The sequence below is a fragment of the Castor canadensis genome, chromosome 5 (assembly GCF_047511655.1).
Source record: "Castor canadensis chromosome 5, mCasCan1.hap1v2, whole genome shotgun sequence".
In the NCBI taxonomy this organism is placed as follows: Eukaryota; Metazoa; Chordata; class Mammalia; order Rodentia; family Castoridae; genus Castor; species Castor canadensis.
In genome coordinates, this window is record NC_133390.1 from 1,149,617 (window position 1) to 1,215,861 (window position 66,245).

At 54.4% G+C, this 66,245-nt stretch overlaps 1 protein-coding gene and 1 long non-coding RNA gene across 2 annotated transcripts; both read left to right on the forward strand.

Annotated features, from left to right (window-relative positions):
- Positions 1-15,645: 15,645 nt before the first annotated feature.
- LOC141423172 (uncharacterized) lies at positions 15,646-31,467 on the forward strand. Its single transcript, XR_012447820.1, has 3 exons — positions 15,646-15,886; positions 16,424-16,619; positions 17,264-31,467. It is a non-coding gene; the product is annotated as an uncharacterized lncRNA (long non-coding RNA).
- Positions 31,468-48,612: 17,145 nt separating this feature from the next.
- Positions 48,613-60,619, forward strand: Pofut2 (protein O-fucosyltransferase 2). The gene is made up of 9 exons (XM_020177218.2): positions 48,613-48,777; positions 49,985-50,235; positions 51,994-52,138; positions 52,769-52,879; positions 55,565-55,631; positions 56,531-56,656; positions 57,539-57,719; positions 57,926-58,049; positions 59,398-60,619. The coding sequence occupies exons 1-9, from the start codon at positions 48,647-48,649 to the stop codon at positions 59,549-59,551; spliced, it is 1,290 nt and encodes a 429-aa protein (XP_020032807.2). The 5' UTR covers positions 48,613-48,646; the 3' UTR covers positions 59,552-60,619.
- Positions 60,620-66,245: the final 5,626 nt, after the last annotated feature.

Consider the following 66,245-nt stretch of genomic DNA (forward strand, 5'->3'; position numbering starts at 1 on the left):
TCCCTGGGGACAAGGGGAGTGGCAGTTGTACCCCTGAGCTCTGCAATGTGTGGGCACTTTTTGCAGAGCAGGGCCTGTGGGGAGGGGACAGAGACCAATGTTAATGCCAGGAAGCCCCCCAGCATGTTGACCAAACATGGAAGCATCACCCTGTCACACAGTCGTGACTCACTGGCTGGCTGAGCTGGCACAGCCAGGGCTGTCCTGGTTCCATGTCCCTGGAGCCACTGATGAAGAGATGCTTGCTCGTTCGCACAACCTACACAACATCCCACCACCACGTGGCCGGCCCCACAGATGTCACCTCCTGCACGCTGACGTGGTGCCTCCTCCTGCGCCTCATTCTTTTCATTAAAGTATTCTTTTGTGTTCTCTAGATTTAGGACTGTAAAATAAATTCTACCATCACAGTAAGCTTTAAGAAAGGAGTCCTCAGGAGATGGTTTTCCTAAAAGCCTCCATTCACCCGGCTGTCGACCCCACACGCTCTGTGGCTTCACTGCCCTCTGGCCTGTGTGGAGAAGCCGCTCTTAATTCCTCCTCAGCCATCGCTGTCACTGTGTCCTACTTTCTTGTGACCTAAGTGAGGGAAGCCCAGGACGTCAGTGTCTGTCCTTCCCGATGGCAGAAGGTGTGCTAGTACCTGAGAACTGTATTAATGCTTGTCTCCTGTTGCCAGCATTTAAAGCTTACAGCGCAGATTAGAAACTTGCCTGGATGTGACCACACGCAGTGTAGCCTGGACGCAGACTGAACGGGACCTTTCTCTTCCTCATGTCTGAGGGAGGGATGGGCGGAGGGCGGTGAAGCCTGCTGGAGGAGGCATTGGAGCTGAGCGAGGAAGAGTTTCACAGGGCTATGACCCTTGGTAAGGCTCCAGGGCTGGCCCTGCAGGCCACGCTGCCTCTTGCCTGGCCTTCTGTACACAGTCCTCCTCTGCAGCTCTCTCCCTCTCTGCACCCCGCCTGGCCCACCCTGCCTAGGTCTGCAGAGCTGGCCTCCATCCCTGCTGCCCCTGCTGCCTGGACACACCACCCATTCCTGCCCACTGGGTCAGTTCTGCATTCCTGGGCTGCACCACCCAGGGTCCCTGAGGGCCAGGGCTCCCATGCCTGGTCTAGACCCCTGCTCCTTTGGGGCCTTCTGGTCAGCTAGTGGATAAGATTCCCTGGCTGCAAGTCTAGACTCTGAGCTTTCCAGCTATGTGCCTCCCTGTGCCTCAGTTTCCTCCTCTGTCAAATGGCGGCAATAGTGCCTAACAAGAGTGGTGAGAACCGAGTGTCTTAATAGTGGGTTTCAGAACTGTCACTACTTAAGGCTTGCTTTGTAAAGCAGGGTTTTTGTTTGTGTTTTGGTGGTATTGGGATTTGAACTCAGGGCCTCATGTTTGCTAGCCAGGTCTCTACTACTTGAGCCACACCCCCAGATAAGGCCAAAGCTCTTACATTCACAGTTGGAATCAAATAATTGTGGCTGATGAGTTGATCCCCAAGTTCCTCCTGCAGGGAGGTTGGGGTTCACTGTTGTGTCCTGTGTCTGGCAGCCACTCAGCCACTAATGAGCAGCTCAGATGGAGGAGTGGCCAGATTTGTGCTCGGCTCTGATTCATTTGAGCATAGGTCTCTGTCTTGGAATTGGTTCTGAGCAGGATTCTTTGTGTTCCTCCGGGGTCATGTGGAAGTGGCCCTGGTCACAGAGTGGTCTTGGAAGCCACTAAAGTCCTCACTGGTCAGATCTCCTGACAGGAGGTGAGGAGGGGCTGGGAGAAGCCCATCCACTCAGGTGGAGGTGCTGCTGGCTGGGAGGAAGATGGACACAGATGCCCCCAGCTGAGTCCTGGGCCAGTACCACTGGCTGTCATGTGTGCTTCAGATAATGGGAACCTTCGCTTCCATGGGTCCCCATGGGAATCCTGGGGACTCAGGAGAGAGGTAGTAAAGATGAGGGGCCTCAAGCCAGCTCCTCTGTCCAACCAGAAGGGACCTGTTTTCATGCTCCACACTCTGGGCATCATTTATAGTTATGTTGCTTGCACACTGGTTTTGAAAACCACAGGACCAGGTGGTCTTAAGCATTCCTTCCCTTTGTGACAGGAGATCCAGTTACCTGTACCAAATGCCAGGTGCCCAGGGCAGAGCTCATTGTTGGGTCCCCAGTCCCCAGGGCCCAGTGCAGTGCATGAAGGCTCATGGATGCCATCAGTGAACGTGTGACTGTAATCCTTTTTCAGGAGAGAGAACGGCAGGGTCTGTACAGGGTCATCCAGACCCAAAGCAAGAAAACGGAGCATTCTTTTCTTGTAAAGAACATCTGACTGGGAATGTCCACTCTGCACTGGAGGCAGTGGAGGTCAGCTTTGGAAAAGTGCAGCCTAAGCGGGCTTGACAGCAAACAGCTCTGTGACTTGGACCCCAGAGCCTTGCTTACTGTGATTACGAACATATGGCCTCTGAAGGAAACAGCTGTTTATTCTTCAACTTAACTGCTCTTCTTTTTTTTTTTTTTTTCAGTGCTTTATTTTGAAATAATTGAAAAGTTGAAGAAAATTAAAGTTACAAGGATAGAGAGAACTTTCTGGATACTCTTTACCCCAACTTGATAATTTTTCTTTTTTTTTGCAGTTTGTCCCATTTTCTTTATCACACTTCCTGTCCCTCTCCCTAGAGGGCAATCAGACCCAAAGGAAAGGTGGTAGGAGTCAGCATCTCGGTTTGCCCAGGTACTTCCCAGGCGTGAAGACCTTCCCCTACAGACCCATAGCTCACCAGGTCTGTGGTCCCAATAGCTCTCCATCCCACCCAGAGGTGCAATCCAGGGCCACACGTGGAACTTGACCACCACATTTCCAGGCTTCTTCGATCTACAACACTTTCTTAGCTCTGTGGTTTTGACCTTGGAAGTCCTCTAGCTCCCACAATGGGCAGGGCAGACATGTGGCTTGTGTCCCTGCCCCATGGACCCATACTGGGCAAAGAGACGAAAAACGAGACGTCAGTAACAGGTGCCCTTTTCGACATACTACACCTCCCATTTCCCTGTCTTCCCATTGCCTTGGCTGTCCTCTCCAGTACAGTGCTGAGCAGAAGGGGTTGGAGAAGGCAGCTTTAGCTTATTCATAAGAGCATTCAGTATTTTGCTGTTAAATTTGGTTTTAGCTGTGGGTTTTTCACAGGTGGTCCATGTGACTTTATTCTTAGCCTGAGTAGAGTTTGTATCAATGATAATGGGCATTGGATTTTTTTGTGGTTTTTCTGCATCTGCTGACATGATCTGTCTTATTCCTTTATTTGGCTAATATGGTGAGTGACATGGCTTGAGCTCAAGCATTCCACGAATGTTTCATTCCTGGGCAAACTAGGCTTGGCACTTGGTATAGCGTCTCCCTTTTATAGACTGCTGGACGCGGTTCTCTATCGCTCTGTCAAGTCCTTCACGTGTTTCATTTTCTTCTCTTGCAGTGCTTATGTCAGGCATGGCCAGGGTTGGGCCAGCCTCATTAAATGAGGAGGAAAAGGTGTGAGTGCCACAGGTGGGCTTTAAAAGACGACAAACAAACGCCACCTCACATCCCGAAAGTCGGAGATCAAGGTGTCACACTGAGTTGGCTTCTCCTGAGGCCGCTCTCCTTGGCTTGTCCTCGCAGGCTCGTCCTCTCTGTGTCTGTGTCCTGGTCTCTTTTCATGAGGACCCCATCATGTTGGATTACAGTCCCCACCGTCACGGCCTCGCTGTAACTTTGGAGCCTCGTCGGTAAATACTGTCACAGACTGAGATGCGGGCTCAGGGCTCTGACATGTGAATGGGGGCACAAGTCAGCTTGTAACAGGAAATTCTTCCCTCTTTTGCTATTTGCGAGTGAGTTTGTAATAAGGCTGGTAAATATTTCTTCCCCTTGTTTTTGATAAAGCTCACAATGAGGCCACCAGGGCTTGGAGTTTTCTTTGGGGAAAGAGTTTTAATGTCATGTTCAACTTTCATCTCATGTTAGTTTTGGTAAGTTGTATTTTCCAGGAAACGTCTAAGTTGCTGAGTTTCTTGACATAGAGTTGTCATAAATTTCCTTACTACCCGTCTTCTAGTCTCCAGCTGAGCAATTTTGTATCTTTTCTCTTTTCCTTTATCAATCTTGCTAGACAGTAATCAATTTTTATAATTTAAAAAATCAATTTTGACTTCATTAATTTTTCTGTTGTTTGTCTGACTTGCATGTCTTTCCTTTCTGTTATTTTATTGTTGTGGTGGTGGGGATGGAACCTGCTAGGCAAATGCTCTGCCACTGAGCCACAACACCAGCACTTGATTTTTGGGGGGACTGAGCCTTGCTATGTAGCCCAGGCTGGCCTCAAATTCACAATCCTCCAGTTCTGCCTCCCAAGTGCTGTGATTACAGGCATGGTCGCCATGCCTGGCTCTTCGCTTCTATTTTTTTGGGTTCAATTTGCTTATCTTTTTCCAGCTTCTTACACAGGAAACTTAAATAATTCATATTAAACCTTTTAAAACTTTCTAATGCAAGCATTTAGAGAGACAGATTTTCCACACACACCTGTTTGCCACATTCCACAAACTCTTCTGTTTGTGTTTTCATCATCAGTTCAAAACATCATTGCTCACATCCGTTATCATTCAGTCCAAAAAACTCCTTACTCCCTTCGCAATTTCTTCTCTGGCCCACAAGTTTTTCTTGGATGTGTGCTGTGTTGTTTCAAAACAGTTGCGGCTTTTAAGATGTGTAGAGTCTGAGGGGGAACGTGAGCCCCTCACCACTGCCAGTCCCGGAGCAAAGCACACGTCTTGTTTTTGCACCAACCCTGTGAGGAGGGGACTGTGGTGATTCCCATTTTCAGGTGAAAAAACTGATGTTCCGCGACTAGATAACCTACCAGAGGTCCAATGGGTCAGCGCGGTGTGGTCAGGTGCTGGGCCCAGTTCTGCCTGATTTGACATCCATGGGTGCGTATGTGCACGTGTGCGTGTGTGCACGTGTGTGTGCCTGTGTGTCAGCAGGGTGTGCGTGTGTACATATGCATGAGAGCCCGTGTGCCACTAGGATGTGGTGGGGACATGAGCATGTGTGCCCTGTGTCATTAGAGTGTGCGCACATGTGTGTGCGTGCGTGCCTGTGCGTCGTGCTGGAGAGGCCATGGTACAGCAGCACAAACTGGGGTTTAAACAACAGTCTCTCCATTCTGCAGACCTTGGTGCTCCTTGGCTTGCTGACATGTCACCTGTCCCAGCTTCTCCCTGTGTGAGCGACTGTGTCCACATTTCCTGCTTTCAGAGGGACAAGGTTATACTGAGTTGGACCCACAATAGTGACCTCATTTGAAACCGACCACGTCTCCAGAGGTCACATTCATGGGTTCGGGGGTCAATGTATGACATGATCCCACCAAAAACAGCATGTTTATGTGCAGGCTTGCCTCTGCACACGTGAGCACAGGTGCGTACGTGTGTGTGTGTGTGTGTGTGTGTGTGTGCATTGTGTGTGAGAGCCCCAGGAATCTGCACCATGGGCACCCATGGGCCCTGCCCCTGCTGACAGGCAAAGAAACTGGACAAGACAGTCACCTTTCCCTCTGGGGGGGTGACTTCACATGGCTCCTGAGGTAGTGTCCTGGCTGGGCACCTGAGTAGGCAAGGACTACGGATCTCTGGCCACCTGTGGAAAGGCCCATGGCAGAGGCAGTGTGTACGGGGGTGCAGGGGACTGCAGGGCTGTGGACCCTAAGGAGAGAGGCCAAGGACACTGGTGTCAAGGAGCCGAGCCCTCAGATTCAGCGGCCAGTTCTCTGAGATGGGCAGAGAGCAACAGCTGGGCCTGGGGTCTGATCTGGACAGCTGCACAGTCTCTGCACCGGGCTGCATGCTGGCCTTCCCTCCCAGAAGGTGCCTCAGAGCACGAATCTCTGGCTTTGCATTTCTGGACATCCTCCATGTTGCCCCTTTTGCTCAGGCTCCCAGTGCCTCAGTTGCCAAGGCCCACACAGTTCCTTACAGCAACGGGTAGTCAAGGTGGGGAGAAGGGGCTCAGGGCCTTGGCGGGGCTTTTGTGCAGGCTGCTGGCCTCAAGGCTGACCCATGGCTGGCAGCCAGCCACAGCAGGAAGTGGGCCCCAGGTGCCGGCACATGGCCGGGGGCGTGAAGCCTCCTAACGTATGGAAAGAGGAGGTGGTCAGTTCATGGCCAAGCTGGTCAGACTTTCCAGGGCTGGCCCCCTGGTTGTCTGTGTGGGAGGAAGGAAGTGGTCCTGGGAGGGGCAGATAAGCCCTCTGACCCCCACAGGAAGGGTGGGCCATGCACAGTCTGCCTGATCCATCTTTTCCCCAAAATCTGTGGCAAACCTCAGGGGCCGCTGGGGAAGATGTAAGGCTGAGGCCAGCCTGTCAGACCCACGCATGGACAAGTACATTCCAGAAGGAGGGTCTTCTGACTTAGGGCTGTCACCAGGGAGGGAAACTGATGCCCATCGCATACCCCAGTGGTGTCCAGGCTGGTGTGCAGGGAGGTGGCAAGGCTGGGTCTTTGCTGGCTACAAACCCAAGTCTGTCTGAGAGAATGCCACCCAGCTGGAGGCTCAGAGAAGTTTGCTGGGTCTCCTTTCTTTCTTCAGAATCAAACCTTTCCTGTTGTGCAGAGCTTCTGTGACCCACACTTGCCAGCTCTGTCCCAACACTGTTTGGGAGCCATGCCCTGGTCCTTCTGAACCCTAAGTGTCCTGAGACCCTTTCCCAGCTTTCCTGGGTCTTGTCTCTGCAGGGAGCCCTGACCTTCCACACCCTGTGGTCTTGCTGCCCTTCCTGAGGACATTCTTGCCACCTTGAGCCCTGAATGTGTGGCAGTTCTGCAGTCCGTGGCTGGGACGGAGGCAGCCCTCCATGGCTGGCTGTCCAGCCCCACACCCTGTCTCACCTTAGCTCCTTGGCCATCTTTTGCCCCTGGGGCATTTACAGATCCAGGGCTGTGCTCTAGAGTCACAGGGTGGGGACTTGAAATGAGCATGTGTCCCCTCTCTTCCACTTCATCTCCTGGTCACCAGCTCATCATAGCAGCTGTGCTCCTGGGTTCTGAAGGCCTCACCTTCCAGCCATGCTTCTAGCTGTCTTTGCATCTGAGAAAAGCCTGCTCTGAATCCTGCGGTGTTCCCACACAAGTTACCTGCTCACTAATGATCACAAGTCATCCCAGGCTGGTGTCCCTGGAGCTATGACAGGGCCGAGGAGTAAATGCCAATCCTGGCCCCAGCGAGACTCAGTGGAGGTCTGGGGAGCCCTGGCCTAGGGTCTCCATCAACTTCCGTGGTACAGCAGGAGCCAGCATTGCCGCACTGATGTGTCTCCAGGTGCATCCGTGCACTCACCTTGATTTTGTCCTGACATGGGACATGGGGACAAGGGGCAGCAATGCCAACTGCAAGAATAAGGGTGTCTGGGAGGTTCAAGGTTCAAGACTGGGGTGACGGCCACCCACTGCTGCTCTCAGAAGGCCCTGCGTGTGCCGAGGACACAGAGCCCTCCAAGGCCTCCGCCCAAGCCCTTCTGCAAAAGAGGTGACTTCCTGGAGGATGGGGTCTCTAAGTGGCTGTGTGACCCTGTTGCCCAGATGCACTTCCTTGAGCCTCACCTGGAAAACGGGCAGACAAAACAGTCAGTCCCTAAAAATGACCACAGCACCACCAACTTCTCATCAGGGCAGGGGCACAGAGGAAGAGCACAGCTCGCGTGTGCGACAGAAATGCCACCTCCATCCAGGTCAGAGTGAGGACGTATCTGGCTCCCCGTGCTACAATCAGGAAGGTCCCAGCAAACCAGGCCCACACTAATCTAGACATATGGGCACAGGGATGGCATGTGCATGTGTACATATGTGTGTGCATGCCCCTGTGTGACGTGTGCACGTGGGTACATGACATGTGCACCTGCACACTCGTGTATAGGATGTGTGTGTGGCATGTGTGTACATATGTGCGTGTTCAGTGTGTGCACCTGTTTGGCATGTACATGACATGTGTGTGCATGTGGGTACACACGTGCATTTTCAAGCTCAAGAGCCACTCTCCTGAGTGGCGCAGAAACCGGTGCAGACAAGTTGAGGAGCTTTCCTCTCAGCTGTGAGAATCTGAAGGGTTGGAAGAGCCTGGCAGGAGAGCCAGCCTGTCTGCCTTCTCCTCCCTCCAGGGCCTGAGAGTTCCCAGGAGGCTCATTAGGGAAGATGGATGAATCCTGGCAGCTCGAAGGCCTCTGGAGTCACGCGCGCACACACACACGTGCACACACACGTGCACACTCAGGCCCCCTCACGCCTAGCAGTTACATAAAACATGCTTCCTGGGAACAGCTTGCGTCATTGGGGCAGCAGGAGTGAGTAAGCTGCAGAGGTCCGTCCTGGGCTCGGGGTCCCCCGGCCCTCTGCAGGGCCACATCTCCCAGCAGTGGGAGAGAGGTTCTGACCCCAGTGGGTTGCCTGGATTTCACATCAGGTGCTGGTGGTAGGAAGGACTTTGATGCAAAGGCTGAGAAGTGGTGAGGGCTCATCCCAGGATGCCGACCCCTCCCCAGGCCCAGGGAGAGTGGGGTCCCACAGGGTTCTGCCTGGGAAGGGCTGGGTGCCATCTTCCCATCCTGTCAGAGGCAGGGGGTGTGCAGTCCTGGCAGGGCCTGGCTCTGGCTTGCAGGGGTCCCCCAGATAGTCTGTCTGAGACCTGTGGCCCCAGTAGCTAGAAGCTGGTGAAGTCAGAAAAGCACTCAGTGTGGGGTTCAAGTCATGTGCTGGCAGCGCCCACATTAGCTCTGCAAATCCACTTCTAGAAGGAGGATCCGGGGTCATCATGGCACCCCTTTTACAGATGAGGACTGTGAGGCCCAGCAAAGTCCAGTAACTTGCTCCAGGCTGCACAGGGGAAGGAGGAGTAGAAGATGTTAGGAGCTGGACAGTTTGGTCCTGGTCGCAGGCCTTACCCAGTGCTCTACCTGCCCCTGTACCAAGCTTTCCTGGGAGGCTGTCCTTTCACCCACGCTAACATGATTCTTAAACTTTTGATCAGGAAAATGAGCCCGTGTTTGTGTCACCTAGCTTCAGCAATTGCCCAGATCTCTTGCCTGTGGACTCCCTGTGCAATGTCCATGTCATACACAAGCATCCATTACATCATCCAAAGCACAGATGGCGACTTCCACTCAGGAGTTCTCAACCTTGTCATGGCTCAAAAGGGCACAGCATTCTGCTTTTGATAAAGCACACGAGATATCGAGCACTTTATTATCAAACAGGCTTTGTGGTAGATGAATTTGCCCAGCTGGAGGCCAACGCAGGTGTTCCAGCCACGTCAGGTGGACAAGGCTGACCCAGGATGCTCCACGGACAGGTGTGCTGAGTGCGTTTTGGATATGGGATACTTTCAACTTATGAATTGTAATGAACACTTCCAACACATGAAAATTCTCCCTTCCAAAACCACGGTGCCAATACCGTCATCACAGTCTATCCCCGACTGAGTCCAGATGCTTTCCTCGGACAGTTTCTGTGACTTTTGCAGATTTTTTAAAAGTCAAGATCCAAATACATTTCTCTTGCTGCCTTCCTCTGCTGTGTCTCTTTCAATCGAACAGCTACCTACCCTCTCCCTTTCATTTTCTCTTTGTTGAGAAACTGGGGACATCCGTCCGTCCAATGCCACATTCAGGATGTGTTACTGCTTCCCCCTGACCTGATTGACAGGTCCCTCTGTCACTGCATTTCTGAAAGCTGGGGCTCAGGGATGCTGGGAGTGGGGATCCCTGGGCAGTGTGTCTTCAGTCCTCTGCGCCTCACAAGGAGACCATAACATTCTGGTGCCACTCTTCTGGGGACAGCTAGCTGGGTCTGCAGGGCCAGGTGAGGTCATCCTGGTCCCAATGGCTCCCCTGCTAGTGACTGGCACCCTGAGAAACATCGTCATTACAGGAGGGCTAAAACCTGTGAGTTTGTGGGCTGTGCTGGGCGTGACCCAGAGGAAAGCCAGAAGGAGACCAGGTGCACCAGCCTGGGTGTCGTGACCAGCTGTGTGGCAAGTGTAAGCAGCAGAGGAGAGTCCCAGAGGACAAGACGAGTGTCAATCACCTCTGCCCTTCCCCAGCAACTGGTGTGGGGTAAGGGCGTGGGCAGTGCCCAGCACCATTCGTTGGACCAGCTTAGCCATGGTCATCCTTTTGGTGACAGAATTAGGACATCTGTGCCCTGGTATGACGTTGGAAACCACTCTGTCTCTCTCACATCGCTAGAGGACACGGCGCTGTGTGAACCTATCCATCCTCTCACGTTTACCCAAATGCACTCCCATGCCACTCCACGCACCAACTCACACAGACCTCTGTTTTTAACAGCTGCATAATATTCCACTGTCTAGATAAGCCAGTGTTTATTGACTTATGTTGGCATTTTTGCCCATCTTTGCTCTGCCAGCAGATGTTACAATGAATCTCCTTGCACACACAAACCCACCAACACCCCAGCCATGAGCGAATGTGGGTACCCGATTCCTATCCTCTGTTTCATTTGCTTGCTTGGTTCTGCAGCCTACCCAATGCCAGATGAAACCCCATCCATGACAATGACACCTTGGCCCAGCACTGAAGACGTCTCCCGTTGTCTTCCAGGTGAGTCACCTTCCTCGTCCACCTAGGAACCGGCTTTGTGTGTGCTGTAATGTGGTGTAATGTGTTTCAGGTTTCCCGTGTGGACTTGCGTTATTGAATATCTTTCCTCTTGCTCTGTAATCCCACACCGAGATAAATCTGTGTCCGTCTGTGTGTGCTCCCAGACTGCACTCCACTCCACTGGCCTATCTGTCACCTGATCCTGACACTGCAGCTTTAGACTCGTCCTCGGTCATCAGGACTGCCTCTTTCAGCTACTCTGGCCTCTTGGCTTTTCCGAATAAACCTTAGAGTCAGTTTGGCTGTACCTGCCCCACCCCACACTCACTCATCTGTGGGGTTTTCATGGGATTGCATTAATCTGCAGATCGAGCTTCATGTCTTCATAACTTGTCATCTAATTCACGACAATATCCTATCGCTTTGCTTATTTAAGTCTTTAATGTACCTTAATAAATGATTTGCAGTCTCCAAAACCTCTTGTGGATTCATCATTAGGAGTCTGGTTGTTTGATACTTCTCAAATTGTGTCATTTTAAAGTTCTCGTGTTTTAATTGTTCACTGCAGGCCTATAAAAATATATTAAACTTTTGTATATTTATCTTGTATCTGGTGGCCTTGTGAAATTCACCTTCAAAAATAACCACTGAATTGATCTCTAATTCACAAACCCTACAACTCACCTCCTGAAAGTGTAATTTCAATTCAGAGTTGTGTGACCGCAATCAACTTTCGAACACTTTCATCAGTCTCCCCACACACAAGAAAAACGACAAAAACCTGTACCGAGTCTAATTCACTTTAATCTCAAGGATTTATCTATAAATTCTTTGGGTTTTCTATATACACAACCGAATTCCTCCTGGTCTTGCTGTTTTGAAGCCTGCAAGAACCCGGAGGAGAAAGACTGATAAAAACTTACTGGAAAAGGAATTAAGGTTTTAAAAAGTGAGGGGGGCAGCTGTGTCTGTGCTGATACAAGCCAGGCGGAGTCAGCCGTGCGGCTGGCACAGTGCACGTGGGTTTTCCAGGGTAGCTAGTTGAAGTGTGTGCTCTAATCTCAGGCACGGATTAAAACTCTTCAGATGTAAACAGAATGGGCTTAGGAGACTCATGCTAACTGATGGCTTCAATGGTCCCAGTCCAAGCTCACAGGGCCTGGTTCGCAAAAGCTTCTCTGCAGGACCTTCTTTCCTGTCCCGTGGGAAAGATGGGTGGTGTGAGCATGGCCAGCCTTTCTCACTGCTAAGCTGCCAACAGACCAAGGTCCCCCGGCAAACCCCAGCATCTGACTGCGCCCTCAGACACCTTGGATAAAACTTCTGCCCCAAGCTGGGGAGTCAGCAGAGCCTCCTGGGAGAGGGGACACTGGACCGGACATCAGCTCCTCCCACGGAGGCACTGGCTGGTGTCATTGTCAGAGGTCCTCAGAGAGCAAAAGTGTCTCTTGCTGCAGAGGGGTCACCTCCAAACATGAGGTACCTTGAGCAATGAAGAGAAAAATATTCTTCTGTGCTAACATAAGGTAAGGCAGGAAAAAAGTCTCTGCTTAAGAGAATTTGTGTGCAGCATATCATGGAGCTGTGGTTTCAGGGGACAGTGTGACAAAAATGTGAGAACTTCTATCTAGACAAGTGTGCACACTGTCTAATTTTATCTAACACCAGAATAAAATGTTATTTTAAAATTAGATCTCAGACATGACCCAAGCCTTGTATGCACATATGAATAATAAAATAAAATAAAAAAGAAGAATTAGCTTAGAAGGTAACACACATGCACGGGAAATCAATGTGAGTCAACGCCCTGTATAGCCATCCTTATCTCAACCAGCAAAAACCCTTGGTCCTTCCTATTATTGCTTGTACTCTCTCTACAACAAAATTAGAGATAAGGGCAAAATAGTTTCTGCCGGGTATCGAGGGGTAGGGGGAGTAAGGGGGGGTAAGGGAGAGGGTAGGAGTAAGGGGGGAGAAATGACCCAAATATTGTATGCACATGTGAATATAATAAAAAAAGAAAAATAAAATAAAATTAGATCTCTAGAGATCACTGGGCAAGGAATTCCCTCTGAAGAGAGCGAGAAGCCTGTGCTTGATTTCCATTCTGTCCCTCTCCTGTGCCCTGGGACCTCAGGAGCAGGAGGTGACACAGAGGAGTGGAGATCTGAGGTGTGTCCTCAGCTTGGGTCCACTTTGTTTCCACAAAGCTCGCACGGCCTAAGGGACGACGAATGACAGACTTAGCGAGCATTCGTACAAAGGAACAGAGCTGATAGGTTCCACTGCGTGCGGCTTCTGGGTGACCTCCAACCAGCGAAGCTGAGATGCTCTTGGGAAATGAGCTGTATTTGGAGTCAGAGATTCCGCACTGGGTTTAGGCTACGCCACCTCGGAGCTGCTCGTCTGCCACTTGGCAGCGGGGCCCCAAACAGATAAGATACTGCACTTGTTATGGACATGCGCCCAGAGCACGGAACAGTAGCTGGTTGTCAAGACATTTCCTTCCAAGGGTAATATTTTCAGAAGGAAAAGCACAACGAATATTATTACTGTCATCTTTAAATCTCAGCAAGGCCTCATTTTATTTCTAACCAAATAAAAGGAGCCCAAGTCACGGATACATGTCCCTTGCACTTGTCCAAATCCGTGGAGTGCTGGGCACAAAGAACCAGAACATAACCCGTGTAAGGATGGACACAGTGATTGTGTGTCCCCTGTAGCACCCATGGGTGTGGGCAACTCTGGACGTCACATTGGGTTTTGCTGTAGACCTAAAAGTGCCCTAAAAAATAGTCTGCTAATTATAAAAAATTATTAAAGGAACCAACTTCCAGCCCCCTTCTTCAATATACTTTATGTTTTCCCTGGTCATAACATTAATCATTTAAAATGTGGAGATTTCTTGTTGTTGTTGTTGTTGAAAGACTGGGCATTCCTTTCGTCCTTGGTCTGGTCATTCCATACCTGACGTTGCCGCGTAAGCACTCTGTGCTCGATGTCTGACATAACTACTTCCTTTCTTTGTTTAAAAAGAGGAGTTGGGCCAGGCAAGGTGAATCGTGTGTGTACTCTAGCCATATGGAGGCCATAGGTAGGAGGATTGCAGTCTGAGGCTGGTCTGGGCATAAACACAGACCCAACTTGAAAAACAACTAAAGCAAAACAAGGGCTGGGGACAGGGCTTAAGTAGAGCAGCTGCCCGACAAACATAAGACCCTGAGTTCAAACCCCAGTACTGCCAAAAAAGAAAAGGAAGAAATGCCAATTTCTTTTAAGAATTAAACTTCAACACTCCTACCTCTTCTCCTGTGAGTGGCAGGGATGGCCTGGCCTTCACCCTGTGCCCACCTGGGTTAGGACATCGGGGACTCTGAAGACCAGGCCCATCTCTGTGGGGTGCACTGGGAAAACACTGACCGAGTGGGTGCACAGCCCTGGTGCAGTTGGAGGTTCGTGGGGCCAGCCTGAGCGGTCGGGTGGCATGTAAAGATCCAGAATCAGAAATGCCCACGTATGTTCTCACTGTTTGATCTTAGTCTATCCAGACTGGGGACCACAGCACCTCATGTCATTGGGCCCAAATTGCTGCTCTCTGTCTTTAGGACACAGACAGGGGAGGGCATCTGCTGTCATCTGCTGTCCACTGCTCCCTGGTCCCCTGCCATTCCTGAGGCCACTCTGCCATCCCCAGGTTGCCTGCATCCTCCCTGGATTAACTCAACCATCCCTGGGTCCCCTCCACCATCCCCAGGCCCCCTCTGCCATCTCCAGGACCCCCTGGCCTTCCTCCACTCCGCGAGTGGTGCTTGGACTTCTGCCAAGGCCACATGGCCGGGCAGGTACAGGGCTGAGACAGAGACGGGTGCAGCTCGGTGAATACCCAATGGGAACGTGGTCTTCTGGAGTCACCCGGTGAGGTGGCCACTCTGGAGGGCACTGGCCTCTGCAGCTTCTCTTACGTCACCACAAAGTCCACTTATCACTTCCATGCTGGGCATGATAAAAAAGACTGTCAGGGATTGGCATTTGTCCCCAGGGAGGACTGAGGCCCCACCAGCCTGGGGTTGGAATCAACACTGCTGGCCTGGAGCTGGGCAATGGGTAGAGGCTGAGAACAGAGACTGGGAATCCCAGCAGAAGTCACCTGAATGTCTTGGTCCGGCCCAGGCACAGCCAGTGGTGAGAGGTCAGTTCTGTTGACCTTGGGGTTTCCTCTCTGTCTGAGCCCTCAGACCAAATTGTGAGCAAGTGATGGTGTTAGGGCCCTTTGCAAATGTGGGGCTCCCTACAAAGACAGCATCTTGTTATCCGATATGCAAATCCTTCAGTTACATGGAAGGCTCAGGGAAGTGAACAATAACATGCCCTATGGTGGGACACACTGGACCCAGACTGTCTGCTCTGATCTCCTGCTCCACCAAACTGCCTCCTCCTTCCTCTTCTCTGTCTGCCAGACCCTGGGAACTCAGTTGACAGGAACGCAGAGGGACTGGCAACCACCACAAAGAGGACTCTTGCTGGCCTTATGGCCTCCTTGGGGGGTCATAGCTTGCTCAGTTCCCCACAGCTGATGCAGAGGACAGATGCCAGAAGGGTCAAGTTTGCTTCTCAAGTTTCCCTGGGCTGATGGGGCCTGTGTCAGGGCCCCTGTGGGGTGGTTTTCAGTTTTCTACTTACATTCACATTTTTCAAATCAAGAGCAGTATAAAAAAAATCCATAATTTAAAAATAAAAATTAAAAAGTGACATTCTCCTTTCCAATAGAAGAATTATCCTTTCCAAGGTTTTTTTCCAAAAGTTGGGGGCTATGTCTTGCTTGTCATTGTGCCTTGCTCCTGTGGGTACATTGGTAGCTGTGGATGGAGGTCTTGCACCCAGCTGCTGGGCTTGCTTACCTAGAAGGCCAGGCCTCCCCCAGAAGACCCTGGAATGGCTCAGTCCACCTCCTCCTCCTCCCATAACATTCAGAGCTTCCTGCCCTTGTACCTCTGGACTTGGGAAGGAGCCAGCCAGCAGCCGGTGAGTTTAGCCCAAAGTGCACACATTAAGAGGGTCCTTTTTCACTGTGACTGGAAAAGGGGGACACCAGGGAACATGAGGCCGTGGACAAGGAACCACCTTTACACAGACCTTTCATCTGTTCTGCTGGATTAGAAGCCTATCTGCCATCCCAGATGTCCAGGTTCAGACTCCTCTCCACCCCCTCCATCCTGGCACCCTGAGCTCTCCAGCCTGGTTGGAGTCTGCAGGTGAGCGGAGCAGGGAGGTGGAGGAAGGGCAGGGTGGAGAGGTCCTGGGTGACCCTCAGGCACAGGCCACCCAGGCACCAGTCATACTTTGCCAGTGTCCCTCGGCTCAGCACTCCTTCAATTGTGCATGTGTGATTGAGACAGACTGGGGCTGGACCCTGGCCACTCTGCTGGGTGGCTGTGTGGTCCCAGTGTGGGGCTCAGGCCAGGCATCCACTGAGGGTAGTGAACACTTGGGTTCTGGGTCTGAGACCATGGTTTCAAGTTGCCTCCTGCAGAGCCGGGCATGTTAGGGTTTGTCCGGCTCATATCTCCTGTTTAATGATTTCCTCAGTACACATCCCTGACAGGTCTGAGAACTGAGGTCACTGTGTTCACAGTGTCTACCCAGGTGCTCGTAGAGACGTCTGAATAATCTCCAGCTTAAGGCATCAACATTGTGGGGGCAGCTTAAGGAAAACAGCTCTGTCATACCAAACTGGCAAAAGGTGTCCTCCTGGGGCCTTGGTCCCTGACAGATGTGCCTTTTAAATCCAGGGCCAGGTTCTTATTTGGGGCAGATGAGCCTGTGAGTGTCCCATGGGGCAGGCCCTAAATCCTTGATCAGAGTTCCTGGAGGACCAGGAGGAGTGTTGCTTCCACTGGACAACAAGGAAAACAGTTGACAAACTGAAAATCAACACCATATGAACCCATCAAAGAACAAGGAACCAGAAAGAGGCAAGTTCCACAGGTAGGACCCTGACAGACACCGCTGGACTCCCTCCAGGAGGGAGGCAGAGGTGGTCAATGATTGCCAAGGTCGGGGGAGGGGCCAGCAGGCCAGAGTGAAGGTCATGGCACAGGTGTTTCTTCCAGAGGCCACAGCCACCCTGGGAAGCAGGAAGAATTCCAGTAAGTTCCCCTACCCCGGCCCCCAAGGTGCTGGCTGGAGAAAGGGTTCTGGGGAGTAGAGCAGGAACCTCACCAGCGCCCCACAGGCTATGGGAGCAGGCAGGGGAGGGCCATGATGGGCGGGACAGGAGCCCTCAGGAAGGCCGCACCCGAGCCCAGGTTCAGAGCAGAGAAGGCTGGACAGCTGTGGGTGAGTGTCCTGCCTGGGGCAGGACAGGCACAGGAATGGCTGCAGGCATTCAAAGGGGGGTGAAGGCAAGGTCGTCATAGCAACCACAGACTGCAAGCTGACTCCAGATGATACACATCCCACAGTAAAGGCAGGTAGAGGGAAGGGGCTGAGTGGTGTCTCCCCCAAATCCACATGTCAAAGTCCCAGGACCTCAGAATATGACTGCACTTAGAGATGGGGCCTTTAAAGAGGGAATTAGATGAAATGAGGTCATCAGGTGTCCCCTGATGGATCTGACTCTGTCTTCATAGGAAGAGAGATTAGGTCATCCTCCACACAGAGGACAACCACGTGAGGACACAGGGAGAAGTTGCCATCTGCCAGCCAGGGAGAGAGGCCTCAAGGGAACCAGCCCTGCAGATATCGTGACCTTGATATTGTGACCTTGAAGTCCAGCCTCCGAGATTGAGACAGCAAACGTCTGTTGTGAAGCACGTGGTCTGGGGTGTTTGTGATGGCAGCCCTAGAAAAGCCACCCACACAGCTCGGCCACGGCTGCATTGCCCATGTGTGGGCATGTGCTGCCCCTCCCGCACTGGTGCCCGCCAGAGACATGAAGACTTGGAGCCACACACCATCCCCAAAGAAGCCAGCGCGGCTTTATCTGTACTGGGGAGAAACGGGGAACACCCCAGAGTGCTCGGGCACCGGATGTCCAAGGAGCTGTGGTCCATCTGCAGCTCGGACCATCCTCGGCAGTAGGAGAGGACAAGGCGGTGGACACACACAGCCTGGTGAACCTCAGCCGCACCTAGCTGAATGAGAGGGGACAGGTTAGAACTGTGGGGCTCCAGTTCTAGAACGTTCTGGAAAAGACAAACGTGCTGTGATGAGGGCACATCAATCAGTGGATGCCAGGGGCTTTGGGGACGGGAAGGAGGAGGTGACAGCGTCTCTCAGGTGACGTGCTGTGCTGCACCTGTGCTGGGGTGACATAAATCTGCACTTGGGCTGAAACGCATAGGGCTGAGCAGCATCAGAAAAAGGAGAAAGCTACTCAAAAGGTACAACGAGCTATGGGGGCGGTGAGATGAGCACCATGAGTACCTACTGGTTCAGGGAGGAGGAAGGACAACTGCTCCTTCCATGACAGAGGTAAACCTCCACGGGACCCGGCCATCGCAGTGTCTCCATGTGTCTCCCGCGGAACTTAGCTGTCCCGTTGGTTTTAATTACGATCCTCCTCAGGACACGAAACCCAATGTGCTTCCTCGCGGTCACTGGATTTAGTGTCCCCATCCCAGGCAACAGACCACAGAAAGGGGAAAGAGAGCAGGACTGTAGAGAAGCCCAGCGGGCTCCACCTTGTCCAGCCATCAAGGTCAAGTTCACCTGGGATGAGGCCGAGGCTCCGTGCCCTGATGTGACATGGTGACACCTTGCCCCTCACGCTCATTCCGAAACCTAACTGCGTCAGATGGATCTAAGCTGCGTGGAGGGGCGTGTGGTGAGCCCCACCAGAGCTCAGTGGTGACGAGGTTCGTGAAAGACAAGGAGCCATGGTCAGGAGAGCCGGAGGCCACTGAACCAGGCATCCGGCAGTCTGTGGTTTGGTTCGTAATGCTGTTCAGCCATAATTTCCTGGTTTTCACAACGCACTGTGGTTTTGTGGGACGCTGCCGCCAGTGAGATCGGGTGGGGAGCTCTGCTGTCTTTACAGCTCTTCTGTAAGTCTAAAATTACTTCAAATGAAAGGCGTTAAGAATCCTTTGGACAACATGTGTTTAAGGAAACCATCTCTTCTCCTGGGGAGTTATCTGGTTTGGGCTAAGTTGGGAAGGTTGCAGCAAAGTGAAATCCGCGCCCATCTGTGGACAAAGGTGATTGAAAACCAATTCAAGAGGATTTCCTAACTCCTCCTCAAGGCAGAATTTGTCACTTGTACCTGAAAACACTCCCACTCCTGCATTTCCTAACAATGAGGTGATTATTCTCTGACTGCAGAGAAGGCCTGGGTCCTCAAGCAGCTCCCCTACTGTCAAGAATGTCTCTCAGGCACACAAAGCCTTGATGGATCCATGGCCACTGCAGATTCCACATTTTAAAGGGTCTTTGTATTTTAGCAATGCGTGACATTCTGGATTTCCGCTCCTTGAAGGTCCACCATCTCTCCAAACTTGGCTCCCTTGGACTCTGGCCACATGCAAGCCATCTGTGCTGCTGCCCTGTCTGCATGGCCAGCGGTCACCAGGTGGCGTTGGTCAAGTGCCCACCATGCAGGGAGCCTTGATGGGTGACAGCAGGCCTCTCAGGCACTGTGGGCAGAGGACACAAGATGAGGTGGGATGTGTGCCCAGGGCCAGGTGGGGTGGTCAGGGAAGACGCTGGTGGGGGCTGAGTGCATGCTGTGAGCCCCCAGTGCCCAGGGGCAGCAGACATTACCTCCCCCTCCTCAGTTAGGCATCTAGCAGTACTAGCCCATTTCACAGATGAAGAGGACAAGGCTCAGCACAGAGACTTCCTGAGAGGCTGGGAGCGGGACGTGCTCTGGGCCTCCTGAGCCTCACCCCAACCTGTGGGCCACGAGTTTCCACTTCTCTCCTAGTTTTGGGCTAGAAGGCAGCTGGGCAGAGACATCCCCACTGGCCTACCCGGCACAAACCCCCATTTTCCCCCAGAACCTCCTTGCATGGCGTCCCGGGCTCCTGCGGGCCCAGACCTGCATACTGGGGACCCCAGGTGTGCCAGGCGCCCCTCTCCCTCCTCTCTGGTATCCAATCCCAGCCTGTGTGCTCAGCCTCCGAGTGTGCCTGTCCACCATCACTTGGTCTGCACCTGGGTATAGGCAGCAGCCCGAACCTGGACTCCTACCCACGTAGCTCTGGTCATTGCTATCTGCCCAGGTGCCATCCTTCCAGCTGGCCTGGCCTTCTGAGGACCGGTTCCTGGTGGTCTGCTCACCTCTCCCTGCTCACCTCTCCCTGTTTCTGCTGCACTGGTTCCTTCTTCCCATAGCCGCTCCTTCCTGCCTCAGGCCACTTGCTCTGTGTGACGTCCCCGTGTTGGGCTGTGAGGCCGGGAGCAGCAGGTCCTAGGCTCTGGACATGCTGCTGTATGGTCTCCAAGGCAGAAGGGAGGATCAGAGGGACCAGGATCCAGACGCTGAGCTCCAGATCCAGACTGACCGGCATCGATGGGTCTAGGCTGTGACCAGTGTTGGTGGCAGGACAAACAGGCACCAGGTACTAACGTTTAGTGTTTATTACAAAACTCGGCGTCTGTCCTGAAGAAACACTGAACAGCACTGACTGCTTGGAGTAATGGCAAACTGAATCCCCGTGGTTTCCCCCACCCTCACCCCCTGGGTGCCACAGACTTTTTCTGCCTGGTTTCCTGGTCCCATGTGCCTTAGCCCCTGTCCGGGGAGGTGGGGATGGGGGCAAACAGATTCTGAATGCCACGGGCCTCAGATAGACCTGCCTGGGCTGGGGCAGGGGCTGGGCTTAAGGCGAGGTGAGCAAGGTAGGTAGGGCTGGGCTGAGGGTGTTCGGCCTGTTCTGCAGCATACAGACTTGAGTCTCACAAAGAGAGCTGGCCGGACAGCCCTGAGGAGTCACGGCCAAGGATGGCTTTCCGGGGCTCAGGCTAGAAAACAAAGGCCCTTGTGTGCCGTCCAGGGCAAGGCCCCTATGGAGGACAGACCCCCTTTCAACAACAGCCGCTCCCTCCACAGTCAAGGCGGCCTTGGCCTCAGGGACAACTCAGGCCTGGACAACTCTGACGCAGCTGATGCAAGGGAGTGATTCAAATTAGCCAGCAAGGGGAGCCATGGTCTCAGGCATGGGGGCGGGGAGGTGGTGGTGTCAGCTTTGCCTAATCTTAGCTCTGAGTCCAGACAGAGTGGCCCAGGGTCCTGGGGACAGCTGATCGGAGACCCAGGAGTGGGGGCAAGGGCTTTGCTAACTCAAAGCTATCACCTAGGCAGGGCCAGCTCTGGAGAGGCCCGGACAGCAGGTGAACTGAGGCCAAGGCCAAGGCCAAAGCACAGATGAGCTCAGTACCAGGGGAACTGTGGGAGACAAGGCCCAGCCAATGCCCTTGAAGGACAGATAGAGGGCCAAGCCACCGTGACAAGGACCACAGCCCATGGGAACCACAGTCCATGGGGGGAAAGTGGTGTCCTGCAGCCAGAGGGAGCCCAGCTGAGATTATGATCCACCTCACACACAGGGTCAGCCCTGTGGCTGCTCAGCCAAGCATCGGCTCCTTGCTGAAGTCAGTAAGGCATTGCAAACTGAAGAGAGTGAGTATGGCGGCCAAGGGAGAAGACCCTGTGCCCCAGGACGGGCCTTCTGTGGTGGTCAGGAAGGGGTCTGTGAGACCCAGAGGAGCAGCAGCCACTCCTGCTTTCCCTCAGCCCCATGGCCGGAGGCATCCCAGCTGAGCAGGCCGACAGGCTGTGGCTGGAGTCAAGGTGACAGACACTGCAGCACAGGTGGGGCCAGGTGAGGTTCCAGGAAACAGGCTTGTGCTCAGAGGAAGAGCTCAGGGCAGGCAACCCTGGGGGACACTGGAGAGGAAAGGAGGCACCTGCCACCTGGGTGGGCTCAGGCCTGCTCCAGAATGCTGCATCTTGGCCTATGCCTGTCCACCTGGAGGGCACTGCCCTGTTCCAGGCATGACTGCTCCATGGAGAACCAGCTCCTTCTTCCCAGCCTGCAGTGGGGTCCACACTGGCTGGTGCTAGGCAGTGTTGGGTGGGTGAATGAACTGGGTGAGGTAGTGTGGGTGGTGGGGGCAGAGGAAGAAGGCGTGTTCAGGACCAGCCATTGAAGAAGGAGATAGCTGGTAGAGATCCAGAGCCCACATCTCCCCAAAGAGGCTGAGGTGGGAGAAAGGCAGGCCTCACACCTCACCCCCCTCAGCAGGCAGAGGCCTGCCCCAGTCCTGGAAAAGAATGTGAGGAATGTTCCCTCAGGTGAGGAGGAGCTGGGGACTTGGTGACCCCAGGGACTGCAGCCTCTGGGAATGCTGCATGAGCTGCCCAGAGAGGTGCCTTTGTCAGCGGTCAGCAAGCAGGGCAGCCTTCTGAGGTCCCTGGACCAGCCAGCCTTGGGGAGCAGGGAGGGTCCCTTATGGTGGCACCTGCAGGTGATCTCCCTGTAGGTGGCCCAAGTCTTCACTCTCTTGTTTATCCCAAAAGGAGATGAATGTCTGTCTTGCCTCCTTCGTGTGACCAGCCTCTCACAGGGCTGCCTTTGTTTAGCTGACAACCCAGTCCCCACTGAGCCCCTACTGTGCCCCTGGCTCCCAGCCTGCAGACAGGGCCCTGCCACTTGGGCACATCAAGGACTTCCTCAGACTGTCACTGCACATCGTGGAGGCAAGGAGGCTGTAGTGAGTGAGAAGTTAGAGGTGACACCAGGACCTTCAGGAACATTTATAACCTGAGACGACTTCGGCAGCAAAGCACACTAGGCTCTATCATGTCTCAGTGTCAACCAGTGACAGAGGGACAGGGGTGGCCCATCCTGTGCTCAAGCGCTCAGTTGGCACCGGGGAGGCCCATAGCTTTCAGTGTGATCTGGATTGTCAAAGGACAGGGGAGCATCATTGTCCCACTGCTGGACTCCAAGCAGCCTTGTTTGCACACATGGAAGAGATGTGGTCGGGGCCCTGGTGGCTGGTGTAAGTGGCTTCATTCATTCTGGAGAGAGTTTCTGAGCACCCCTCGAGTGTGGGCGCCGTTCTGGCACTCACACTGCATCAGTGAGCCAAGCAAGGATCCTGATCGTCCTGTAGAGGAACAAATCGTGAGCATTAAGACAGAGGCAAAGCACCCTGTGTATGCCAGGTGACACGTGATACAGAAGAATGACCCAACTGAAGCAGAGTGGGGTCACTGAGATGCTAACAACTGAACAGGAGTTGAAGGCAGTGGAGAAGGGAGCCATGCTGGTGTCTGGAGGGAGAGCACTCCCAAAGGGAAGCTGGTGTGTTGAGGGAGTGGTGGGGGGAGGGGTGGCTGAGCAGAGGGGCATCAGTCAGAGTGGGTTGGCCCCCAGGTGTACATGGAATGACAGGGAGGGACCCCAGGAGATCAGCGCAAGCTTGAGAGGTGCTTCCAACCACGCGTGCATAATCGTCGTCAGGGAAGATGAGGAAGTAAACCGAGCATGCAGCTTCTTCATGCCGCCCTGTGGGCAGAAGGGCTGCAGGAAGACACCTAAGCATGCATCCTCAGACACTGTCCCTGGGGTGTCCACTCCTCCAGTGCCTGGAAGAGCCCACTGGAGGACCATGAGCTCACCAGCCAGGAGCTGGCTGGAGCCACAGAGGGCATGGTGAGCCCTGAGAGCGCGAAGCAAGAGCTTCTCGATGGTGAGTGACGGGAAGGGGGAGGAGGGGAGGCGGTCAGGCCATGATGGATGGACACAGAGAAGACAGAGGCAAACCAGCTTCTCCACTGCCAGAGGCCCAGGAGCCAGATTGAAACATGGGGCTATGCCAGAAGACGCCCTGGGGAAGCTGTGATGTTAAAGGAGCCGTTAGAGAAAGCCCAGGTCTTCATGTATACAAAAAAAAAGAATGGAAGGAAGCAGCCATTCAGGGACAGACGCGGTAATGCAGAATAACATACAGTGTGGACTTTTGTCAACCGCCTTAACTCCCTAGCGTACTAAAAGACACCACGTTGGCTCACCAAGCAAGGCCGGGTCAGCTATGGACGTGAGACACAGACGCAGCAAAAGGACACTGCATCCCAGCAACAGCCTTGTCTGTGGGCCAGCTGTGGGCCTTGGGGCCCCTTCGTTGCCGTGAGACAGCCATGGGCCTCAGGGCCATGCTGGCCAGGGTCCAGACACACTTCTTTGGCCACCAGCACCATAGTCAGAAACTCAGGCCTCTGCACAGAACAGAGGTGCATCTGAGAAGAAACGAGTGGAAGAAAACAGACAGTATATACTATTTATTTATTTGTAGTGCTGGGGTTTGAACTCAGGGCCTCAATCTTACCAGGCAGGCAATCTCTACTTGAGCCACACCCTCAGCCCTGTTGCTTTTGAGATAGGGTCTTTTGCTTTTGCCTGGGTGAATCTTAGACCCCAATCTTCCTACCTATGCCTCCTCAGTAATTGGGATTACAGGTGGGCATCACTGCGCCCAGCCTGGAAAAACAGTCTTTTGTTTTGTCATGTTAAGCTGGTCTGAAGGTTAGACATTTACAGTGGTAACCCGACAGTGTGCTGGGTGTGTATGGAGTAAGTACCATGCTGAATGGCAGTCATATTATAAGAACTGGGCACACGTGTAAGGTCCCCATTCCATGTGGGAGCCACCCTCTTGCAAGCCAGCTGTCTGGTTGTCCAGAATCTAGCCCTCAGATGATAGCTGCCCTGGACAGCTCTGTCTGTGACTGCACAGACCAGGGATGAGATCCCTTTGGCTGAGAGATGGAAGCTGGCGTTGCTGTAAGCCGCCAGGCTGGGGAGGGTTCTACACTCAATCAACAACCACTTCAGTGGGCCTGAGGTTCTGAATTTCTAATGGGCCCTCGGTGGTGCCGAAAGCCTGACCAGGGACATGGTAGCAGGGAGCTGAGGGCTGAGCTGAAAACCACAGGCAGGTGTTTCCCATAATGACAAGGAGACCACCTATAACCTGTCACCACTGCTCCAGGTCCCCTCAGCAGTGCCTGCCACATTCTGGCCTTGGCAAAGCTCGGCAGCACAGGGTGGAGAGGGTTGGCGTGTGTCCCTCACAAGGTCCATCTGCACACCTGCTAGGCACGCGAGGTGGTGTGACCTTCCCTTCAGAAGAAGAGGCCAGGCCTGGTGTGGTCATGTGGCCAAGTCAAGTTTTGTCTGAACCAGGCAGTGCCCAGTGGCCAATGGTGAATAACTGTTTTGTAGAGCTGCGTGAGCTGGGAGCCCCGGGCACAGCTGGTTCAGACAGCATCTGTTCAACACATGGGCCCCATATCTGTGTCCCGCAGGTCAACGCTGGTACAGAGGTGCCCTGCCTCAAAAAGGGGACAGCTAGAAGCAGGGTCCTGGTTCCCACTGCCAGCATGAGCTCATGAACCTGATGCCCTCAGAAGGGAAAAACAGAAATGGTCACATGTCCGGATGAGTCAGGAGTACCTGGACCATGGGGGACCAGGAGGATTTGCCAGCCCTCAGCCTCAGGAAGCCGCTGGCTGGCTCAGAGTTTCCATGCTTTTCACCGTCAAATGACTCACCATAAAGTTATATTTTGAGCCACCAAAACACATGTATTATTTGGGTCCAACCCAGATACTGAGGTCAGAACATCTAAAAATAAGCCCCGACCCTGGATCCCGGCAGAGCTGCCGGGGCCGGGGGCTCCAGGGTTCGTAAGGATGCTCAGCTCTGAGCTCTGCCCGCCCCAGTCGAGGTGATGTTAACGTTACTGAAGCCTAAGGGACTCTGGGATCAGGAGGGAATGAGGCTGCTGGTGGAAGCGAGCTAAGAGATGCTGGGGTCCTTTGCCACCCCCATGTCCAGCAGCTGGCTGGAGGGCAGACCAGGCCCTGGTGTTCCGAGGGCACATGGAGACTGAACAGACCTTATAAGGAGCTTTTGGACCATGGCACCAATCCAAGAATAACCTCCGTTGGTTTCACTTTGGACAAGCTGGCGCCAGGGTCCCAAGGGGGATGCCAGGATGGCCAGGCCAGGGCTCGTCGGGCCCTTGCTGACAGGCTTCCTTCCCGTCCACAGCTTGATGTGGGTCCTCATGGCTGGGAGGGTAGCATACAACAGGATGGCCGGCAATGGCAGGTGCTGATCTGGCTACCCTGCCAAGCACTTCCAACCGTGCACCCGCACTTCCTGTTCTCGCACACACTCGAGTTCTCACACTCGCACACTCACACACGCTCTCCCTGCCCTGATGCAGACAGCCCGTCCTGCTCATTCCTGTCTCCCTTGTGCTGGAGGAAGGGCAGACTTCTAGTGCCCTTTGACCTTGACCTGGCTCAGAAATGAGTGGTTGAAAACCCTGCTGCCCAGAGGGAAACACCCTGCAGCCCCCCAAATGACCACTGGGGACTGTGGGTAGGGACTCCACCTCCTGGTGAGATCCTGCTGCCCAGTTTAGAACGGCAGCCAGAGAGTGAGCGCTGCCTGTCCTACAGTGAGGGAGGAACAGGTAGACATCGGGGTGGAAGATGGAGGTAGAGGAAGTGGAGATTGATACGAGGGCCTGGACTCACCCTCCTGCACACAAGGACTCAGTGGAAGGGCCTGGGCCAGCTATGAACTCAGGATAGTGGCAGTCCAGGGCAGGGAGACAGAGGTGCCCATCAAGTACTGCACACGCAGAGGCAGTTCTACTACTGGTCCTGGGTGTCTGGGCAGCAGGGAAAGCCCCCTTGGCTTGAAGCTACTGTGGGGACGGCCGTCCCAGAACCAGGTGGGACCTGGAGGTGGGAAGATGATTGGTGGGAAGATGGCTGGTGGGAAGATGGCTGGTGGGCTGTGGGAATAGAGTGTGGGGCAGGGGAGCCCTCTGCAAGAGGCCAGGAGCCCCCAGGGGGACCATATTTTCAACCAGAGGAGGCAAAGTGGGAGCAACTGTGGCCCAGGCCTGAGGACTGGCGACTGGACAAGGCATGGAGTTTTAATGAGAAACACTGTGCAGGGCCCAGGCCATTGCTCTAGGCCACTTTTGAGTCCCCTCACCTCTGGTCCTCTCCAGCATGCAAGTGAGGTAGATGCCCCAGGGCCCCCCTCCCAGCCCTGGCCAGGGCATGACCCACATGAGGTGGGTCCTCTCCAGTCTGACCTTAAGTGAGGGTCAAGGGTCACACTCCCAGCTCCCACCCAGCGCCCTTGACCCTGAACTGCCGAGCCAGGCTGGGCCAGTGTCTCAGTGGCACTCGTGTTTGGGATTGCTGTCTTTCACCCCCATTTCTTCCATTTCTCTTGTGTTTGAGCGTCCAGCGAGATCAGGAATTAGTGGCCTGGCCTGGGAACACAAGAGGCCACCCACACATGGGAGGACAGAGGGTTCTGCACAGGTGGAGTGCAGGACTGTGTCACCAGGGGTGATGGAAGTGGCTCCAGACTGAGAAGGTCCTCTTCAGCTCGTAGAACTCTCTACCCTGGTCTCAGGACACTGTGTCAGGAGTTCAGAGGGCAGCCCTGGCTATCACCAGGTGGAGAGTTGGGCTGTGTCATCCTCCCTTGCTTTAAGGCCACATTCTCAACTGTCTCAAGTGAGACACAGGGCAGGTGCCACCCCACCCGGTGTCCCCTCTATGCATGTGGAGGCTACAATCAGTCATACCCACAAATGGCTCAGCTTTTACACCTGGATGTCCACCTGTTCCAGCACCATCTGAAATAGCTGTCCTATCCTGGCATTTGGTGAATCGGGGTGGAGCCCACGGTATTGGTGAGGATGACCCTTCTTTCCTCAGTCCAACAGCTCAAACCCTGCTGTCTTCTAGACCCACCCTCAGAGACACAGCCAGAAATAATGCCTGACCATTCAGTCCTTTGGACCCCCCTGGTCCAGTCTAGTGGTAAAATTTGCCACCACAAGGTCAGTTTCTGAGTTCTCTATTCTGACTGGCCCGTCTGCTGTTTCTCCAGCCTGGTCTCAACTGCTCAGCTTTGAAGTGAGTGCTAAAGTCAGACAGGGCCAGGCCCCCGACCTCTCCTCTTTTGGCTTCACTTTGGCTACTTAGTTATTTCACACCGTCTTGGTTCCTCCTCATGTGCACATGCTCCTATTGCCACATGCCACCATTCTGAGAACGGGATGACATTGCTCCAACACGCACGTCTGCCTGGGGAGGGCTGACATCACATAATTTGGAGTCTCCCAACCATGCACAAGACCCGTTTCAGGATTCAGATCCAAGTCCTATGCTATTCTCAGCCACCCTCGGGACCACACAGAGCTGTCACACAGGGGAGAGGCAGGGCTGGTGTTCGGAGAGGAACAGGGGATGGGAGTCCCCTGTTGCAGGTTTGTTGGAGGCAGCAGAGTCCCTGAGGCAGGGGCCTGCACACCTGCCCCCATACACCATGGGGGCAGGGGACAACTTTTCACTGGATCTGGTTCTCAACCAAGGCAACAAGCCCAAGTATGGCACACTTGGATGGTGGTAGAGACCTGGACGGTAGACCTCAAAATGGCAACTACAGTGGGCTGGCCTCCCTTGAGCTTCCTGGAGACTCTGGGCTTCCAGGGGTGCCTGAGTCCCAGCAGAGGGACATTCTCACAGTAGCCTTGTGCTTGTTGTGTCCAGGGCTCAGGGAAAGCCATCCCCACTCCACAGGCAGAAGAAGACTTCCCAAGGCTAGTGGGGTCAGTAGCCCCCAGTCTCCGTTTACTTGTCCTGCCCTGAGGATATGCGAGGCCACCCCCTACCCCCCACCCCTGCTTCAAGCAGACCCATGCTTCTCCAGTCTGCCAAGCAGCTGACAGACATCTATTTATTTTGGCAGAAAGGGTTTTTCGGGAAATGAGAAGTGGATGAGATTGTTTAGTCTTCCCTCTTTCTGCTGGCTTGGGGAAAGGCCAGGACGCCTGCCACAAATCAGGGTCAGTGGGCTGCTGCAAAAGGAGCCCCTGACATGAAGACCCTCTCCCAACTCTGAGGATTTGGTCTTTCTCCCCCAGGACACTTTACCAGCTCTGTCTTGGTGGCAGCACCCAGAAGTCAGGGGTTCTGGCTGATTTGTCTCATCCTGAAGCCGTCCCTTACCTGCCCAGCTGACCCCCAGCACAGCTGTGCTCATGTTGTCACCTGGCCTGGAACATCTTCCTATCCCCTCCACCTGTGGACATGCTGAGTGTGCATGAGCGTGTGTGCACAGAGGAGGGGCACTGCGTGTGTGTGAAGCATACAAGTGTATGTGCATGGGTGTAGATCCACGCATGTGTGTGCAGGTGTGTGCACACACCCATGTGGATGCCGGGAGAATGTCAATCACCCAGGATGGGTGCCTGGCAAGGCATCTGGCCCTGCTCTGAGCCTGAGGCAGCTCCTCCAGGCGCTGGCATCCTTTGTCGGCCATAAACCTTTCCTCAGGCTCTTTTGGAAATCCTAACCATTCAGAATAGGTTGGCCTCAGGGAGGAGAAGCAGTTGCTCCCAGGGCAGCTGTGACCCTTGTCAGAGCCCTGTCTATTCTCCCACTCAAGAACATGGGGGCATGAACTGCATGCCCAGCTCTGGGCCCCTCCGGTGGGCACTGGCCTAGCGAACACAGAACAGGGCTGTCCAGGCAGGTTTAGGGGATCTTGTAGGTGTTTTTAACTTTCTGATCACCATAGACAGGGCTAAAAGTCCAGGAGAAAACAGGTATGTCTGAAATCTTAAAAAGCTGACTCCTTATCAGCAGTTAATCCTCTCCCAAGAGTCCACCAAGCAGCCCTCACCCTCACACTCTTGGTTTGGAAAAGTTGTGCCACACATAGTCCTGTGGTTCTGAGATGAGAGGCCACCAGGAGAAAGTGCCACACGCTGGCGACACAACGCTGTACAAGTGAACTCCCTCCCTCACGGTCTGGGGCTGGGGTCTGACTCCAGTGCGCAGGGTGGTACTCCCTCCCAGGGCACCGGGAAGAGTCCTTCTTGCTTCTTCTGGCTCCTGGCAGCTCCAGAGATTCCGGCACTGCAGCCACACCACTCCAGTCTCTGCCTTTGAAGTCACAGGCATGCAGGATCTATCTGCACCACCCCAGTAACCTCACCGCAAAGCCTGACCAGGCTACATCTGCAAAGACCCCTTTCCAAGCAGGTCTGGTCACAGATTCCAGAGACTGCACGTGGGTATCTGTGAGGGGTGTCTGTTTCAGCCCACGTCGGCCGAGAACATGAGACTGCTCCTCTTCTGTCCTCGCTAGCTCACTGCCTGCAACTCACAAGCCCTGTGCAGGGGAAGCTGGACAGGGCTGCCGAGGCCCAGATTGGGCCGGGGTCAGCCACCGCAGGGTGGGGGCTGCCACTGGCGCCAGTGCTCATGGACATCAGGAAAACGTGCCCTCCCCCCCTTTTACGGGAAGAGTGGATCAGCTGCCACCCTGCCCACCCTGTGCCTGGATTCCCTTAAGTGCTCTCAGCCCTCCGGGATGGGGCACTGGCCGGCCTCATCTGCAGAGGCTCAGCTTCCCAGAGCTTGCCCCCTCCACAGAGTGGCCACTTAGAAGCATGATTTTGCAATGCTGCAGTGTTTACAAGAGCCTCCTTCCGTTGCCCCCACAAACTGTAAACACGCAGGGCCAGGATCTCAGCTGCGTAATTGTGGTTTGGGAAGACCGTTCCAGCAATGTGCTTCCAGCGCCACAGACGTCCAGGACCATGACGGACAGTGTGGAGCTCCCGCCTTGCTGCCCTCGTCCTGCAGGGAGGAGTCTGCAGAATACTCCTTCCTGCCGGCCCCAAGTCATCCCAGCCCCTCCAGGGAGAAGGAAGCTAGCAGGGCAGTGGGCGGTCACAGGAGCAGGGTAGGCAGCTCCGGAGGTCACATCCACCTGAAACCATGATTTCCCAGAGACTGAGGCTTTAGTGGGGTGGGCTGCATGCAAGAATGCATATGCACGTGTGTGTGCACTGCTCCTAGGGATGGGTTGTTTATCGCTCACAGTTCTGTACAGAACACTTCTTTTGTGCATTTCTTTTTTTTTTCTATGTGTAACATTAATTTTACTTATTTATTTATTTTTATTTCTTTTATTCATATGTGCATACAATGTGTGGGTCATTTCTCCCTCTACCCATCTTTCTTTTGTCCTCTCTGCTCTGCCCCACTCCCCTCCTGAGACAAGCCTTGCCTGTTCCAAGTGGAGAACAGTGAAGGCCAAGACTGCATGTGCTGACGTAGGGGTCCATCTTGGGTCACAGGCATGTCATGGCCGCCTGTTCCTAAACCCTGAGCAGTAACTGGGCTGGAGGGCCCTTTCTGGTCCAGACGCCTTTTCCCAAATAAATGTCAAATGTCAACTGCAGCCCAGGGGACATAGTTCCCACACCTAATCATGTCCAAGAGAGGTCGACTGAGAGCGAGGCGCATGACGGGTGAGCACAAGGGCCCTTTGTGCTTGGGCAGCTGCGGCTGCAGCCCAGAAGCTAATGGACGGGCTGTCTGGTTGCCTGGCCACCCCCAAGGACAAGGACTCTCCCATTTGTTCCTGAGTGCTCAAGCCACAGCCTGCCGTCACTCTGAGTTCTGTCCTGGACTGTCAGAAGCCATTCCCCCCACGGGGACACTCAGGCCAACACATTCATAAGTAGGGTCATTTGTGATGACTGCTCAGAGCTGTCAGCCCAGGCAGAAGTGGGTCATGTACATTAGCTCTGGCCCCAGGGTCTGACTCAGAAATGAAACACAAGAGGCTGTAGAGAGCACGGCCCATAGGGGTCCCCTGTATGGCCTGTGGGGACAGCAGCGAGGACTGGTTGAGCATGGGTCAGCGGTCCACCTGTCCCAGCAGAGCCCCTCCCCATCAATGCAGTGACCCCCCCCCCAGGCTCCTCTACCACCCAACTATAGGATGCCCTAAGTCCAGCCGAGCCTACCCTCTCCCCTTCCTCTCCTGAGGGTGATGTACAGTGGGTGTTCCGCTTCCACTGGAGGGACCTCTGCCCTACTTTCAGAATAAGCCACCCCTCCCTCCATCGCACACAGGTGGAAGGGTTACCTGGAGGCCTCAGAGTGGATGGAAAGGCCACCTGTCTTGCAGATGATCAAGGGTAACACCCAGGTGGACACATCAACACCTCTGCCTGACCGAGAGCATCCTTTGAATTCTAGGTAGAAGCAGCCATATCTGCACAGCTCTTGCGTTCTGCAGGTTGGTGCCAAGTAGATGCTACCAGGACTCACCACTTGCTACCCCTGGGGTGGCCCCGAGCCACATCTGTGTTTCCTGAGCCACAGTTGGGGCAGTCAGGATGTGTGGATCAGAGCCCCATGGCAAGCCTGGGAAGTGAGCCAGATGCCCAGGGTGCCCTGGGCCTGTCCTTTGCAACCATTCTGTCCTGAAGGTGCTCTGAGCCCTCCACATGACAGCCCCTGGGACACTGCCATGCCTGCAAGCCCTTTTCCTTTCTCCCACTATCTTTTTCTTTTTCTTCGGTGGAACTGGGGCTTGAACTCAGGGTTTCAAGTTTGCAAAGCAGGTGCTCTGCCACTCGAGTCCACCTCGTCTTCTCCCATGTCTTGAATACATCTCACCTCCCTATATCCACACTAGTCTCCTACCAGCTTTCTCATGGCCACAGCCTTTGCTCCCCAGCACACCTTTAATTCTTCACAGCCTGGTCTGGCTCAGAGGTCTCAACCCTTTAAGTTCCACTCCCCTTTTAATTACCGCCTCCATATTTAATTCATTCCTCTGGTCTCCCAGTTTATGGCAGGAGGGAAGAGAAGTCATGTCTCACCCACACACTTGCTTAGAGGTTTCTTCTGCCAAGCATTTGAGTTCATTGCTTGGAACTTCTGCCTTCCACAAAGCACCAGGACATGGACCCAGTTCAGTCAAGTTCAAGGTTGCTTGGTACCAATGTAGCCTTTCCTCCCACGCCCAATACTTTGTTCCTCGTTTCCATCTGGGTCTCATCAGAATTGCCTGTCAACGAGCAGTCTGATCAGGACCACCTAAGTGACCTTCAAGAAGACGCAGGCTCCCCTGCAACTTGCCTTTGGTTCTGAGCCCTTGTCAGTACAGCACCAAAGCCGCTTTCACCATCTTAGGTATTTATTGTTATGACAACACCCTTCTTCTTGGTGTCAATTTCTGTCTTGATCCATTTAAACTGCGATAACAAAATACCCAAGACTGGGTAATTCATAAAGAACAGAATATTTGCTCACAGCTCTGGAGGCTGAAGTTTAAGGTAAAAGCACAAGCAATAGTATCTAGTGGGGGCTGCTCTCTGTATCCAGGATGGTGCCTTGTACAAATGCATCCTCTGGAGGGGATGAACGCTGTGAAATCACAGGATTGGAGAGACACAAAGCAAAGGCCTGCTGTGATTTGAATATGGTGAGTCCCCTCTAAATTCATGTTGGAATTTGGCCCCCACTGTGGGGCCGGGAACCTTTCAGAGGCGAGGAGAGCTCTGCCTCCCCAGGATCAATCCGTTTGTGGGATCAGTGGCTGATAGGCTGGTGGGAGGTCTACTCTCTCAGCCAGTTTCTAGGTCTCTCAGTGTCATTCTCTGTGCCACCTTGGGACTCTGCCAGCAAGACTGTCACCAGATGCAGCCCCTCAACCTTGGAGCAGACCATGAGTTATAACGACCTTCCTTTTTTTAATTAGGATACAGTCATGATGGGGGGATTGTAGTGACAACTCCGATTAGGTTTATATTGTACATTACTTACCTTGCCCCCACCGTCTCTCCCCCTCAACTCCCTCCCCAACACACTTAAAGCAATTGCAAGAGATTTCTTTGCTCTGTTTCATATAGGTATATGAAGTCCATCTGCCATACACCCTCATCTTAATCTCCTTCCTTCACCTTCCCCCTTCCCACTAGTACCCCGCCCCGCACACACTATTTTTCAGTCCTGTATTTTATTATTCATATTTGAGTTGACGTTCAAAGGGGAGTCTCAATGTATGCCCTCTGTGGGTGTGCTTTTCTTTATTCTTCTCAAGCCCTTCGAGTACTCGCCCTTACCCCTTTACCTTCCTCCCCCACAGTTTTTCAATACATCCTTACATCCTCTACCTTCACATGCGCTATTACTGTCGCTCTGTCATTCTCTTTCACTTTCCCTCTTTCCCCGAGTTCCATAGAGGAGTTCTGCTGTTATAAACATGTTCTACATCTGAGTTTGTACGTGATCGTGCTTGTTTTTGTGTCTGTGTTCATCTTTGGATCTATTTTCCACATATGAGAGAAAACATGCGGCTTTTGTGTTTCTGAGCCTGGCTGACTTCACTTAACCTGATGTCCTCCAATTGCATCCATTTATCTTCAAACCCCATGTCATTATTCCTCGTGGCTGAGTAATACTCCATTGTGTATATGCCACAATTTCATGATCCATTCATCAGTTGTAGGACATCTGGGTTGTTTCCAAAGCTTGGCTATTGTGAATAGTGCTGCAATGAGCATCAGTGTACAGGTGTCTCTGCTGTATCCTGTCTCGTGTTTTTTTGGGCAGATGCCCAGGAGTGGTCTCACTGGATCACATGGGCAGTTCCATCTCTCGTTTTTTGAGGAATCTCCAAACTGTTTTCCATAGTGGTTGTACTCATTTCCATTCCCACCAGCAGTGTATAAGAGTTCCTGTTTCCCCACATCCTCGCCAGCATTTGTTGTTGTTACTACCCTTGATTCTGGCCATTCTAACTGGGGTGAGATGAAATCTCAGTGCTGTTTTGATTTGTATCTCTTTTATAACCGGGAAGGTGAACACTTCTTCATGTATTTACTGGCCATTTCTACCTCTTCCTTTGAGAATTCCCTGTTTAATTCATGTGCCCATTTCTTCACTGGGGTGTTGATTGTTTGGAGGCTGAGTTTTTTGAGTTCCCTGTAGATTCTGGATATTATCCTTTATCAGATGAGTAGCCGGCAAAGATTTTCTCCCATTCTGTGGGCTGTCTCTTGAGTCTGTGACTGTTCCCTTTGCTGTGCAGAAGCTCTTTAGTTTGATGCAGTCACATTTATTCATTGCTTCTCTTAGATGCTGAGCTTTTTGAGCTCTGTTTAGGAAGTCGTTCCCTATACCTGTTTGTTCCCGTGTATTTCCTACTGCGTCTTGGAGTTGTTTCAAGGTTTCAGCCCTTATATTAAGGTCTTTGGTCCACTTTGCATTGATTTTTTGTACAGGGTGAAAGACAGGGATCCAATTTCAGTCTTCTACATGTGAATATCCAGTTTTCCCAGCAGCATTTTTGTTGAACAGGCTGACTTTTCTCCATCGTGTGTTTTGGGCTCCTTTGTCAATGGTCAGTTGGCTGTAGGTGCATGCAAACCCCTTTTCTTACCACTTACCCCATCTGTGATATTGAGCTATCAGCATCAATAAACAGACTAAGAAGGGGCCTGGAGGTTCCACAAATCCCCCATGAGGGCCCTGGCCTAACAGCCCACTGAGCCCCGCCGTCCCGCTGCTGCTCTGGGTAAGGGTCATTGTGAACTCTGGAGGCTCAAACGCATTCAGACCACAGAGCAGCCATCCTCCTCCGCCAGCCTCTGCAGGGCTACACAGGAGGGAGAGGCAGGTGCTTTGCCAGAATGTCCAGCAGAGGGGCCTGAGGGACCTCTCAGCTGGGAACATGGGATGGTCACCTCATTGGCTCCCATGGAGGTGGACGCCTGTGTGCATTTGGCTGAGTGTTCATTGCCTCCTCCACACGCTGGGAAGCGCTTGTCTCTCCATGAGGACGTGGATACAGTCCCTGAGCACACAGGAATGAGTGCACACAAGTTCAGAGCGCACATTCACCCGCACTATGGCCACCGTGCCCAGGACAGCTGGGCTCTGGACTGTGTCCTGCTCTCCTATGGAGATATGCTCTCTTCTCACTGGAGATATGGGGAGGGGGTCAGAGCCAGCTGGGCTAGAGGAGGAGAACCCTCTGCAAAAGAGGCAGGTGAATGAGTCCCAGGTAGGGGGAGCAAGATGGGAGGCGGGGCTGCAGACTGCAATGGGGCGTGTGTAAACCTCTGTGTGGTGCTGGATAGAGGACACACCCCTCGTGATAGTTTTAAAGGACTGAGTGTCAGAGACCCAGGCCCTGGACAGCTTGGAGGCAAGATACCTACCTAGAGGTCACCTCACATGGGTGGGTCGGTGGACTCTGAGGAGGCAGCAGAGGCCAGGTCTGTGGCATCTATGGGACACAGCACACTTGTGTTGTGACTGCATGTGGGGTGGCCAATTGCTCAGATCAGTGATGGGCCAGAACCAAACACAGACCTACGTGGCTTAACCACAGGTCTGTGTCATTAGGTGATTTTGTGACTTGGCGAACACCACAGAGGGTATTTACACAAGATAAGGTGTCCACAGCAGCGCTGGGTGACAGAGTCTTGTGGAACCACTGTCGTATATGCAGCCTGTTGAGTGAAACACCGTTTGGCACACAGGTGTGTTGCCTTCCGTTCCTCAGCTCAGGCAGCCAACAAAGCATGGAAGGCCCGGTGGCTTAACCACTGGACAGTGTCACAGGGCTGGTTCCTCCTGACGCCGGGCCCCTTGGCTCACCAAGGGCCTCTTCTCCCTGTGTCCTCTCATGGTCATTGATCATCCCTCTATGTATCTGTGTCCTGTTCAACTCCTCCTGCAATGACCCTGTTGGAGTGGATTGGGGCCCACCCTAAGGAGGCCCATTTTACCTCTGTGAAGACCCTGTCTCCAAATACGGTCCCACTTGTTTGGGGGGATCAGAGCTCCAACATTTGAATTTGGGAAGGACACATTCAATCCACCACAAATGCCAAGGACAGACAAACAAGTCTGAAATTCCAACAGCAAGTCAGTCATGACGGCAATTCTGTCGTCAAACATCCCTCGTAAGCCAGTGCTGGCATTTGCTGGGCAGATGCCAGCCTCAGCCACGTCATCAGGTCAGTGCCGGGCCTTGCAGACCTGTGCGACCTTGGACGCTGACTCAGCTCTGCCGGTCCAGGTCACAGCTGGTGGCAAGGTTTGCTCAAGGTTGATGCTTTCTTTCCTATAAGGAAATGTAAAAACAGTGCTGCTGACACTGTGCAAGGACGAGATGAGGGGCCACCTGTTGTCTCTCTCAGAGGTATTGGGAGACACTGCACACATGGAAGGCATGGACCAGGTCTCATGTTTGCTCTGAGCTGCTGGAGCATCCTTACCCATAGGCAGATGCTAGGAAAAAACAGGGGGTCCAGGGCCCTGTCCCTCAGCCTTCCCTGTGGTGACACCAGCTTCCATGTCCTGCCTGGAGCTGGACAACAGGGAGGCCATCAGAGCAGCTCAGGGACACCAGAATTCATGGGGACCAGGCATTTGCTGTGCGGCCTTCCCTGGGGTAGGATATACATGTGCTTCAAATGCCATCTTCTGTGCAGAGACCGGCTCAGAGGAAATACCAGGTCTGGGAGGGAAGGAAGAACTGTCCAACAAGCTATGTTCACGGAGGCCAAAGCACATTGGCCCATGGCCTCGCCCCCCATGGCCTCGCCCCCCATGGCCTCCCCTGTCCCCATGGAGAGCTGAGCTGGAGCCTTTCCCTAGGAAAGCCCCTTGAAATGCACTGCAGCCCTGGCCAGGCCCCTCTCCTGTGCCACAGGGCACTGGACACTGGAGCCAGTGCCCAGCACTCAGAAGACAGCAGCTGGCCTCTCCCCAATGTCTGCTGGCCAGTCCCCAGCACAGCACTTGGGGAAAGACACTTGGGGAAAGGTTCAGGCATACAGGAATGGGAGATAAAGCCATCCGCTTCCTGGAGTCTCACAGCCAAACTGATGGGTTCCCCACACAGCTGCACCACAAGACACCCTGTAGCCACTTCTCCTCTAGAAAGGCCACAAGGGGCCTGTCCACTCTCAGGGTGTAAGGCCAGCATCTGGGGACTGTCCTTAGGACCTCAACACAGCTAGCGTGGGGCTTTTGGGAGAGGGCACAGCTCTCTGCCAAGGGCTGGGCCATTTGTCTCCTCTGGGTGGGCAGTCGGCGGCTGCACGCTGCTTTCAGGGAAGAACAGAGAAGCTCCCCAGCACCTCCCTGAGGCATGTGAGGCTGAACTTGAAAATTAGGGTCTCCTAGAGATTCTAACTGCCAAGGGCAGGCAGCCCAGCCAGGACTCCTGACTGACCCCCAAGCCACATGCCCCCACTCTGGTCACTGCTCTCCCTCACATTTCCCCACAGGCACATAGGCCCTACTCAGCAAACAGCACCCAGAAGGAACCCCACTGCCCTACCATCTGTGCCACAGCAGGAGGTGCAGGGTGCACGATGGGCCACAGAGCCATGTTGGTTTTGGGCCTAGGACTGATTCTGAGAGACCTGGGTCCTGGTCCTGGTCCTCACTGAGCCAACCACAGCAGGGTGAATCCATGGAGTGAGTTCCACATCCCTGGGGGTTTGGGTGATGTGGTGACTCAGGACCAGGGACAGCATTCAGCATTGGCCTCGACAAGCCACAAAGCACCAAAGGCACTGAGGGTCAGTGTGTGGGAGGGGGTCTGGCTGTTCCCATGCTTGGGCAGCCTCATTCTTGGACCTGTGGCAAATGGGTCAGGGTGTCCTTGTCTGTCCTGCACAGGAATAGGACTCAGTTCCTATCTGGACTCACCCTGCACTAGCGTCCACAGCCTCTGAAGGGTGGCATCCTGCTCAGTTGGGGTCCACCCCTCTGAGATTAGTGTCATCTGGCCTGCAAGGTCAGTCAGCCCAGAGCTCCTGCCCCCCACTACACAGGTGTCTCCAGTTGGCCTGCAGCCCATGGCTTTTCATTTTGCCCATATGCCAGGGGACACTAGTACACAGCCATGTGTGGACTCACTGTCCTGGTCCAACCTCTTGTCATTGAGGAGGGGGAAACTGAGGCCTGAGAAGGTTAACAGCTTTGCCCCAAACCTTGCTGTCCTGAGAGGCAGAAAGAACCAGAGTCCCTGATCCTGGTCGTCACTCCCGACTAGTGTAGAGGCTGCAGAGCCTGGGAAAAATTTAACTCAATTTATGAACCAGGCCCTGAGGTGGCTGCAGCTGGGCAGCTGGTGAGTAAGAGGCCAGGGCAGTTCTGGCAAGAACGCACAGGCAGGAACCTGGAATGGACCATGCTAGTTCTGCCAGGGTTTCCCAAAGGACTCAACAGGGCATGCCTGGGAGCTGGGGGCCGAGGTGCAAGGGAAGCTCTTCCCTTATGCAGGTCCAATGTCCTCTGGGCCAGGGATGTGTGAGGACTGATCATGGAGCACAGAACACACTCAGGCAGCCCCAGTTGAATGGCTGGAGCTCCCTGTGTTGACTGTGTGTGTCTTTCCTACGTGATACAGCATTGAGGTCCCAGGGGGCAGGACCCATAGATCTTCGCTATAAACCACAGAGGCCCCTCCTCGGATATTGGAGGGAAGCCACAGGGAGCAAGACTGATGTAGAGGGCTGTAGTCCCCTCTCGGGAATACGGATAAAACAGCTTCAAGAGATGGGTGAATTTTGGGTGGTGAAGTGACGGAATCACCACCCAAGACATGGCGGAATCCCCCTTACTTTGTCAAGGCAGTCTCACCAGGGTGGTGGTGGCCATGGGGATGACTTGAGGAAGGGACAGCATCAAGGCAGGGCTCTGTGGATGGGGAGAGGGTGAGGCCAGGCTGGGTGGGTCAGGGACCGTGTGTGGCTTTGTGAGACTGCGTTTGGCTTTGCTGTCTCTGTTGGGATGCGAAGTACTGAAGGATCCGTGCTAAGGGGACTGCCCGTAGACAAGAATAAGTGAATGTGAGGAAGTGTGGAGGTCCAGGTCCTGAGGGGGCAGAGAAGTTGGACCCAAGGCAGGTGGGCTGTTCTGCAGGAGGCCCTCAGTACAGCTTTCCTGTCTTCCTGTTTCTCAGATTGGACTGATCTGAAGCTGGGCAGTGGTTCCAACTCCAGGCCGCCCCTGACAATGGGGCATTTGGGAAAAGGGGCTCCAAATAAGGGTCACATAGTAGGAGGGGCCGGGTTCGTGGGCTTGGGAGTCAGAGCAGAGGCCCAGTGCCTGGTGTTGCTGAGGTCAAAGCCACTCCTCTGGCTTCTCTGGCTTCCCACCTTCAGGAGATTAAGATGGAAGTTGTGGTTTGTGGAGACTGTCGAGCTGGGTGATGAATGACATTCCATCCATGGGAGATGTGCAGGGTTCTCAGGCACCAGCTGTGGGAAATCTCTCCCCGACCCGATGCCGCCCTGTTGAGGGCTGGGGGATGGAAACCGGGGTGAGCCACACTGCCGCGTGGCCAGAACACCCGGTCCCCGCTCTGGGAGCCTGGGTGCAGCCTCATCTCCAGTACAGGGCGTGGTGCTTGGAGCTTGAGCTCCAGTCAGCGGACCGGATTCCAGTCCTAGATTTGGCTAAAAGTGCCTGATTACTTCACAGGTTTCTGAGAACCAGGTGATGTCACAGTCCAGCTCTCCGATGCTCTGCCTCACACGATCTGCACAGCCCCATATGCTCTGTGCCCTGCTCACCTTTCTAGAGCATGTTCTGCTAACTTCTTATGAGCAGGGCATGTCCACGTGCTGAGAGGAGAAACAGAGAGGACAGAGACAGAAACCGAGACTGAGCCAGAGGAAGAAATACAAAGAGATGGACAGGAGAGGAGGCGGGGAGAGAGAGACAGAGAGAGAGAACACTCAAGGATTCCAGGGGCAGAAACAGAGGGAAACAGAGACCCTGAGTATCAGTGAGCATCAGGAAATCCCAGATATGGTTCTTTTCCCCATATGGCCATTTATCTCTAAAATCCAGAACATTCTTCTCCAGGTCCAAGCCCCTGACTTCAGTTCCCAGGGCCCCCGGTGGGAGTGTGGAGGGAGCAGCCCGTCATGAGCACCAGGATGGCCTGACCACATGGGGAGCGCTCAGCATGTGCGCCTGTGATTGTGGTGTTTAGTACGCCATGTTTGTCATAACTTCCATCTCGACTGTGAAACCACCGGCATTCTATGTCCTTGTTTGGGAGTTTTGTTTCCAACCCTTTTGGGAAACATTTGCCCAGATGAGACTATCTTGTCCGGAAGTTCCCAGGGAAGGATGTGATAGGGTCGCGGGCTTCTCCAGCAGCAATCCACAGAAGCATGCCGTCATCCCAAACCTGGGTGCTCTACAAGCCTGCACGGACCCCAGGCACACGCTGGCCCCCGCTGACTGTGGGCCTGAGTCTTTGGCTCTTTTGTATCACAGTCCTGTCACTGTGGTTTTGCAGCATGTAGATGGCGCCTACTTAACTTTGAATTAGTGTTGGAAGCTTTAATTCTGATGCTCCCCTTAGGATGACAGCTCTCCTCCCATTTTGTCAGCCAGCAGAAGGGGGAGAAGGGGGCATCTAAGGGGTTTCAGATGAACTTGATAAAGAAATGCGTCTGCCATCTTTTTTCACTAGCAGTAACTTCTCATGGCCACTTCCCCTCTGATGCATCCTCTCTTGCATATGCGAAAGTCAGATTGAAAGCCATCTCTGGAATGAAGGAAAGGTGAACAAACCTGAGCACAAAGGGGTTTGGTAACCACAGCAACGCTGCTCTCCTGGCCTGCAGGTGGCACTTACTCACCTGGGACAGTGCAGAGGGCAGAGTAGGCCTGGGTCTGTCAAAGTGTTCCAGCTGGACTGTGACTATAGGTGGTTGTGAGCTACTCCAGCCCCACTCAGAAGTTTCCTGGGCTCACGCCATCCCCAGATCAAAGGGAGAAAGGTGGACAGGTAGAATGAGGAGGGTTTAAAAGTAGTGAGACTACCGTGTTCTAGTTTACACCAATAAATGTTAAAAACTAGATTAAAATGGGGGAATTTTCTCAGGAAACACATAGTACAAAATAGACTTAAGTAGAAACAGAGTATACACAGGCTGAGGACCATGGCGGCTGCCAGTATGGAGTTGAGGAAGTGGTCATCCTGCTGGGCCTGCAGTGGCCACCTCCTCCACTCATCAAGCCTGCTCCAAGCAGTGCTGGTGGCCTGGCTGTTGTGTGTGGTTCCTGGGCACTGGGCCTGGCCATGCTGGCCGGAAAGCACTGAGCGTGCAGGCTGGACTGAGGCTGCAGGTCACACCTAGGGCTGATAATTTCGTATATCAGCTAAAAGTTGAATAAAGAGGTTAAGAACAATAAAAAAAGTAACAGTAGGAAATCTGACTAGTCCAATGGCATGGAAGAGGAAACAGCAGCAAAGGTTTACCCTTAACAAAGGCATTGGGCTCGGGCAGTTCTCCATGTGACTTACCCAACTCAGGGACAATGCCTATGGCAGAGACAGAATGGTCAAGACATGGCCAAGTTGACATAAAAACTAAAAACCTCACGGATGCTGTAAGTCAGGGGAGAGATGGAGCCTGTTTCTGAGTAAGTTTCCAAATTGCCCCCTGAACTCTGGGCAGTCCCAATAAAATTCTCACCATGACTGGTTTTGAAACTGGACACCTCATGGCAGACCTCACATGGAAGGGGGACTATGTCATATTTGCTAGAGTGTTTAGGAGGACAGTGTGGGGCTTGCTGTGAAGCTGTCATAACCAGCAGAAAACGACAGAGGCCGGGGGTCAGAACAGAAAGACCAGAGGAAGAACCATGTGCTCGTGGGGAATGAGTAAACAGTGAAGGTGGCCTTTCGTGTCAGTGGAGCAAAAGATGACTTTTAAATAAATGACGTGCTGTTAGCTGTGCACTTGAAAAAGATATCAAACCCATTTTGTCACAGAGCCCCCGATGAAAGAATGAAGAAGGGTGTTTCCAGGACCCCTCATGCATTTTTCTTAGAGCCTCCCAGCCTACACAGCACTGGGTGTCTACACTGTGGTTGGGGTGAAACAGACCACCCAGGTCAGAAGCTTATGTTTATTATGAGGCCCAGGGGAGCCACGCAGGCCAGGACCCTGGCGACTGCTGGGCTGAGCCTGCAGGAAGAGCGGGGAGAGCCTCCCCACCACTTTGTCTCCTGAATCAGCTCTCCTTTCTAAAAGCTCCCTAATTCACAGACTCTCCTCTCCCCTATCCAGGGCACTTCCCAAGTCCCCAGGTGGGTGGACTCTGCTTGGCTCAGCTGGGTTGGAGCAGTCTGCACCAATTGGAGGTTTCTGACCAGGACAGGAAGGGGGCAGGGCATCCCAGAAAGTGGATGTCATGTGTGGCCCACCATGAGTTTGTGATGAAACTTTTGGACTGAAAAATAATTTGAGGAAAGAAAAAAAATGGCAGAAGTAACATGCTGTAAACACCACTATATTCTCCACACCCTGTGGACAATTGCTACTCTCAGAAGCTGTGTGTGGCTTGGTGTATGAGTCCAGTGTGTGCAGATGAGTTGATGCAGCATGGAGCAGCCTGCTCCTAACCCGTCTGGATCTCAGCTGGATAGCTCGCCTCTGGACACCCAGCCGCCTAACTCCAACTTGCTGGCAGATTACTGTGGCTCCAACAGAGGGTTCCACTGCCTGCTTCCCGCAGCCCCTGGACATGTGCCACGGCTCTCCTGCCCACAGCCTGCTTCTCCTCTGGCCCTGTGAGATGGGAAAGTTCTCTTCTTCCCAAAATTGGTGATCCTGAGACCCCAGTGATAAGATGGACAGACCAGAACCCAGCCCAGGGAGTTCCCAGCCAGGCTTGCATCCCGTCAGGGCCACACTAGGATTTGAACATTGACCACAGTTTTTAGCTGAGAGATTCTGGGGCCAGTAGGACATGCACACCTTCCTGCATTCACGTTCTCATGGGCTAGTCTGTAGGTCTCCTCCAAAGTCCACCCCTTTGGCTCCTGAATTGGGGATGTCCCAGATTTTGCAATCCTGCAGCCTCCCTCCAAGAGCCCCAGGGTCCTGTGCATTTGTTGCCCAGATGGGGGGTGGTGGCTCTCTGCTGTGCCTCAGTCCAAGAAGGAAACCCCAAGCCCTGCCTACCCCACTGTTTTTTTTTACACTCACCTGAGAGGAAGAGGACAGTCCTTGAAACCAGTCCTCCAAACATAACTAGATGGTCTGTTTAAATAAAGCAGATTACGTACTTTTTGACATTTGCCAGTGTTTTGATCCCAGAGGGACCTGTGGGCTGGATTCTCACCCCCAAGCTGCTCCTCCTACTTCCTGCTGCCTGTTGATCCCTGGAAGACTGTCTCCCAGCCTCCAGCTGAGTCCCTTCAGGAGAGCAGGGATTCAAGGCGCCCCCTGCAGGAAAAGCTGTCCCATGACAGCTGGAGCAAGGCTGGGTTGAGTTCTGGGGGTGCCCCTGGCCAGGCATCTCCCATGGGTGGCTACCAGACTCAGACCAGTTCACTGCCCTGCCTCCCCACCCCCTGACCTATGCCCCAGGCCATTCCAGGTTCCCTGTCCCTCTTACATGCCCCCAGGGAACCCTTGGCACCATCTCAGAGGCTTGAGGGGCACCTCCTGAGGCTGCAGAAGGGGGCAAGGCCATCCCTGAGGGCTATCCTGGCAGGTGGTGTGCCCCTCTAAGGCTTCCTTCTGAGCATGGCCTCCAGCCACTGATTCAAAACCGGAACTCCACAACTCACAAAGTGGTCACCTCCCGTGCATTTCCAGGGACAAAGCCAGGATTTTATTACCATGGAATTTTGACCAGCAAGGGGGCGGGATACCAAATTAAGTTCCAAAACTTCAACATGTGGACCCTGATAACTGACTTTGTGAATGGAAAAAGCAGGGCCGGTGTTGCTGTGCTTTCTGTGTCTGCACCCCCAGGACAGCAGATGCCCAGAGTCCTGGACTGGCGTCTGTGGCCCGCCCACCCTCTCTCCACTCTACTTCATTGTGACTGTGGTGTGGCCTTGGAGGGGTTGTGGTGAAAACTCCAAGCTGCCCTCTAACTCCTCCTCCCTTACCTTCCCACAGCTGATTCAAGGTAGCAGCCACCCTGACCCTGTTGGCACCTCCTCTCCCCATCTCTCACCCAAGGGCCACCCCCTTCTGGGTGTCTGTGAACATGGATCCACAGCAACCTGACTGGACAGCCAGCCATCCCCAGGCACCAAGGGGTGGCAGCTACTGCTGTGCTGAAACCCAGCCCCTGCTGCCTGCTCTCTTTCTGAAGAGAACCCCACTCCCACCCATGTTCCAGCCCTGTGTCCCGGAGCTCCAGTTTCTGGGAGAATCCATCTCTTCAGGAGATGTTGGGGCATCACAGCTGCTTCCTGAGGGGCAAAGGGGGATCTGGCCCAAGAGTTTTGGGTCCTGTACCTCTATATCCCCTACCTCAGGTTCTGCCTATTCAGGGGGGTTGGGATTGGGGGGTTGGGACTGACCCTCTCACATCTGTGGGGACAGATGAGGCTCCAGGTCTCAATGAGGGCCAAGTATGGGCATTACCAGTTGTGGTTCTAGGACCTACAAAATGTACCTGTGTAGGCCAGAAGCCAAATGGGGCTTCCCTCTTCCCCTTCACCCCCGAGGTGAGGGCTCAGTGAGGCTCCAGTGCCCATCTTTGGGAGGAGACAGAGAGGTCAGCAGCCAGTGGCACAGAGGCCAAAGGCCTGCTCTCAGTGTTCCTTGGGGTCTTGTCCCTGCTCTGATGACCACCCTGGCCCTTCCTGACACCTGGTGTGCTCTGCGTGTTGGGCCATGGGTGGGGACCCTTTGTCTTCATCCCATGCTTGCAAAGGATGCCAACCGAGTGCATTTTCCTTGCTCCCTTCAGAACCCGAGGTGAACTTCCAAAGGGCTCTTTTGCCCTCTTGTGGCATATTGCTGCCAGTGGGAGTCCAGAAAGTTCCCTGGCCATTGGCTACTGGAAGAAGGGTGCTGCTTCTAGCTCTTCCTTTGTAGCACTCACAAACCGCTCCAGGGCATTCCTGACAAGGCCACAATCAAGGGTCAACACTCAACTCCTCAAAGTCTGAAGGAAGCCAGTGGACCACAGGGGGATAGAGTGGAGCACAGGTGCCCTCCCTGTCGGAGCCCATGGGCAGCGGACACCAACCATGGAAACCTCCCAGTATGGCTCGTCCATTCCCACAAGAAATGGTGGCACAGCTGGTGGAGTGGCTCAAGTGGTAAGAGCACCTGTCTGGTCAGCATGAGGTCCTGAGTTCAAACCCTAGTGCTGACAAAAAAAAGATTTAACCTTGTATGCAATCCAGATTGCATCTACTATAAAGTGGTCCCCTTCTACATATGGTTTCACTTTTTGTGATTTCAGTCAAGTACAGTACAAAAATATTAAGTAGGGATTTCAAAAATAAAATCTCGAATTAAAAAAAAAAAAGAAAGAAAAAAGAAATGGTGACACAAGGGACAAGGAGGCTTCCTGAATGGGCAAGGGCAGAACAAAGTCACCAGGGGCTGAGTGGGCTGGGCCATCTGCCACAGAGTCACATGACTATCAGGAGAACTCAGCTTACTGGAGTGGACACAAGGCTGTCATCATGACCTGAGCCTACAGTCTCCACCCATCGTAAAGGTGGAATGGGGTTCTACCAAGTGGATGCTCAGGTGGTCAGAGCTGGGACAGAGGCCTGGGTCCCTAGAGCACTGACGGCAGTGGCAAGGGCCACTCTGGTCCTGTTAGCCTCTGTGGTTGTGCTCAGATTCCTGGTTTGGGGCTCTCTTTGCAGAGGGGCTGGCTTCGTGTGTGAACTTTCCCCAGTGCACCAGCATCTGGCTTCAGGAAAACCAAAGCCCACAGCCAAGAAATCTGTCTTCAGAGCTCTGATGCTCCTCTGGAGAGCTGGGGTCCTGGCAGGGAGGGCCTCACAATAAAACATACCTCAAAGGCTGTATGCACAGGGCTGGGCAAACTTCCTCCTGTCCTTGGGTCAATGAGGCCCAGGTCCCCAGGCTGCATGCAGGTCACATGTCTAGTCTGGGAGAAAACTTGCAGGTTCAGAAGCGGTTTCTCCAGCCAGAAGGTGCCCTACCCAAGAGAGAGGCATGGGGTTTGTTGTTCTCTGGACGGAAATTCAGGGGCCCAGGTAGTTGTGTACCAACTTTGGGGACATTCCAGTTTCCCCAGAGCTCCTCATGAGGCCTCTCCAGCCCAGCGGGATGTGGAGTAGACACAGGGGAGAGGCCTGGTCACCCGGGAACAAGCAAGTACAGTGTCCCTGTGTCGAGCTAAGGCCTGGGCAGGCGGGGGCACTGTACATCCTGGAGTTGCAGCAGCAAAGCTGAGCGAGCTGCCAGACGTCTGGTTAAAGCAGCTGAAAAGAACTGTACCAGTCATCTATGTCTTCAACTGCCTACCACCAAGGTAAGAGGCTCACGGCACCTAGCAATGGCTGCCTGGTGTCCATTTTCCTGGAAGGATGAGTCTTTACAAGTCCACAGTAGGTATATTTTTAGTTTTACAAGAAACTGTCGGGTCCTCCAGTCACTGCTTCCCCACCCCACCTTCCTATGTCCTGACCCAGAAGCACAGATGCCTTGACTGCTCTGGGGCACCCAGCTGCAGGTTTGGGCTGTTGATATAGGTATTAAGGTTGTTGCCTAAAATACTAACTGGCCCCAATTGTGAACCGAACCCCCTATACCCTTATGTGGAGTTCATAGCCAGCCTTCCTGTGGACACACACAGGAAGGACAGCCCTTTTCCTGCTCTCTGCCATGGGGACACACTACAGCCCCTGCATGAAGTTTCCCTAATAAATGCTTGCGTTGACTGCCCTGGTACTTAGCATGTCTTTCACTGGAGTCCCAGCTGGTCCCACCTCGGGATGGCTTGGGGAGCCCCCTTGTAAGAACACAGCTGATGCCTCTTTTGGTGCCATGGCAGCTGCAGGTTCCACCAGAGAACAGAAACTGTCAGAATGGTTTCCAGAGTGGTGTGACATGCGTTCCTACCAGCACCATGGGAGTCCCAGCTGTTCCACGTCCTCACCAACACTAGATATACTTCTACTGTTACCATGTTAGTGGTGCTGGCCTCCCACCATGATCTAAGGTCCATTTCCCTGTTATCTACTCACACAGGACAGCCTTCCACGAGCCTACCAGTCACTTGCATGTCATCCTTTTGGTAGTAGGTTATCTACCATCATTGTGTCATACTGCTGAATTTTAAAAAATCTTTCCATGTGTTCTAAAGAAAGTCCTTTATGACCTAGATTACTCTATTTTCTCCTAGTCTGCCTTTTCATTTTCCTAAGTCTCTTTAAAAGACCAGTTTTTACTTTTTGTTGAAGTTCAATTAATCTTTTCTGTTATGACTCCTGGTTTTTTTTCTTTTTGAAACGGGGTCTCACTATGTAGACCAGGAAAGCCTCAAACTCACTGCCTCTGCTTCCCAAGTGCTGAGATTACAGGTGTGAACCACCAAGCTCAACTGAGTCCTGCTTTTGTGGTTCTCTTTGCCAAATAGCTCACTGTTCCAGTATCACGTGTTGTAGGGTGTTTCTGGGTTTCCTGTTCCCGGATCTGTGTCCATCCTTGCAGCATGTCACACTGCCTCCATCAGGATTACAGTAAGCCAGATGGCTGGTGTTCACTGGCAAACACGCCTGGTCCTGGACACGGTGGGCACTGTATAGCCCCGCTGACAGCAGGTCTGAGATGGGCCGTCCATGCCAGCGCAGCAGCCCAGTAGTCACCTCACCAGCTGGGGTCATTCCCGCCCCTCACTGTCCCTCCTGCTGGGGCGGAGGCCGGCGGGGGGAGGCGCCCGAGCGCCGGGGTCGCGGCCAGCCTGGCCTGGCGGGACCCCCTCACCCTCGCGCCCCGCAACCCCAGCGCCCGCTGGTGACCCGCCCCTCTCGCGGGCTCGCCTGGACACCGCGCGACCCTGACTCGCGACTTCGTCCCGCACCGGCCGGCGGGACAGTCCTCGTCTGTCTCCACAGGACCTCGCCGCCCCCGCCGCGCGCTCGCCGAGGACCAGGGAAGAGCTCCGCGACCCGCCGCAACCGCGCGGGAAACCCGCAACTGCGCTCCGGGGAGAGGCGCGCAGGCCCCGCCCCATCGAGGGTGACGCGCGACGCATGCGCAGGGCGGGGCCTCGCCGTGTTGCTGTGGTTACGGATGACGCGTTCCGCACTTCCGGGACGGAGCGCGACCGCCGGAAGTGCGTGGCCGCCGGGGCCATGGCGGCGCTTTGCGTCGTCTGTCTGCTGCTGGGGACTACGTCCTGGTCGCCGGTCTCGGCCTCGGGCGAGGAATTCTGGCCTGGCCAGTCGGCGGCCGACATCCTGACGGGGGCGGCGTCCCGCAGACGGTAAACGCGCGTCCACGGCACCCGCGGCTGGGCCGGGATCAGTGGGCGGGGCGCTGGAGACGAGGTCAGCTGGAGGGGTCCGTGGGGCCGGGGTCACTAGGAGGGGTCGGTGGGGCCTGAATCAACCGGAGGGGTCGGGGTTAGAGGGCGGGGCGGTGGACACTGGGTCAGGGGGCGGATCAGTGGGGTGGGGGTCAGTGGGTGCTGGGACGAGGCGGGGGTCAGAGGGCCGCAAGGGATCAGCCCCCATCCCGGGGCCAGGCGTTGGTAGATAAAGCCCAGCTACCAGGAGCCTGCCCTGCCTTCCCCGTTGGGAAGGGGGAGCTGGCACAAAGCAAACCCTGTGTTGCGGCCAGACATGGAGATGCCGGGTACTCTGGCCTCACAGCCCCTGCACTATGAGGTGAGCCAGGGACCCAGCCACGCCAAAGCCCATACCCAGAGCCATGCTGACAGCGTGTGAGCAGAAGTCTGGCTGCCCTGCCTGGTGTCATAGATGGAGTCTTCGGAGAAGACAGTGGTTCTCAGACTCCAGGGATCCTGAACTTCAGAACGTTTTGCTGGCATTTCAGGACACTCCTTGCCTTTGTCACTGTTCTCAGGAGGGCACCGTGGAGTTTTTCCAAAGGCCACTTGACCTGCAGTATTGAAGCAGACCGAATGCAGAGCACGAGAACTTTTTTTTTTTTTTTGGCCAGATCCAAACAAAGTTACAAAAAAAGAAGACATGGCCGCACTTTTCACAAGTTATTTTTATTTTGAAAATACACTTATTTTCATTTAAAATGTTATCTTTGTCAACATGTAATGCAGTCATTGTTACTTTAAGTGAATTAAGGAGTACTTCCAGCTTTAATTTGTAACACAGGAACTAGGGGTAGATTTAGCTCACAGAGCAAGTGCCCTTCAGGGTCCTGGCCTATCGGTGAGAGCATAAGGGGTCTGGACAGACAGTATGAGAACACTGAGCATTGATGCTCAGCTCAGCCCTGAGGTTACACCTGTGGTGCAGGTTGTTTAACCTGCTGGGGTGTCTGCCGTGTGTACTCATGGGCTTTGCAGGTAACTGCCACATGGAAACTGTCTAGCAGCTGCCTCACTGCACACTAGAAATGGTGGGAAGCATGCAAAGTCGAGTGACACCCTGAGACCGTGTGCTGTGCGAGGCGTCACAAACTCAAGAGTCATGTCCTTTTTCTCCTCCCAGATACCTTCTGTATGATGTCAACCCTCCTGAAGGCTTCAACCTCCGTAGGGATGTCTACATCCGCGTGGCCTCCCTGTTGAAGACCCTGCTGAAGACTGAGGAGTGGGTGCTTGTCCTGCCCCCTTGGGGCCGCCTCTATCACTGGCAAAGCCCCGACATCCGTCAAGTCCGCATTCCCTGGTCCGAGTTTTTTGATCTTCCGAGTCTCAATAAGAACATCCCAGTTATTGAGTACGAGCAGTTCATTGCAGGTGAGGCGAGCGTCAGGCTGCAGGTGGTGGGTAATGGGCCAGCCAGTCCTTTCTAATGTGGACCACAGGCCAGCCTGGCCCGGCCTTGCTGGCCTGCTCCACTTGTCTAGCACTCTCACCTAACTTGCTGCAGTACTCACTCTGTCAGGGCCCCATTTCCTTTCCCAGACTTCTAGCTGCCCTCCCATAGTTTCTCCAGGGAAATAGGTCTGAAGAGTATGGATGGCCGTGACAGGCTGCTAAGTGGGCAGGTGTGCTCAGAGCTTCACAGGAAAGTGGCCAGCCCTGGGTCCTACTCCACCAGGATTTCACTCTCTGGGACAAAAGGCCATGTTAACTAAAGGATGACGCTGTGGGTTCTCGCTGTAGCATTGGCAGGCATTCTATAAAGGAACCTCTCGTCTAATGCCATGCTGGCTTTTCCTCCTGTTTGTGCAAGGGGTAAAGTTAGTCTTAGAGCAGGGCATTGTAGCTGACCATGGCTTTAGTTGGAAGATGAGGATTTCAGAGTAAGGGATCCTTCTTTCTGCTGCATTATTGAGGCCCTGAGGAGGAAGGGGGGCAGTTTCCAGTTGGGCTGTTGCACACTGCGTGTGTTGAGTTTTTGCTCTGCAGCAACCTCTGCTCCCTGCCATTGTGGCTCCATGTGGTTCTCGCTTCCCTTCCTTGTCACAGTTGTGGGAACGCTGGGGACTTGAACAGTAGGACAGTCTTTGCTGATGTTCTCCTTCAGGCTGCAGATGCAAATTCTGAGTGTTGTAAAATGCACACTTACAAATGTACCCTTCCCAGCTTTCAAAGTTGCTCGTAGGTTTTGGAAAATGAGCTGCAGTTGGGGCTTTAGGCCAACTGGACTCAGCCTAGCAGACAGCCCTGTCCTTGGCCTGAGCTGGGGTAAGGGCCTGAGCTCCAGTAACCTGGAGAAGTTGCCCACCCCTTCCTGTGGGGCAGGGCTGATGGGTTCCTAACAGTGGAAAGGGCTGCTTTCCCTGTTCCCACCCAGCCTCTGGCCCTCCAACTGGAGCAGGACTGGGAACCACATGGGGAAGACCTCTATACTGAGCATTCCTGAGCAGATACTCTGGCTGACTGAGATCTGCCCTCAGCTAGCCAGGACCTTGCTGACCTGCTTATAGACAGGGCAAGGGTGGAACTGCCAGGAGGCTGTGCCAGAGCTGCATGCATGGTACCTTTTCCCCCATCCCCCACCAGAGAGAGAGGAGCCCCTTTAGCTCAGGTCTCCAGCCCATCAGTGAAGACAGAATTTCACTTGCTGAGGTTTCTCCTAACTGGGTTTGTTCATTCTGCCTTTGGACAGAATTGGTAACTCAGATGTGATGGTGACTCTGGCTAGGTGTGGGAAAGGGGGATGCAGACCTCTTGGGGCCCCTTTTACTGCAGGGGTAGGAATTAGCAAGTGAGGTAGATGGTGTCATGCTGGGGTCCCCCCAAAGAAGTTGGAGTGAGTCCTGAAGGGACGCTGTCCAGGCAGGTCAGCCCCAGCATTGGGTGCAGTAAGAAGATGGTTGAAGAAGAGTCCACAGACAGGTCAGGGAGACCCTGGCAAGCCCTCCTGCTGCCCTCCAAGGCCCAGTGCCCTGATGGCACTGATTCTGCCCTCTGCTCCATAAGCTTCCTCCAGGCTTTTTTAGAATGAGGCACTCTTAAATCAATCAGTGAGAGTCATCCATCTGCACGGTAGTCCTGTGGTGCATGCCTGTGGTCACTGTTGTCCCATGGTCTCTTGGTTTTTTTCAGAGTCCGGCGGGCCCTTTATTGACCAGGTGTATGTCCTGCAAGGTTACGCCGAAGGGTGGAAGGAGGGCACCTGGGAGGAGAAGGTGGATGAACGGCCATGCATCGATCCGCTGCTGTACTCACAGGACAAGCACGAGTATTACAGGTGGCGCTGTGGGCACAGGCTCCCATCAGGAGTGGGGGTGTTGGGGGAGGGGTTCCATTAGAATCCATCCTGAGTGTCCCCCACTCCAGCCCCTGATGTGGCAGGCTGCTGGGCAGCCCATGTTGGTGTAGACCTCGTGCCCTGTAAAGGAACTGAGCCTGTGTGTTCACCACCTAAGACCCAAGAGTGGTTCCCTCCCCTGCCTCTTGCATGCACATGAGCCTGGTGTGGGAATGGCGGCCTGAGCCCTGGACGAAAATCGCCATCAGGGTACTGGTATCAGTTCTCCCCATGGGAAAGCTGCCACTTAGTACCCTCCACATGTGACAGCAATGCACGTGAGGGAGGAGCTCTGCAGAAGAACGCAGCTGTTTTAAGGACAGTTACCTTTGCTCTGCACTGGGCTGTAGCTGGCACTTGTGCCTATCTCTCCCATCACTGTCCTATCTGGAATCTTGAGCACAGTGCAGTGGACATTTACAGTTGTTTCACAGTCTTCTCACCATGGCTCTGTCCTTAATCAAGGTCCGTGAGTGGACCCTGAGAGAACAGCACCCTCTTGTGCGTACACATTGTCGCTTACCCTGGCGAGGGCATGCAAGCTAACACCAACAGGTGTTTGTCTTCCAGAGGATGGTTCTGGGGTTATGAAGAAACCAGGGGTCTGAACGTCTCCTGTCTGTCTGTCCAGGGCTCGGCATCCATCATAGCGCCTGTGCTTTTGAAAAACACTTCGGCTCGGTAAGTGCTGGGGATGCTCCACTCAGTGTCAGCCAGCAAGGGATGGATGTCTGGATGCTGCTGCATGCTGGTATCCAGACATCCCACCAGGCCCCTGGGACCTCTGTCCCCTCCCGGCACTCATTCCAGCAGACCATGGGGCATATACTTTCACAGCTGGAGGGACCCCAAAGGTGTCCCACCCCAAAGGTGGGCTAGAGGAGGCTGCATGTGTCCTGGGGAGAACTCCAGAGAATCCAGGTGTGGATCAGCAGTACCCAGGCTGCTGGCTGTGTGTGCAAGTGAATCCTCTGCTCTCATCCAGAGCTCCTGTCCTGGGGAAGCTGTTGGTTGAAGCCCACAGTGTCACCACTCCACTCCTGAGCCTGTAGCTCAACCTGCAGCTGTGGGCCCTAGAGGCAGGGTTCATACCTGGCTTCCCTCCAGATTCCCCTTTGAGGTCTGTGATGTGTGGTCACATGGCAGGATAAAGCTAGGCCTGAAGGTGGCCTGTGGGAGCGGCAGTAAAGATGTGGCATGGCTGTGTCTGGCCAGAACCTGAGTAGGTGCAGGTATCAGTGAGGATGGGGCTGGATGACAGCATGTGCTGGGTAGAGCCGTGGGCTGAGCTGTGGACTGTGCTCAGCACAGCTCTGTTCAAAGCCCCTGGGAAGCTGCTGCAAATGCTGCCCCTACTCCATTTACTTTCTGTCTCATGGGTTGGGGTGTTTGTAAAGTGCACCCTTGGCCCTGGGACTGACTGGCCAAGCAGGGTGAGGGCAGCTGTTCTCACTCACCACTGGGTGGCAGACTGGCCAGCAAGATGCAGCTCTGGAGGGGTTCACCCAAGGACACAGGACCATGAGAGTGTGAGGCCTGTGTGTTCTTCTTCAAGGAAATGTCATCCAAGAGCTGTGTTCCTCAGGCTTCTCTGAAGGCACAAATCCTTTCTGTCCTCTTCCTTCAGTTTCCTGGCATCCCCTAGAGCAGGCTTGAGCATGTCCCATGGGTCTGGGCACCCCAGGCCACTTGGCCTATGCTCCTGGCAGCCCTTGCTGCTGTGCTCTGGGTACACTTCCCACTGCCTGTGATTCTGTCTGCAAAGCTTGCTCCACTCAGCCTTACACTGGTCATCATGGTGGCCCTCCAGGCCTCCCTACCATTGCGCCTAGCCCCGCTGTGAATAACACATGGGTTTGCTGCTCAGGGAGACCACTGTCAACTATGGAGACCAGAATTCCCAGGCAGGGGAGGAGCCGGGACTGCGTGTCCTCGTTGTTGAGGTTCAGCTCTCATACTGTCCAAGACCAGGTCCTCTGTGTCCAGTACCTGGTTTCAAAAGCAGTTCTGCATTAGTTTTGAACTCAAAGGATGTGTGATCTTGCAGATCACTTTTTTTTTCTGACTCATTGATGGATTGGCATGGAGCTGATCCCAGAGACAGGATTGTGGGCCGATGAGTTCACAATTTAGGAGCAGCACATCTGCCAAGGAGTAACAGGGGATGGGCACCTGTGCAAGGGATGTGTAAAGTCGCCTGCCCCCACCAGACCATACAACCCACCCAGGTAGGTAGATGACCCGGTGGAGAGACTGCCAAGACAGCCTGTAACCTTAGGGTCAGGACAGTTGTTGAATAGGTGTGAAAAGCACTGACCAATTCAATTACATTGAAATAAAGACTTTGCGTCCACCAAAACTGAAGAGACGAGCCACCAGAAAAGGGAAGTGTGGCTCTGTTCACGGCACAGGTGAAGTTCCTAAAACTATGTTTGTTAAATGAGCAAAAGACAGGATCGAGCCTTATGAGAGACATGAGCTGCAACGAACCAACGTGCCTGGCATCCTCAGACTCCACCACAGGAAGGTGGCAGCAGGGGCTGGTGGCTGCTGCTGGCAGGAGAACCTGGCGACACTGCTGGAGTTTGGCCTAGGGATGAGAGTCCCAGACCTGTGATGCAGCAAATCCATCCATCCCTTATGTATACCACCTGTCTGCCCAGACACTTGCCCGAGACTGTTCATGGCACCCCCAGACCACAGTGCCCATTTCCTTCAACCATGGACGGCAAAAGGGAGTCTTGTGTGTTCAGGACCAAAGCCTGGCTCAGCTAAGAAAACACACAAAGGACCACAGAGTTCAACCAGGAGACATCAGGGCTGACGTTGAGGGAACTATAGGAGAGGCGAGGTCAGGCTGCATTTGTGTGAAGTTCTGCGGCAGGCAGGTGCCGAGTGGGTCACGGTCTGGACATGAACTGCCCCCTAGATCGCCCAGCCTGGCATGGGGGTTGCCATTCAGAGGACTCGCTGGGGAGTAAGGTGCTAGCTTGAGGTGAGAGGGCTTGTCCCTGTTTGAAGGTCTTTTATGACTTTGGCACCTGCCTTGACATGCTTTGCACCTTTGCTACGAATGTGATAAATAGTAGATTTTCTAACATTGATCAGTGTTTGCATTCCTGACGTGGACTCCATTTGTTAAGCGTGCTTGCTATTTTAACATACTGCTGAGATGTGTTGGCTAATTTCTTTTGTCTGTCTGTTTTCTTTTCTTTCTGTCTTTCTGCTGCTCCTTCCCCCATTAGGGCTGCTCGCAGGCTCACTCAAGAGTGTTTGCCTGGCCCAGGGTTCTCCCTCTTGTACCGAGTATTATCATTTTAAACTTTTTAGTCATTAAACTCTTCCTTTTTCTATGATCAAAAATAGGTCTGTGATGTTAGACAGAGCTGAAAACCTACTTCATGACCACTATGGAGGAAAAGAATATTGGGATGTGAGTATTTCCTAAGGGGAATTTCTTTCTGCATGTGATCACATGTAACTTTGTTCGATTTTGAAAATTTAAAGCAGTTGACACCTCTTTTTCCTGACCTTGCTGATCAAAACCATGGGTTCTCAGAAGCTCTGGGCCTGTGGGCTTTCTGCACCCCACAGAGCAAAGATGCTGCATGTCTGGCTTTGCTGCACAGTGAGGCCCTGGCCATGGGGCCAGGAGTTTCAACCTGGTCTTGGGCACCTGCTAGGCACAAGCCTCTGCCTCTGATGCCACAGGCTCTGAATGCTGTGGCCCTGGGTACTGGCCAGTTGTCTGGGAGCAGCTGTCCTCTTTGTCTCTTCTCTTGGCTCTGTCAATAGCCAGAACTGAGAGCTTGTTGCTTCTCTCTGGTTTCAAAAGGGGATGTTTTCTACTATGAGTCCTTAACACTGGGGTCAAGTTCTGCTAGGGGGTGGGGATTGTAGCCCTGTTGGTTTTGAGGACACTACAGCCAACCTGAGCAAGTGTTCAGAGCAGAACCTCTAATGACACTTTGGTCAGGGCAGCAGCCTGTACTGCAGGCACCTGGTTTGCATAGGAGATAGAATTGTTCAGTTCAGTCCTGTTTGGCACAAACAAAAACCATGCACTGAGCAAAGCCTACAGTTAGGAGCTTTGACCTCAAGGTAATGAAGCTGTCCACGCCTGTACCAGCCCAGGGCAGGCAATGCAGGGACCCAGTGCGTGGCAGGCAGCCATGCAGCACAGAGAGGGACAGGTGGAGGGCCATGCTGACTTGGCGCAGGGTGGGCACAAGAGGCACAGAACGACCTGGCAGGGGTTGGCTGAGGGCAGCTCTCCTGGGCAGCCCAGGGGTCTTTGGCTCTGTGGGGCTCAGCTCAGCCCTGTGTCCACAGACACGCCGGAGCATGGTGTTCGCCAGGCACCTGCGGGCGGTGGGAGACGAGTTCAGAAGCAAACATCTCAACTCCACAGATGCCTCGGACAAGGTCCCCTTCCGGGAGGACTGGACACAGATGAAGGTAGCCTCTCCCCTTCTGCTGGAGAAACGTCAGTTACCTCTGTAAGCACCCCAAACTCACCTCTAAATTCATGTCAGCGTGGGTTCGGTGCCCCGCCTCTCCTGGGGACGCTGCTCCATCGTGAGTTACACTGATCACCAGGCTGTGGGGGGACCAGCACCCAGGCTGCTCTGACCCTTGTCCTGGACAGTGGAGGAAACTCACTGGGCATGGTTTTCTCTTTAGCGAACGTTAATGGACGTTAGTGTAGCTCCAGCTGCCTGGAGGTTGTTCTTAGTGTAAAATGAGATCTTAAAAAACTGCAAATAGAAAGTGAGAGAAGCCACCAGTCTTGTCAGTGCTTCCCTTAGGACCTGTGCAGGAGGAGGCCACAGAAGGCTGGCCACACTGTCCAGAGGCTCTGCCAGTAACTGTGGCCTTGCATTACCCTTCCTTACGTGTACACGCACTTTAATTTTCACACAGTTCGGGTTTTCCTCTGATGTACTTCAGCACACCAGTGGTCTTACTGAGGGTTTCCAGCACCTTCTTCTAGGGTTGTGACAGAGCACTGCCCTGGAGAGGAGTCCCTCTGCTCTTCCTGGAGCATTTGGGCCGTTCCCAAACCACATCACTTAAGCAATAATTATTAAGTCTCTACTGGAAAGCTGTAGATGGATTTTCTTTTTCACTTTTTCAGTGCTCCATTTGCTATTTTTATTTCACTGAGATAAAAGTGCTTATGATTAATTATTTCACTGTCCTCTTAGACCAGCTCCCCCTGAGATTCTGAGGATTCCTTAGACGTGGCAGGACGTACTGGAGGACACATGCAGACATGCCATCCCTTTGTGTCCCCTGGGCTCCGCTGGGCCCCCTGAACCAACCCGTGTCCTTTGCCAGGTCAAGCTGGGCTCCTCACTAGGGGGCCCTTACCTTGGTGTTCACCTGAGGAGAAAGGACTTCATCTGGGGACACCGGGAGGACGTGCCCAGCCTGGAGGGGGCCGTGAGGAAGATCCGCAGTCTTCTGCAGATGCACCAGCTGGACAAGGTGTTCGTGGCCACAGACGCCATCAGGAAGGGTAGGCAGCTGAGTCCTGACCTTTGCTTCTTTTTGAACCTGGTTGAGTGCTGGGCAGTGTGGACGTGTAAAAACCCTCAGCTCTTAAGTCCTGGAGACAAAGCTGGCAGGTGTGTCTTCGTCTCTGCTGAGGAGTTACCCAGCAGCAGCGTGTGCGGGTGCCCTTGCACACTGAGGCCCGGTCAGCAGCTCTCCTTTGCCTTGCAGAGCAGGAAGAGCTGAAAAGGCTGCTGCCCGAGATGGTGAGGTTTGAGCCCACCTGGGAGGAGCTGGAGCTCTACAAGGACGGAGGCATCGCCATCATTGACCAGTGGATTTGCTCGCATGCCAGGTGCTGCCGCCCTGCCCCCCACCAGATGCTGATCCCACGCTATGCCTACCCGCCCGCCCACCCTGCCACACCATGCCCTCCATGCCCTCCATGCCCCACCCACCCTGGAGATCTCACTCCCCAAGCACTCAGCATACACTGTGGTCCTGTCTCTGTCCTGGGTTTTGCCTCCGTGACAGTTGGCTCAGCGTTTCCTCAGCTGTGGACTGTCTTGCATTCAGACCTCACATGTGCTCAGCCTCCGTGAGGCCCACACTTGTGCTGTTGCTTCTACCTGGCCTCTCCTGGCTGTCCTCCCTTATTCCGGGTCCTTCCTCAGGCTACATGGCCCACGGGCCACATACACTGTCCCAGCTGTTTGCACCACTGCCTCCTGGTTCTGGGATGGGTCACAGGGCAGCCTGCCCAACCTCTGTGTGTCCTTGCAGCACTTGTCTGTACATCAGCTGTGGGAAACCCAGGGTGGGTCATGTCAAAACAGTTTCAGTAGAATGGAAGACAGTTTTCATTATGGTCCCAGATGTGCTGCAGCACCCCCATGTGTGTGTCAGTCAGCAGGCTGGGGAGCACTTACCCTGCCTGAGGTGCCCGCTTCTGCCACCTCCGTGTCCACATTCTAGGCACTGGGGCTCCTGCTGATGCTATCCTGGCACAGGGTTCCCACAGGCGAGTGAGGGCTGCTTACCCACTGGGCTGGGCTCCATCCCAGGCAACGCCTACGGGTGTGACAGCTGGACAGGGTCTGCCTTTGGCTGCTCTACGGCAGTTTCTAGCTTGCTACTGGCGTCCTGCCTTTGGTTCTCAGGTGACACTGGGTGTGAGCTGAGTCTTAGGAACGCTGGCTGCAGTTCCTCACATGGTACAGTCCATGCTGGTGGCCCCTTCCATGGCAGGGAGAGGGTCTTCCACCAGGTGCTTCTCCCACTCAGAAACTTGTGGCCTCAACCCACGGACAGCTTTTTGACAGAGTAAAACCCAAGTGTCTCTTGGATCCATTGGTGACTGGTTGTCAGAGAGCCAGAGACCAGCCGTGCAGGACTCAGATGTGTGGGCCATCAGGTCACCCCCAGGGCCAGGAGGACCCTGGAGAAGGGGCTCAGCAGCCCTGGCAGTGTGGGCCTTGGCATTAGAGCTGGAGCCCTGTGCAGCCAGAGTGCCATGATGGCCATGAAGCCCTGGTGCTCATGTGTGGCCCAGGTGGGACGGGGGACAACCTGGTCTGGTGTCGGTCAGGTGTGGCTGAGCCACACAGGTGCAGATATGGAAGGCACTGGAGCGTTTGGTGGGTGCCTGGGTCGCTCCTCCCACTCTGGTCCCATGTAACCTCGAGAACCTCGTTACTTTGCAGGTTTTTTATTGGTACCTCAGTCTCCACATTTTCTTTCCGGATTCATGAGGAGAGAGAGATCCTGGGGTTGGACCCCAAGACGACATACAACCGATTCTGTGGAGACCAAGAGAAAGCCTGCGAGCAGCCCACGCACTGGAAGATCACATACTGAGGACTGCCTGTGCCTGTCCGACACCTGGGGGCGGTTCTGTGCCCCGAGACCCTCTGGCATGGGCCCAGAGGAGACCTTGCTCTTGGGCTGCAACATCTAAAGCCACCTGAAGCCACGCTGTACCCATGTGTCCTTGGGCCAGTGTCTGCCTGGGGTGAGGCTCTGCTCCCTGCAGGGACCAAGGTCCTGCTGTCCGTCAGACATGGAGCTGCATCCTAGATACAAATGACGCTCATGCTGAGGTGCAGAGAGCCTGCCGGGCTCACCTCGGATGCCTCAGCGCCTGTCCTGAGCAAGTTGAGGCAGGCGGCCCCTCAGGTGGAGTGGAGCTGGTGGCTCCATGGGGCACCTGCTGGCGATGATCCAATGTCACTGGGGTGACCAGAGTCCTACCCACCTTCCACCTAGCGCAGCACCACAGGGCTCATACCCTCTTGGGGAGGAGAGTTCAAATCCTGCTCTCTCCTTGTCAGTGTCTGCCAGGGGTCTGCAGTGTTTTGCTCTGATCATGTGGGAAGGTCCTGCAAGCCTAGCCCGTGGCTCTCCTGTCCCCCAGATGGACACACGTGGGCCTGCTGGTCAGTCACATGCTACTGAGAAGTAGAAGTGAGAGGTGACAGTCATACCACTTCCAAAAGCCACGTCTGAGACCCGCTGCCCTGGCAGGTCACTCTTCCTACGCTTTACACAGTTCCTCCCTAGCCTCATGCTGCCACCGCGAGGTGCCTACACTGCTGGAGGTGGACAGGCTGGGCAGTCCCCATGCCCACGACCTGCCACCCTGAAAAGATGTTCCCTTCAGGGACTTCCCCCAGTTCCATGCTGAGCAGCCCCTTACCTCATCCGCTGGTGACATGGCGGCACACACAGGTGAGGAGGACACTCTTCCCTGGGCAGACCTGGCTGGCTTACCCACCACGGGTCACCTTCCCACTCGTGCTGAAGTGGATCCCAAGTGACAGGGTCCTGCAGAGTCACTCAGAGGCAGCAGGGTGGAGTTCTGTATTTATTCTGTTCAATTTGTACTGCATCCAAATGTTAATAAGTACATTTTCTAGAAAGCTCTAATTCTGCAGCCATGTCTTCTTCCTACCTTGAATTGTCTGAGGCTGAGAGTGACAAGGGTGTTGTGGACACTGTCCATGGGCCTCCCTTTTAAGGACATTCAGCTGCTAGTGGCACTTGATGTGTGTGTGTCTCATTCCTTGTCACCTGGCAGAACAGAGGACCCTTGCCAGGTTTCCCAGAGGGCAGATGGCGGCCAGGTGAGATGGGTCAGGGCCGGGCAGCCTTGCCTGATGTGGCTTGGGCCTGCTTCTGCAGGGACTGGAAAGGCCTTGTCCCTGTCCACAGCAGCCGGCCTCTGCTCATTGGGCATCTGCTGTGAGGGCTGCTGAGAAAGAATCCCACACCTCTGGATCCACCATGTCCTGAGTGCCGGGAGGCGGCAGCACGGCCTTTGTGAGATCTCTGGCCTGGGGAGGTCTGTGTGTTAGGTGGGTGACCGCTGCAGTGACAGGACGCAGGGGAAGTGTGGCCTGGGGCTGTAACATCGGGAGCCTTGTGGTCTGCGGTGGGTGGCAGCACTGGGAGTAAAGACCCTGTCTTGATTCCAGAGCATCCGGGAGGAATCTGGGTTAGCATTTTTGTCACTGTGACAAGTGTCTGAGAGGACAGTTGAAAGAGGTTCAGTCAGGTGTTGGCAGGATCTGTTGCTTTGGGCCTGGGACGAGGCAGGACCTCATGAAAGCAGGAACGTCTGCAGCGGCTGCCCGCCTCGTGGTAGCCAGGAAGCACAGTGAGTGACAAAAAGGTACCTCTGTGATCAACCTCCTCCAGCTAGGCCCCATCCTAGTTCCCACAACCTCCCAAATAGTGCCCCCGCTGGTGACCATGAGTTCAACACATGAGCTGGTGACCATTTCATATTCAAACCCTAACAAGTCCTGAGGGCCCGACCTTTGGCAAGTAGGAGGCTGAGACTTGGTCCTAGGCCAGATAATTGCTGAGCCCACAGGCCACAAGCTAGAAGCTGGGGTGCCAGGGAGGCCCAGGGGTCAAGGCAGTGAGGTAGCGGATCACAGGGCCCTGGCCTCCAGCAGCCACATCCCTTCTTCGGGGCCTGACCCAGGGGCAGCCCCGGGGACCGGTTGCACCCGTCCTGTGCACCTCTGACTGGAAACATGGGCTCTGGGACCAGGCAGGGGACTCCTTGGGGGAGGAAGAGGACTGGCATGACAAAAGCTCCCCCAGGCCCTCATCTCACATTGGTCAGGTGGCTTTTGCAGCCTTAAGTCCCTGCAGAACCTCCGTCAACCACATGGCATTCCCCACCCCGCTTGATTGAGCGCAAGGTAAGGCAGAGCCGGTGGCCACCGGGCATCTGCTGTGAGGTCTGCGCCCTGGACAGCTGCTCTGCTTCCAAACTCCCCCTTGGAACATGAGCACATGGGCTGGGCATGGTGGGCTCGACCGTCTTTCCTGGGAACCTTGGGGAGGATGGCAGCAGCTGTGGCATCAGTGTCTTCCCGCAGCATGGGTGCCACTGTTTGGAGCCACCGGGACTGGCTGACCACCAGATGTCACACGGACGTGGCCTCTGGTGCCTACTGCAGCTTCAGCAGGTGCTCATGGCCGGCATCTCCCTTGTGGCCCCAGTGGTCCTTTTCCTGCAATGAGGGGCTTTCTGAGTGACCCTTCAACTGGGGGTGTTCTGGCAGGGGCGGGGTGTCCACCCTGTAGGTCAGGGATGCTGGACCACCCTGTGCTGCTCTTGGCTTCCCTGGGTGTAGCCACTCGGGCACCTCCTGCTGGTTCTGACGGGAGCCCATCTCTAAGCTTTCTGAAAGGCCACTGACCTCTGTCCTATTTGAGGCATGGTCACTTCCAATTGGCTTTGTAAGTCATGTTTGCCCTCCTTGTTTTCCCTACTTCGGCCTGTGTGACAAGCCAACTCTCAGGTGACCAGGAATGTGGTGGACTCTGCTGCGGGCCAGATGTGCCGGCCTGAAGAAAAGCCTGGAAGGAGGTCTGGAGCTCTGTGTTTATCTGTGGCCATCCAGCTTCCCTGGAGCCAGTGCTCACCCAGACCGAGCACTGTGTACTCTGGCCTGGGAAAGCGAGGGCAGGACTGGGCTGGGCAGGCAAGACCATGGTAGGGACCCTGGGGAGCCACTGGGTGACCTTGTCATGCATGGCCACCTGAGTCCACCGGGTGTAGCTGAGGGCCCTCAGGCCTGGCAGAGCTCGCTGGACCACAGGTCACCATGCCCCACTCCTGCTCCAGCATTGTGCTTGGCCCAGGGACTGACCAGCAATCTTTCTGCAGATAGGTCAGACCTGACAGGGCAGGGACTGGCCTGGGGACCCTGAGCTGAGCTGAGGTGACAGTGGGGGAGCATTTGGGAGGGTAGGTAACCCCAGAAGAGGGTTGGTTGCCAGGAGAAGGAAGCCCTTGGGCGCCTTCCCTACCTGCATGCAATCTGACCCGGTACTGTGCTTGCTGCCCACTGTGGTCAGGCTCCTGTTCATGCGGTGGCCTTGGTGACTCATTCTGCTTGAAGTCTTATTTTCCCCATCCGTAAGATGGAAGCAAGAGGCAGCATACAGGTCCGCTCCTAGGCCAGCACTCTTCCAGCACTTTCTAAGACCAGCCCATCCTGCTAGAGGCTGGGGGAGGGGGACCCAGGATAACAGCCACAACCAATCCCAAGGCCCCTGAGCCTGGCCACACCATCCCTGCTGCCTGCCCCCCACCTGCTCTGCAGTCCCCATGGTGATCAGCTGGCCCTGTGCCCAGATGCCAGGAGAACTTTCCTTTTCAATATGGCTCCATGCCCGGCTAAGGGAAGAAGAGGCAGAGCTTTCCTGGACCCTGGTCGCCACCTGTGCCAGGAGACCCTAAGACCCCTAAGGGGTAAAGAGGCTAGTGCTACCCAGCCATCCTCATGATTGCCCATGTGAGCTGGGCTGACAGGGAAGCCCAGGCTGTGGATGGCACCAGTCCTCTCCAGCAGGCTGTGCTGTGGGCCCAGCCTCTATGACTCACCCAGGCCCTCAGCCTCTATAGAAGCATCCTCTTGGCCCTATCCCTGCAGGTCACAGGCCGTCTGGGATCCATGCATCTCTCCTATCAGCTGCCCAGGGCAGAGCCTTAGTGGTGTTTGCTGCATGGTAGAAATCTTAAGTCCACTTGGGGTGGGAGCTGGTTCTGAGTCTAGGGCCAAAACCATCTTCCTGTTTGGAGAATGAGGACAGGGAGCGACACAGACAGAATGGTAGGGCGGGGGGTGGCATTGAGACAGGTCCTGACCCTCCTCCTGTGCAGGCCCAATCACACAGGCTGGTGTCCTGTCTGGAAGCAGAGTTTGATCAGGGCCCTGGCTGCCTGGGCTCAGCTCTGAGGTCTGCAGCCTCTGTCCTGCCCAGCTCCTAAGATGAGCCCCAGCAGAGCAAGACCAGGGTGGACATGTGACTGAGTCCACAGCCTATAGGTGGAGCTGCTGCCTTAGGACAAGGCCCATGCAGAAGGGCAGAACCTAGGGACAGCAGAGCTGACCTAGCCCTCACTGCTGGTCCCCAGGACCTACGAGATGGGCAGGTCGAAACCATGGGTGAGCGGGGCAGGGTGGAGGCCCGAGGGCTCCCATGGCCAGCGGCACCATGGAGGTGGACACAGCACTCCCTGAAACAAGACAGCTGCATGAAGGGTCCCCCATTTCCCTGAGATGAGAGCTACCTGCCCTGCAGCTGTCCCCCACCCTCAGGCCAGGAAGCCTGTGGCTCCTACTCCTGAATGGTCCCTTTTGCCCTGACTGTCCATGGACATGTCGCTTGGATTCTCTTTGTCCCAATCCTGAGGCCCTGGCCTGGCCTGGCCATGCTGCTTGTGGATTGACTTGTGTCCTTAATATGGTGTATAGGGCCCACAGTCTGTGTGATATACCTGTGACCTTCCCTGGTACCTGTCACCTCCCACTACCTGTATGACTTCCCTAGCACCTGTGTCACCTTCCCAAAACATGTCACCTCCTCAGTACTTGTGTGGCCCATAGTTTTGGACACAGGGTCTTTGCAGATGGCATTAGATAGATCCCAAACCCAGCACCTGTCTCCTGGGAAGAGGAGAGACCCATGGGCCTCTCACACATGGGAAAGGCTGTGTGACGTTGGAGGCTCAGGTGGAGTGATGTCTGGGCCACCAGAGGGAGCCCAGCCCCACGCCGCCAGCCTCCATGACTTGGAGACAACAGACGGTGGTGAAGCTGTGTTTCGGGTGCTCTGTCACAGCTACCCAGGGACGGCTCCTGCAAAGTCCTGGAGGTCAGGCTGAGAGGACATAGCCCTCACATACCGGTGCAGTCTTGTCCTCACAGCTGGAGGCCCTGTCTCCAGAGTCAGTGCCAGGCAGGAGCAGCCTGGCCCTGCATGGCCCCACAGCTTGCCTCCAGGAAGCAGGCAGGGCTCGTGATTCCCTCACTTGCTGTGGATGCCGGAAAGCCAGACCTCGTGTCTAGGCGTCTGGCAGTTCAGGCCCTGGGCAGGAAGAAGCACAGAGCAAGTCTACTACCTGGAGCGCAGTGGATGGCAGGTGACCCCAAAGGCAGTGCTTCCAGTCCAGGTCCACACCCCACAGCTGCCCACGTGGTCACTCACATCCCATGGTGGTCAGGAACGACACTTGTGCCGTTTGGTCCCTGAGGACAAACCTCATCCATGACAAAGGGGCTCAACCCCAACAGATAGCCTGGGTCCTGGTTCCACAGAGGTCCTCCCAGGAGAGGGACCAGCACGGAGGAGACACAAGCTGGGTTCTCCCCGATGAGGAAACCCAGGGGGCTGCAAGACCCCGGGAAAGACCGCCCATGCTTGTTCCTGTGCTGCAGATAGGAGATGAGTGCTCGAACTGACATTCTCAAATGGTGAACTTGTGAATCTGGGGCAAAGACAGCCTTTGACTGTCCTGTCTCTCTCAAGAGAGAGGAGGGGAAGATGCCCAGCATGGCCCAGATCCTTGTGGATTTGGTCACCTGCATGCCTTATGAGGTGTCCCCATGAGAGGCCGTCCTGGAGAAGGCCTGTATGCCCCCAAAGTTCCACACAGTGGGCAGTGATGATGTCTAAAGGACGGCGAGATGGCTGTGGGCAGTATGTGTGCCCCCTGTGCCTCGTCCTAGAGGTGTCTGGTCACTGCGACCCCCAGAGCCGCAAGGCCCCACCCGTCCTCACTGGACAGGTTGGATCCCAGCAGGAGGGCGGTTTGGGTGGAAGGAAAGCGGGTAGTCACTTGGTGGCTCCCCAGGGGGCCATTTGCTGGGGTGGCTCCAAGGAAGGTGCTGATGTACCAAGCCTAGGACCAGCAGGGTGGGCTGAGGGGCAGTGGCCATGGTGCCCTCTCCCAGAGCTTCTCTGGGGCAGGCATCACCAGGGACAACCACAGGCTCCCAAGGGCTCTGTCTCTTCCTGAAACACATCAGTGACCAAGTGCCCACAGGGACTTGGTAGCAGCTGTCCCTACAGACATGACAGTCAGGACCATGCAGAGAGAGAGAGGCATGTCCAGCCTTAGATGGTGTAGAAACCAGAGGTGTAGGGAGACCGAGGGCACCTGGGGACCTTTGGGAGGTGTCTGCACCCGTGAGGTCTGGGCTCTCTCCTCCCCTCCTCCCAGTGGGGCCTCAGAACCTTACCAGCC

Coding starts and splice junctions, on each gene's coding strand:
- Pofut2 (XM_020177218.2), top strand. CDS start 48,647: ATGGCGGCGCTTTGCGTCGTCTGTCTGCTGCTGGGGACTACGTCCTGG. Junction 57,720..57,925: donor CACAGACGCCATCAGGAAGG/GTAGGCAGCTGA, acceptor TTTGCCTTGCAG/AGCAGGAAGAGCTGAAAAGG. Junction 58,050..59,397: donor TGGATTTGCTCGCATGCCAG/GTGCTGCCGCCC, acceptor GTTACTTTGCAG/GTTTTTTATTGGTACCTCAG.